This window comes from Mytilus galloprovincialis, chromosome 12 (genome assembly GCF_965363235.1).
Source record: "Mytilus galloprovincialis chromosome 12, xbMytGall1.hap1.1, whole genome shotgun sequence".
In the NCBI taxonomy this organism is placed as follows: Eukaryota; Metazoa; Mollusca; class Bivalvia; order Mytilida; family Mytilidae; genus Mytilus; species Mytilus galloprovincialis.
Genome location: NC_134849.1, coordinates 17,392,635 through 17,464,723, shown reverse-complemented (window position 1 = coordinate 17,464,723; position 72,089 = coordinate 17,392,635). Strand labels below are relative to the sequence as shown.

General features: G+C 32.3%; 2 protein-coding genes, 1 long non-coding RNA gene and 1 pseudogene across 3 annotated transcripts in view; 2 read left to right on the top strand and 2 right to left on the bottom strand.

Annotated features, from left to right (window-relative positions):
* Positions 1-21,152: 21,152 nt before the first annotated feature.
* Positions 21,153-30,342, bottom strand: LOC143055032 (uncharacterized). Its single transcript, XM_076228167.1, has 6 exons — positions 30,115-30,342; positions 29,047-29,400; positions 28,004-28,087; positions 26,011-26,100; positions 22,239-22,291; positions 21,153-21,669 (listed from the first exon to the last, which is right to left on the bottom strand). Exons 1-6 carry the CDS (start codon positions 30,164-30,166, stop codon positions 21,631-21,633), a joined length of 672 nt encoding a protein of 223 aa, XP_076084282.1. The 5' UTR covers positions 30,167-30,342; the 3' UTR covers positions 21,153-21,630.
* Positions 30,343-34,493: 4,151 nt separating this feature from the next.
* LOC143054778 (uncharacterized) lies at positions 34,494-53,464 on the top strand. Its single transcript, XM_076227828.1, has 9 exons — positions 34,494-34,564; positions 35,839-36,168; positions 37,258-37,272; positions 38,049-38,147; positions 39,912-39,974; positions 43,254-43,337; positions 48,014-48,085; positions 49,568-49,622; positions 53,010-53,464. Exons 1-9 carry the CDS (start codon positions 34,528-34,530, stop codon positions 53,023-53,025), a joined length of 771 nt encoding a protein of 256 aa, XP_076083943.1. The 5' UTR covers positions 34,494-34,527; the 3' UTR covers positions 53,026-53,464.
* Positions 53,465-65,242: 11,778 nt separating this feature from the next.
* On the top strand, positions 65,243-67,746 carry LOC143055233 (uncharacterized; annotated as a pseudogene).
* Positions 67,747-68,707: 961 nt separating this feature from the next.
* Positions 68,708-72,089, bottom strand: part of LOC143054678 (uncharacterized) — a 3,656-nt gene continuing 274 nt past the window's right edge. Inside the window, exons 2-4 of the long non-coding RNA XR_012971781.1 lie at positions 71,955-72,035; positions 70,746-70,825; positions 68,708-70,376 (exon numbers count right to left, since the gene is read on the bottom strand). This is a non-coding gene — a long non-coding RNA (uncharacterized LOC143054678). The remainder of the gene's footprint in view (positions 70,377-70,745; positions 70,826-71,954; positions 72,036-72,089) is intronic.

Below are 72,089 nucleotides of genomic sequence, written 5' to 3'. Positions count from 1 at the left end.
TAAAACCAGGTTCAATCCACCATTTTCTACATTAGAAAATGCCTGTACCAAGTCAGGAATATGACAGTTGTTATCAATTCGTTTGATGTGTTTGGACTTTTGATTTTTGATTTTCCTTTTTGAGTTCAGTATTTTTGTGTTTTTACTCTTTTCAGACAATCTGAAATGGAACACGTAAAAAGGCAAAAATGGAACAAGAAGTCGCTCAACGTAAAGTCCAACTAGAACAGGAGGCCGCACAGAGAACAGTTCAGCTAGAACAGGAGGCCGCTTACAGAAAAGTGCAATTAGAACAAGAGGCCATGCGCAGGAAGGCTCAAATGCAACAAGAAGCATCACGAGTAAGCTGGGAAAAGGCCAAGCTTAAAGCCAAATTTAACCTTCTTGAAGCACAGAGAGAAGCTGCAGCCGCAGAAACCGAGGCTCGTATTCTGGAATACGATGACAGCCAAACGTTTAGCGATCTCCCTGTCGAAAAGGAAGACCCGATCCAGCGTGTGCAAGATTTCGTCAATAAACTTCCTGTATCAACAGCTGTAAAGGAAGTAACAGGACCTCAAAAGAAAAAGCAAATTCCTGTTAAGATTCAACTGAGTCATGAAGCACCAGCATTCGTGTCATCCGTGGCACTGAACTTGCCATTACAAACACCTCATGTCTTGCCTACACATTCTAAGTCACCAGAAGTTGATGTATTCCCAGATCTGGGAACACTAACTGGCATAGGAAAACAGGGCGTTTCAGAAAAGATCCCTGTCTTACACCCAAAACAAGGTGTTATAGAAGAGATCCCTGTCTTACACCCAAAACAAGGTGTTATAGAAGAGATCCCTGTCTTACACCAAAAAGAAGGCGTTATAGAAGAGACCTCTGTTGCATACCAGCAACAAATCAATCCCACGTCGGAGATAACTAGATTTCTTCTACGCAAAGACCTATTATTCTCCAGGCTAACAAATTTTAATGACCAGGCAAAATCCTTCCATACATGGAAATCTAGCTTTAAAACGTCATAGACGAATTACAAGTTTCGGACTCGGAACAAGTAGACGTACTGATTAAGTGGCTATGGCCAGAGTCTGGTAAACATGCCATAAGTATTAGGGCATCAAATACCAACAACCCTACTAGAGGCCTACAGAGGTTATGGCAAAGACTAGATGAGCGATATGATGCTCCAGAAATGTTGGAAGCCTCTCTCAGTAGTAAACTTGACAAATTCCCAACCTTGACGAATAAGGACAACGCACGTCTCTATGAACTGTCTGACATTCTATCAGAAATAGAATACCACAAGGACAATCCCAAGCTGGGATGTCTGCTAGCTTATTTCGATTCACCTACCGGAATAAACCCTCTCATTGAAAAACTACCTAATGGACTTCAGGAAAAGTGGATTAGAAGGGCGTCTAGATACAAATCTAACCACGGCGTTGCCTTTCCTCCTTTTACAGAGTTATCTGCATTCATCAGTGAAATCAGTAGAATTAAAAACTATCCTGGATTCATTTTTGCGTCAAGAATCATACCACGTACAAAAGGTGCTGCGCCAAGGTTCACACCTCAGCCTGGAACAAAACTCAACGTTTACAAGACAGCGGTCGAACAACGATCTGGAGAGACTGCACATTAACAAAATCTGTGCATAATACACAATACCGAACATTCGCTAAATGAATGTCGTGGGTTCAGAGCTAAAACTCTAGAGGAACGCAAGGAACTGTTGAGGCAAAATAATCTTTGTTACAAATGCTGTGATTCGACTATGCACAGACGTCGTGATTGTAACGCGAGTATCAGTTGCAATGAATGTGGAAGTAAACAACACACCACCGCATTACACACAAATCCAGTTTACTAACCCAAAGGTGCACCGCCTTCACCGCCTAGATCAGTTGACGGCGGGGGGCAACTTGAGTTAGCTGAAACCAAGCTAACCTCTGTTAGTTCAACTTGCACAGATATCTCCAAAGACAGCAAAAGTAGTAAATCTTGTGCCAAGATACTTCCTGTGAATGTTTTTCACAAAATTAATCAGGACAAAGTAATTCGCATGTATGCAATTATTGACGACCAAAGCAACCGGTCTATCGTGGCTCCTCAATTCTTCGGCCTATTCAACGTACAGGCAGAAACAAAAGACTATTTGTTATCCACATGCTACGGCAGCAAGGTTACTTCCGGTAAACGATGAAACGGCTTTGTCGTGAAGTCTGTACAAGACAATACTAGATTCAATCTGCCTGAACTAATTGAATGCGATAACATTCTCAATAATCGGAACGAAATTGCTACACCTGAGGATTTATTGCAATATCAACACTTGCAACAACTACAAAAACATATTCTCCCGATTGATGGAAAATGCAAAATCATGTTGCTCATTGGAAGAGACCTTATAGAGGCACATCATGTCCTTGATCAACGTCTAGGACCACCAAAGGCTCCATTTGCGCAAAAGTTAAACCTGGGTTGGATTATCGTTGGAAAAATACGCTCCGATAAGCAACATGTTCACCTTGAACTAACTACAAAGGAAACGAATCCAACTTGCAGTGTTGTGAAACCACATACAAAGAAATTACCTGATTGTAATAAAACCAACACCCAGTCAAATGAAATTCAAACTGATTCGTTCAAACATTATCCCCGTTTACATAGGCAACCGAAAACGAAATCAGCGACTTCTATCGTCAGATTTGCAGAAGCCGAAAAGTTTACTTCGGAAGCAACGCCACCAAAAGTGAATGCCGACAAAGAAATGTACATCCGAAAACATTCAATTCCCAAGGAAAGTTTCAATTCGCTTTTGGATACGCAAGGACAAGAGGAAAGCAGAATAGACAATTCCAATTTAAGTCACAGAGAAAAGGAACATGGCACCGGATGGTTTAATGTATGCCGTAAACGTAAAGGAAAGCGTCCGTCTCGCAAGACGTTCTCGTTTGATCGCATATCCGTGTCGAAAGAAGATTCTTCAATCAGAAATACAGCCATGGAGTTGGATCTTAGATCGACGCGATCTCGTCGGAAAAACCGCCTTATCTAGAATAGAAGCTGTGAAATACCCAGCCTCCATCCTCCATCCTCCAGGAAACATCTATCTCTAAATGATAAATTTGACATTTTTAGTATATACAACATTATATCGTTTTTTCTTGTTTCTTTTTCCGTTTAGACAAGAGGGTAAGAATAAATGTGTCACATCGTTAGTCTTCATTGTGAGTATTGTATTATTGTCAATTTGCTTAAATAATCAGTCATAGCATATCATTACGTTTCCTTAGATATCTATAAAATTTTTATCAGAAAGATCCTCAGCTTTTAAATGCCAAGGTTAAACACGATATGTATGAACCGTTATATTGCTTTACAAGTACCGATTATCAGGTTGTCTGCATGTTGATATCGTAAAATATCAGCTGCGAGACATAATATGAAGCTTTTTGTCGAGTAAGCGTAGCGAACGAGATCAAAAAGCCTTCATATTATATCGAGCAGCTGATATTTTACAATATTAATATGCCGATAACCTGATAATCGATTTATCGGGCTGTATTTGCGTCTTTTGGAAGTATTGCTTAGTTTCCCCAGCAACCGGAAGTTGGCTTGATTAGTTCGGGTCAAACTTATCAACGTCGGGTCAAACTTATCAACGTCGGTTCAAACATTATGACGTCGCTGATATGTCCGGGTCAAAGTTATTAAGGCCAGGTCAACGTATTTGACGTCACAAAGCCGTGATATGAAGTTTTATTAAGAGCTGAGCAGATTGATATAGACAGTTGGACGACCGATAATGATTGATACCACTGCTAGTGCACGGTTAATCTATTAAATTATCTTATGTCTAGTATATTTGCGGATACTACGTCTATACATATAATTACACTTAGGCATTTGTGTTGACAGTTGACGAAAAAAAAGGACCATCTTAAAATAATATTTAAAAAAAATAAACAATAGAGATACTATGAACATCTAAATGATTTTTTTTTGTTATACGAATAGACATACTTTTCGACGACATACTTATGCAAAGCATATTGACACATAAGAATTGAATCGCCGTATTTGATATGTCACCACAAAACCCAAAGCTTTTTATCTTTATCTAATTCTCCGATCGCATGTTCAAGATTTACCTTATTGTGAGTAAGTTTTAAATAGAATATTTGATTTTGTAGATTTTGTCAACATATCCAGTATTTCGAATAATCTGTTGTTTTGTAAGAGTTACATGATCTTTTTATCAACGAACCAAAATAGTTTCTTTCCTAATTTTAAGTGATCAAATTAGCTAATATATCGTTAAGAAGATACACTACCAACGGTACAATTAAAACTCAGGTAATATGCGGTAAGCAAAAACACAATATCAATGTCGCTTGTTTTCACGATAAAATTTGTATCCGAAACTGCTCCTTAACGGACACCATAAAAAAAACCTGCTTTGATTTCAAAGATCTCCATGAAAATTGCGCACAAAAAACCAACTCAGAACCTTGTAGTCATGTTAACCTGCGTCGCTGAAGGCGCTCGAAATTTGCTCTATCCGTCTGCTCAAATTTTTTCGAAGTAACTTATATCTAAAAACTTTCCTAAAAGTTGCCCTGTCTTCTTAAAAAACCATGATTTTGGTCTTCAGCTTAATAATGGGTGAATTTAAGCGTGTATGATATTTGCACATCTGCCGAGCAGCCACCTTCTGTTGCCGATAATTTTACAAATCTCGGTGCACAGAGATACTCTTCGTCAAAATTCTGCGCAAGTCTAGAGCATAGATAGTTAAAATCAAACTGTTTGAGTACTTCTATTTCGTATTTAAAAAAAATAAATAGACGAAATCACAAAAATACTGAACTGCGAGGAAAATTAAAAAAAGAAAATTTCTAATCTAATAGTCGACGAATATTCTAAAATATATATTCAATGCAAATACTTTCAATCTTAACGATATTGTTCTGTTTCCCTATAGTGTTGATCTTAAACATGGTCAGAAGCGTTTGTCCAATTCTGTGGAAAAAATGGGGAAAAAAAACCGCAAGTATGATGTCATGACGGATAAATAGTGCTTAACCACCTCTGTATCCCCTCATTTTCTACTGAACAATATATTTTGCTTCTGAAAAAGGACACTGATTTCGTCGATCAAATAAACCTAGACGTTTCTGTTTCAATTTTATTTTCCTCGTTTGCAAACTCATAAATGAAAAGGGCAAATATTTGATGGAACGCTGCATATAGATTTCAGGATTTCCAAAAGTAAACTTTTATTTTCAAGATCCATTTTGATGAACGGAAATGCGTTACAAACCGTCTAAAAGGATACAAAAAAAATGGTATCCGATCAATAATTTAGCTTAATGGTTTTCAAAAATTTTAATTGATTATATTCAAACAAAAGTGCCAAAACCAATATCTGTTAAAAATAAGAATTGACTGTCATTGTTTGATAACTTTCTAAAAGCATGAAATCATTTTTAGTTATCCATTCATGTTGCATGGTGTTTACACAATGTGTAATGTAAACAAACTACAAACAGATAGCATATGACGTATATGACTTTCATATTTATAAAACATGAACTTTTGTCATTTTGTTTGTGAAGTATCTATAATATCACCATCATGCAAAGCAGATGTATAGACTATTTTTTAACCGGATATGTTTAAAACGTGGTTATGTAGATCTTTTGAGTCATTAGTCTGCCTTTAACAATTCAATATGTTTTCACAGTGATTGTTTGTGACGATGAAATTGTTTTTAATAGTCATTATTGATATTGATCGAGATCAACTACTTGAAATGGAATTGTTATACTGTTTAGAAACAAAGGTTTAAATACCCTCAGGCAAAGTTGAACTTCAACGGATTTGGTTGTTTCTTTCTTTTTTTTGCATAAAGCTCTTAAACTGTTTCGGTTTTTATACATAAATGTTTGCTTGTTTATGCAAAACGTTGAATAACGAAGACATAATCCACAATTTGTATCCCTTGAAACACTCAGTATTATCACGTTTAGTGCAATGAAGCTCCGAATTAACAGTGGCAATCAAAATTATAGTTTACTACCTTTTACATGAAGTTTAAATTCTTCCAATATGAGTCTGAGTTTAACAAATCATTAAAAAATATTCCAATAAGTGTTATTGATTTAAAGTCATATAAAACTTCAAATTAAAAAAAAAAATGTGTCTATGTTTTTTTATTAGAAAATGGATAGTTTTCATTCTTCAAGTTATGTACACATACTTTTTTCTGAAGAAAATTCTTCAATTTGTTCACATTTAAAAGAAGTTTACTTTTTTTATAATTGCTTGCTTCCAGGAAGCAATTCGCAGACATATTTTCCGTATGCAAAGTGACCTTAGCGTCACCCTCCCCGTAAATATCCGGTGATTGCAATACGCATAGGTCTGTCACTGCAGTACACTAGTGTCTGTTAAACATGTGTTCAATATCCATGCTACCGCATTTTTGCGCCTGTCCCTAGTCAGATGCCTCTAGCCTTTGTTAGTTTTGTATTATTTTCAATATAAGTTTCTTGTGTAAAATTTGAAGTTTAGTATGGCGTTCATTATCACTGAACTAGTATCTATATTTCTTTAGGGGCCAGCTGAAGGACGCCTCTGGATGCGGGAATTTCTCGCTTCATTGAAGACCTGTTAGTGACCTTCTGCTGTTGTCTGTTCTATGGTCGGGTTGTTGACTCTTTGACACATTCTCAATTTCCATTCTCAATTTACAATCCGTAAACTTCGGCTTTAAACACGACAAGTAATGAGCAGCCATATTTTCACATCATAACAAACAAAGAGAAAAAAATTATTGAAGATTATACGATACATTTCCGGAATTAATGATAAAATCGTGCACAGAAGACTAAGTTAATTAATGATATATAAATGCGTTGGATAAAGAATTATATAAACATTTTTTTCACCGTCACCCGTTTCATATGACTTTAAAAACAAATTGTACATGATTGGTACCCCATTACTTGTATAAACTTGTATAAACATTTTCAATTCTTTACGCATTCGAATAAACTGAAAACAACGAAAAGTGATGCATGTTTGAGTGTACAAGGCATTTTAAATAAAACTGCGCATGAATAAACTCAAAGTATGTGTATTGTCCAAATACAAGCATTTAAAGAAATCGGAACGGACATTATCCTACCTATCTGTAGTATTTCTCAGAAATTCAGCATGAAAAATATTTTTCTTCTTTTTTCGACTCTCCCCTCTAAATTCCCTTATTAAACGATAAATAATGCAGACATCCTACTATATAACATGTCTAATTCTCGAATGAAAAAATCCACTGATCTTATCAATAGCATAGGATCCGATTTCCCTATGTTACAAGTCATCTAATGAGATGCAGATTTTATAGATATTCTTATCTCTGAAAACCCGGATGTTAGTCTATTATCTATATTTATTGAAAAGGTCATTTTATTGTAAGAATCTACATAAATTGAGCTGTAAAACTATCAATTTGAGTATAAAGAATAAAAAACTATTTGAAAAGGACTCTTGTGTGAAATAGATTCAGATTAGATACAGTGCAAGATGCATGTTTTCTTAATGAGTCTTATTAATAAAATTGTATACATATATATGTCATTTTCTATAAGATGCTGTCCTTTTTTTGCTCTAAAAACTATAAATATTCACCTCTATAATTCTTTTATGGTAAGTTAAAATAAACTCTTATAGAAAATTTAAAAAGAGAGTTTGTAGAAGATTTTGTTTCAAAGGGTACTTTTTTACTTCTTTTTATAGGGAATTATGTAAGAGGACTTTGTGTGGGTCTGAGGTGTGGGTTTTCTGTCAAAGAGTAGTTTCCATTACTATAAACTAATATTTCAACCAAAAAAGAATATTCTTCGATACGTTTTTTCCCTATGGACAACAATGAATGGCTTTTAAGTGTATATTTGTTTTATAAACATTCAGAAATGTTATTAGTTATAAAAGAATGTTGCATCAGTCTTTACTAAATCATATATAATTGAGTTATAAAAGACCAAAAGTTACTATTTTATATTTCCCAGTAATTGTTTGTTTAATACACTACTGGTATGGGAAAAGGTTGTCCGCAAGTGAGACTGATTAATCAGTGAGTAGATAAGGTTATCTATAAATAGAACAATCAGATAATCTGAACTCGTGCTATTGACTATAAATACTCGCTTATGTTTCATTTTCGTATAATGTCGCATAAGGTCTTCCATAAATATCAAACATAGAATAATCTTGTCAAGGAAGTTATATACACATTCCTTAAAACTACAAGAAACAGTAAGTTTTATACGTCATTCAAATAATATTTACATACAGTCGTGCTTTTACGATAATAACAACACATGTCTTTCAATATAATTTTATTTCAAAATAGGTGTAAGTTATAACAAAAGCACACGTTGTATCGCTAAAAGAAGAAATATTTTGAAACATGATCTCATACATGTACTTTATAAAGGCATAGGGGAAATGACACAACAGTTACTGTAAACCAATAAAATTGAGAAAGGAAATGGTGAATATGTCAAAGCGACAACCACCCGACCATAGAGCAAACAACAGCCGAAGGCAACCAATGGGTCTTCAATGTAGCGAGAATTCCCGCACCCGTAGGTGTCCTTCAGCTGGCCCCTAAAATATGCATAATAGTACAGTGATAGTGGACGTCATACTAAACTCCGAATTATACACAAGAAACTAAAATTTAAAATCATACAAGACTAACAAAGACCAGAGGCTCCTGACTTGGGACAGGCGCAAAATTGCGGCGGGGTTAAACATGTTTATGAGATCTCAACCCTCCCCCTATACCTCTAGCCAATGTAGAAAAGTAAAAGAATAACAATACGCACAATAGTCTTCTTATTTACCATACGTAACAGTGTTAAAATATATTTGTCATGCATATATTGTTAAAGAGAAATGTATGCCTTTATAATCAAGTACAAAATTTTAACAAATTAACATATCAAATACACTTTTTTCTACTGGAAGACGTGTTATATATACCACGTTTGATATGATATATATATATATATATATATAACAAGATGTGGTATGAGCGCCAATGAGACAACTCTCCATCAAAGTCACAATTTGTAAAAGAAAAATCTTATATGTACATATATAATATCAAAATCGAACTCATTTACATAAAGAAATAGATAAAAAGAGATATATTTAAAATATCACCAACACGGAAGCACGACCATAAATATGGAATGCCGGAACTGGCTTACGACGATGGTTTACATATTTGACGAGTGCACGCAACATAATGAGTAGTATGTTTTCACTGTTTAATACGGAAAATACAAACCATTACTTGCAAAGATGATAGAAAGCTTTATTACGAACTGTAGTACATGTTCATGGGGACCATTCGTCTAGTAAAATACAAGTAGCTGCATTTTCATGAAAATATGTTAAAACATTTCAACAATGATTGTCTTCGTTGTTGCATTTCTTTTTATTAAATATAAATTCATGCACAAACTTTTTTTAACTTATATGTACAGCAGTTATGCATATCAATTTGAAGAATTAATATACACTCATACCACATCTTCCTATACCTATATATGAAAATTAAAAAATATGACCCAATATAAAAAAATTCTTTGCCAAATCAAGCAATGTTCTATGGATCTCCAGGTGAGGAGAATGTTAAATGTTGATAAATCGTTTTCACCAAAAAAGCACACTTATATGTTTTGAAGACCGGAACTTCCTTAAATGATTTTTGTCATTATACATAGAAAATTCTATACCATTTGTTGAGCAATTAGCTAAGCAAAAATACGTTGTACAGTAAGCTTCGTACATGAAAGTGTGTTTTCTTTGATTAATACACACATGTAAAATAGTACGCACGATAAAGTCCCAAACTAGCCACGTACTACAACTATCATAATATGATGTACCGAAGAATTGTTCCAAATGTAGTAAATGCGGATGCGGATTATTTCTGTTTTTTTTTTGTGCATGTAGTGATTAATAACGTTTATTGAATGCAATAGTTTGTAAAGCGTTTTCATTTGACTAGTAATGATGGTAATGTAGTTAAATAAGATATGTTGAATTATTTTTATATTGAATATATATATATTGAATATTGAACATAGTATGTATAATACTTTTCATATTAGAGTAGTTAAGTCTGATTTTTCTGATTTTTCAATTATGATTATATCCAAAGTAAACAAAAAGGTTCCATAAAATCTCAAGGCATAGATATAAAAGAGTAAACATCATTTCGTAGAACGCTTTATAGTTATTGCTTGAAAATACGAAGTTTTAATGTCAATTCAAATGTTGCATCGTAACACATTGATACATTTGAGTATTTACTGACACTATCTTACCATTTCAACAACATAGAAAAGAGTATAAAAGTATAGTACTCTTTACTCTTTTAATTTGCTAGCCGTTTCATATGCTATGTAATAATGAATGTTTCCATTATCCAAAAACATTGTCGACCAAGAAACAGCCAATAGTGATAAAAGTGGCGTTCTTGTACTTATCACTCCATCTATCATTTGTATATATACAGAGTTTACCTAACATAATATCCTATTGTATAATGATACACATGTGATTTAGTATGGCTGTGATTCGTTTTACACGCGCCACTGCAAAATATTACTGTATATACTGAAAACAAAATAAACAAATTGAAAAAAAAACAATACTAGTTTTGAAAAACTGAGCAATACTAGTAACATTGTCTGTTAGTGACCTGATATAATAAAACGGGGTCAGTAAATTCCATATGGGTTCGAGCTTCGCTCTCACCTCATATGGAATTTACTGACTCCGAATTTATCATATTAGGTCACTAGCACACTATTTAACGAATTTATCTTACCGACTATCTTTATTTGTTAAAGTTAGACTAGAGTTGTCTCATTTACTATCATAACATATTTTCTTATTTCTATGTGAAAGTGTTCAAGGGTTCAATTTTAAGAACCTTCTTCAATTGGTCTGCACTAAAAACTAATGTAAACAATAACTTATGTATTATCAACAACCTTGATATAACAATATTAAACAGAACTTTCAATACTTTTAAATAATCAAACAGTGTCAAAGTCGTAACTCCACTATTAACCGTGTATTGAAATAAGCCCCGCCTCCCTACTAACCTAATATTGAATATACACGGTCTCCACGAGGTCGCTTTTAATCAACCATAGAAATGTATAGGAGGTAAGATAATGCTTTATACTATAGTAAATCATTGTCTTGAAGATATGTTAAAAAATAAATCAATACAAGAAATAGGAAAAAACATTATAAGTATAAGACGACAAAAACTAAAGCATGTAAAAGTAAGCATAATTCAAAAGGAACTATATAAAGGAAATACAAATTTAAAAAAAAAAGAGATAGAACACTCAGCATATTCAAAATGATATAGCTGTCCTAAACTGTTGTAGAAACTATAATAATATATCTATTCAAACGTTTCCTACATTGGTATTCTTTTCTTAAATCATTATCTGCATACTTATAAAAAAAACTAAAATACAACATGTTGAAAAATATTACTAATTTGATATATGTGTATTATTCGAAAATAGTAGTACGACCTAGAACATTTTTACATCAACTCTCCAAATATTTATAGAATAACAGATTGATATTTCTTTTCAAATGTTTTAGATATGGCACAAGTGTTGGCAGTCCAGGGAGATGTGAGACATGGATTTGTTTTCAAAAACAATTTCAAACATGACTTCGGAAGAATAACTGGTATAGCAGCGACTACAAAGGGAAATATTTTACTATGTGACTATGACAGAAAGAGTCTGTTTTTAGTTGATCTAAAAGGAGATTTGTTAAATATTCTTAACTTAGACAGTGAACCATTTGATGTAGCTATTACCAATCAAAATATAGGATATATTACACAACCTATAACCGAATCTATATTGCAAATGGATCCAGACCGAATGATTATACTCCACCGAGTGAAAAGCAACGATGTATGCACACCTGGGATTTGTGTGTCAGCAGTTTCGAATTCTGAAATGGACACTCCAAATAACGTTCCATGTTATTTTGGCGTAAAACACAATGGAAATGTGCATGCATATCCAGTCAATGGCTATAACATGTAAGTTTATTTCTAATCTTATTTGAAATAATATTACTCAATTATTCAACCTGAAACCAAGTTATAAAACAATTATTTTGAATGATCAAGGAAGAAGTGTTACAAAATTTATTCAGTAGTAAGGGCATTTAAACATAATTGATCCTTTTTTTTTTCTTTGCATAAATTTACGTAATCTATCTTGTACTATCCTCACAGACAGAGTAAACAGTATATTAATGTGCTTGTAATTAATATACATTCTATGCACATTTCTGAAACTTTTTCATCAATATCCTGTTCAATTCTTTGTAATGACCATTATTTCATAAGAGGGCTAGACATGTGTAGCCTCATAATTGGATGTGTAGCCTCATAATTGGGTCATCCTTGTAGACATTACCTATAACCATCCCACAACAACTTAAAAGAAAAGATTAGTTTATTAATTACTAAATCTTAAACATATCATTACCCGTTGTTACCATATGTAAAGAACACGAATACATGTATCAAAAAGATCGAATTATGAATAATTTTCTAATAAAGATATTTACAAATACACCAATGCTAGGAGTGTACAAATAATGCCTAATGATGAAATAAAAATGTGTTAGTTTTTACGTAATCAAACGACATAATCACAGCTTTAACACATGATATGAACGAATAACAACTGTCATATTGCTGACTTAGTACAGGCGTTTTCTTATGTAGAATATAGTTAAAACCTGGTTGTATAGCTAGATAAACCTTTTACTTGAATGACAGTCGTATATAATTCCATTGTATTGAATATAATACGTGAGCAAAACAAAAAGACATAAGACATTTGTTTCTCTTTGATGTTTAGATTCACTCTTAAAACTCTTCAGTACATAGGTTTTTTTATTCTTTAAAAAACATTTCATGTATGAATGTTAAATTTCAAGTTTTTTAGCTTTTATTTTTTGAAACTGGAAAATATATCCTGCCTTTACCAAATGTAGACACCATCAATGCCCAATATATTGCTTCTTGGGTCGAGAATAAAAATCACTACATTTGAAGATATGTTATTTGTATGCAGGTAGCCATATATTAGGAAGTAGTCCGTATTATAATTATTGTAAAGGATTTAAAAAAAATCTTTATACATGAAATATAAATAGTGTATTCAGTTCATTTACCATTTGGTTTTGTTTTTGATTATCATTTTAGCAATTTCAGAGCCATAAACATCAATGTGATTGGGATAAGCGATTGGGCTATTGATCCTCTTGTTGTGAGGTTCCATGCAGTTCGCCAAGGCGCTCTCTTTTCTTGTATTGGCGGTCAGAGCTATATCAAAAATACCAAACATTATTTCGGGTACGCACAGAAGAAGGAGGAATACATTATCAACATTGAAAGTATGGATACGCCAACTGACATTTGCTCTGATAATAATGGACACGTGTACGTCAGCGGTCAAGGTTCGAACAACATACACCGAATGACACAGGAAGGCAAGGTACTAGATATACCATTGGAACGTCGACATGGTATAATAAAACCAGTTGCATTATGCTTCAACCAAAACCATACAAAATTATATATTGCCAATCAATGGGGGAAATATGTATTGGTTTTTGATGTTATTTGATAATTGACAATAAATGCGATTTATTTTTGCAATTTTATTACATTTAAATCTGTTTTTATTATACCAACGCAATATAGATATGCTAATTTTAACGTATATGAAACACCGCATTACATGTAAAACATGTTATTCCCCATGACGAAGCAGTTCGTGAAATTACTGTATATTCAGAGATGTTTGCGATGCTTTTTAATTGTAGAAAATACGACAGGATATGTTTCGTAAAAGTGTAAACGCGCATTTTAAATTTTGAGTACATTTCCTTGAGTAAAAATAGTTGTCAATTTTTCAACATTAGCATTAACAGATAAACCCATCGTAGATACCAGGATTGAATATTGCATTTGCTATTATTAACTTTACCATATTAAAATAAAGTACCCTCAGGCTGGTATGGTAACAAATGAGACAGCTATCCACAAGTGTTAAATCAAGTAGATTTAAGTAGCCATATGCCACCGAACGATTTTTAACAACGAAAAAGCCAATACATTTCAGTCGTATATCAAATGCCCAAATAATAATATGAAACAATTAAATTGAGAAAAAACCAAACAGTCTTATTCAAACACTCCGATTTACGACAAACAAATTATGCAGACTTGAACCAACTACGACCACTGACTACATGATCCTATCTTGGGGCAGTCCTATATAGAATGTGGTAGGGTTAACAATGTGTGACATCCTTGAAGTAATTTATAGTATACATTATTCATTTATTTAAACTGCGTCAAAATCCGAAAGATTATTTTTGACTAGTAATTTCATAAAATTATGTAAATACATCTATAAAGCTAAACACTTATACCTCTGTCCCAGGTTAGGGGGGTTGGGATCCTGCTAACATGTTTAATCCCGCCACATTATTTATGTATGTGCCTGTCCCAAGTCAGGAGCCTGTATTTCAGTGGTTGTCGTTTGTTTATGTGTTACATATTTGCTTTTTGTTCATTTTTGTTTTATATAAATAAGGCCGTTAGTTTTCTCGTTTGAATTGTTTTACATTGTCTTATCGGTGCCTTTTATAGCTGACTATGCGGTATGGGCTTTGCTCATTATTGAAGGCCGTACGGTGATATATAGTTGTTAATGTCTGTGTCATTTTGGTCTATTGAGGACAGTTGTCTCATTGGCAATCATACCACATCTCTTTTTTTTATGCTATATAATAAATATACATAGAGAGAGAACAGTTATACTAGTTATCAATACAAATCTATAGAATATATTCCTTTTGTCGTCAACATATTTTGTAAATCTTTAAAATTGTAAAATGGAGATATTTCAATTTAAATCAATAAACATATTATAAATATATATATATATATATATATATATATATATATATATAGAATAAAGAAATAAGTGACAATATGAGAAATATTTCACTGATACACATTACAATTAGACATCTCGATGACAGCATACATTGTAAAAAGTAAAATCACAAAAATACTGAACTCCGAGGAAAATTAACAAGAGAAAATCACTAATAAATAGTAAAACCAAAAACTCAAACAATTCAAACGAATGGACAACAACTTTCATATTCCTGAATTGGTACAGGCATTTTCTAATGTAGAAAATGGTGGATTAAACATGGTGTTAACGCTAGCTAAACCTCTTATTAGTATCAACGTCGCATCAAATTTCATTATTGATAGTTATCAAAGATACCAGGATTATAATTTAATACGCCAGACGTGCGTTTCGTTTCGAAAAGTTTTGTAACAAGAAATTTATAAAAATTACAACATAATTGATATTCATGTCAACACCGAAGTGCTGACTACAGAGCTGGTGATACCCTCGAGAAAGAAACGTCCACCAGTACTGGCATCGACCCAGTGGTGTAAATGGTTATCAATAATTACCAGGATTATAATTTAATACGCCAGATGCGCATTTCGTCTACTCATGACTCACCAGTGACGCTCAGACGATGAACAAACAAATCAAACATACATGATAATTAAAAATGTCAAAAACAGGATACAGCAGTCAATGTCTTTTTATAAAGTTTCACATATATTCTGATATTATGGTGTCATAGTTTGTGTTTTGATTGCTATAATAATGGGGTATGATAAGCATAATGTACGCAGGATTAGGCAAAACGTTCAGGATTTTAGTTCCTTGTGATGGGTTTCGTACAATTAAGGAGGACATACTTATTTACTAGTAGGTCATTGTGCAAGGCTTGCTTATGAGTAGTAACCTTCTATCGAGGAAATCATAATACAAAAGCCCTGAAATAGCGTAGGAATTGTCAGATAAAGCTTTCGTATGCAGACACGGCTAGAATGTTGCTACATACAAATGGAAATTTCACAATTTGGAAGCTGGTTTCATTTCGTAGAGTTTTGTTTTAAACCGCCTATCATTGCTAATTTCAATATGTAAGTTTAGAACTTAGAATGACTTAACTGTATTTGTAGTATCTCATGTTCAATTCAACATCAGGTGCAACAATTTGTACAGCAGATCCGGATTTTGACAATGAATGTTTCTTCAGTGATGTAAGTGAACGAAACGTTTTTTGGAAGGCCATATAATTTACCTGAATTAAGAACCAACTCATGAATTTGAACGGATCATACAAACCTGAGGGAAAATATGATACAAGCCCAAACGAAAAAAATATAAACAAGTCTAAATTGAAAACTACGTTCAAACCTATGATTGCCTTGGATAAAAACCGCAATTTCAAAACGTGTGCATGTAAAACAAATTTCTATATTTCTCCCGAGTAAGAAGTTCCTGGATGAACTCAGCCTCATATCAATAATGAAACACGTCGACAAGAAGAGAAACACAGTTGTTTTATCTAGGAATGTCGATTGTTTGTGTATAAACACGTCATTCGAAGGTTTTCAATATGTTTTCATGATATTAAACATCTTGATATTGTCAGTTTCCGAGCTATTCGGTTGAATCAGAGTGTTTTTTTATCTAGTATGATATATCCTTCACCTAGACAAGAACTTGCATTTATTCAGGACTTTTTCCTTATGAAAGTGGGACGAAAGATACCAAAGGGACAGCCAAACTCATAAATCTAAAATAAACTGACAACGCCATGGCTAAAAATGAAAAAGACAAACAGACAAACAATAGTACACATGACACAACATAGAAAACTAAAGAATAAACAACACGAACCCCACCAAAAACTAGGGGTGATCTCAGGTGCTCCGGAAGGGTAAGCAGATCCTGCTCCACATGTGGCACCCGTCGTGTTGCTTATGTGATAACAAATCCGGTAAATAGTCTAATTCGGTAGGTCACATTCATGAAAGGGAAGGGGATTGTAGTTACGACGTAAGGAACATATCCGATATCATTTGTGAAACGGTTTTTCCATAACGGTCAATCAACTCGTGATGGAGTCCGTAAATTTACGAAGGGATGATTTCAACTTCACCATTTGGAACTCTTGGTTTAATAGCTTCCTTGTGAGCAGCATAAGGAGCAGGGCAAGTTTGTTTTTCAAAGTCCAATGTTTTTTTTCATACTTTTGCAAGTTGAATGAGTTTGATTAGATTGTATGTTGACAAAAAGATCTATGATGTTTTTGTATCTACATCTGAATCACACAACCTCTGCAATAGGTAGTCTTATTATCCAGGATTAACTCCTTTATAAGTGCGGTGGGGATATATGTTGAGTTTTAAAGTTAATTGTCAATACCTTATTCATTCATCGAAAAGTTTAGTTAATGTTATATACACACAAACATGATTGTATATGAGGCTTCATCTGCAGGAAAGATTACATTTTTATCATGCTGATAGGACATGTGTATCGCAATATTTAGGTCACTAAAGATTGATGTAGCATAGGTATTAAGAGACACATTTAGTTACAAATTACAGCACTGGTTTACAGTGTCCTTTATAAAGACAGGTACAGGTTGTATGTGGTTTAAAACTTGGATGATTTAACATTACCGGCATAAACTTGGATGGTGGTGGTACGACACAGCTTAAACATACAGTGCAATAGAGGCATCAACTAATGATTCCTGAGCTTACTGAAAAAAAGGATATCTGGTATGATTGCCAATCAGACAACTATCCCTATAAGTTAAGGAACGTAGATATAAGCACTTATTGGAAACTGTACGGCCCTTAAAAAATGGGAAAACCCTAAACCGTATAGTCAGCTACAAAAGACATATTAAACAACTCAATGGAAATATTTTATTTTCAAATCCTAACCAAAAAAGAAGTAACATTACATTTATATAAACTCCAAGGAAAATTCAAAACGGAAGGTCCTTTATCAAATGAAAAAAGCAAAGGCCAAACACATCAAACAAATTGGAAACCGTTGTTTAATTTCTGATTTTGGTACAGATATTCCTTATGTGGCAATTATTGGTTTGAACCTGGGTTTTTTTGTCTAGCTAAAAGTCTGACCTGTATGACAGTCGCATATAAACACGTTCCACAAACTAAAATTCTAATCAAAGGAAAATAATAGATAAATAATTGGGGCTTGAATTTATTGGGACTTTATCACAGGTTAGTCCTTTATGCCAATTATTTTACGACTTTCAAGTTATATTTCTCTTCTTGGATCCTGGATAATAAAAGAGGGTCGGAAGATACCAGAGAAAGAGTTAAACTCATAGATAAAAAAAAATGACAACGCCATGGCTTTGACTAAGCAACACGAACCCCACAAAAGCTGGGGGTGATCTCAGGTGTTCCGGAAGGGTAAGCAGATCCTGCTTCGTATGTGGCACCCGTTGTGTTGCTCATTTTATCAAACCCCAGTAAATAGTTTAATTCGGTAGTTCACATTCATGAAAATGGAAGGGGATTGAAGTTACGACTTAAGGAACATATTCGATATCATCTGTATCAACCCTTCATGGCTACTTTGTCTTAAGTTCAAATAAAGTGGCAGTCACTTCATTTAAAAACTATACCTTCTCTTGACTTGTGATGAAAAATATCAACATACCTTTAATTTTATATTTAAGCGTACTGGTTCTCGGAAGTTTGATAGATTTGTCTATCAAGTATCATGACACTGCATGCAATGGCACAAGTCAAACTTGCATTTACTTGTGAAATATGAATATCGAGATGTTTGAAATAACTTTACAAATTCTGTACTTAACGAAGGCTCATCACAATAATGTTAATAACCCATCTTTTTTGTAGAAAAATGTTCTCAACAAGACAATATCGCCACACACATAACCAACATGCAACAAAAAACATATTTGCAAAAGGTAATGGAGGAAAGTACCAAGGCAAATATGTTGGTTCCCCTCCCTTGCCCCAAGCTCCCCCGAAACAATTTTGTTTACTTTTCTCATCGACTATATAAAAAAGAAGATGTGGTATGATTGCCAATGAAACAAATATCCACAAAAGACCAAAATGACACAGACTTTAACAACTATAGGTCACCGTACGGCCTTCAACAATAAGTTCATACCGCATAGTCAGCTATAAAAGGCCCCGATAAGACAATGTAAACAATGGTAAAACAATGCAAACGAGAAAACTAACGGCCTTATTTATGTAAAAAAATGAACGAAAAACAAATATGTAACACATTAACAAACGACAATATTTACAATTGGTAAGTAATCTCTAGTAGCCTATTTAAGTGATGAAGTCTGTAATACCGTTAAAATTATTTCCGTTGATCTATACAAAAACGAAGACCAACAATAACAACTTGTTCGCTATAAATGTGTTTTGCGAATTCTTTCAATCGTTTTTCATCAATTTCTTCGTCTGTTGAAACCTTTTAACAATTTTCCTCAACATCGTGCTGTTATTATAAAAGGATGTAACAACACTTCTAACCGCGCCTACTAACAAAATATGGAATACACGATATCCAGGCGTCTGCTTATAACCAATCATATTCCTAGAAATTAATAGGAGGCAAGATAAATATTAGGACTCGTTAAGTAACTTTTTACAGGTCCCCTTTGGGAAATAAATTGTGGTGCCTTTTCAGCAATGTATTTTTTTCGTACTGCTAATGTTATCAATAAACTTTCATACATAAGCATTTGTTTAAATTTAAAAAGTTAAAAAATGATTCTTGAAATCACTCGAGCTTTTCTGATTAGCTATAATTTTGTAAGAATATGTTAAAAAGTAAAGTGCAATATATTACACGTATGCCAGTACACAATGCAATGTAGGCTTGAACTTTCTCTATTTCTAGAATCATGTCCATGACTTTGTAATCTTTTCCTATTCTAAACAAAAATATTGCTGACTTTTTTTAACTTTATATTTAATCTAAGTATTATAACTTCCTGTGTAATATTTTCAGGAAAGACAATTTGTAGAGTAACCGTGATTGAAATATAATTTCCTACTTCAAGATTTCATCATTAATGAAAAAGTCTCTTTTTCTTTTTTCTGCAATCTAAAAAAAATGTTTTCATTGCTTTCAATACAAACGTTATTTTTTTTACGTCAAACTGTTCAGGATTAAGTACAGAGGGTACTGAATTAAGTATTTAGGCTAATATTATCAAACAGTGTTGTTTATCCACACTATTTTCAAAAACTAACACTTCGTTGACAAATACAAATTGTTTATAGTTTCGATTAATTAATATAATGGCCATTTGTATATCTACATATTCGTTTCTCGTTTTTTATAGATTCGACCGTTGGTTTTCCCGTTTGAATGGTTTTACACTAGTATTTTTGGGGCACTTGATAGCTTGTTGTTCGGTGTGAGCCAAGTGACGTGTTGATGGCCGTACCTTGACCTATAATTTTTTTTATAAATTGTTATTTGGAAGGAAAGATGTCTAATTAGCACTCACACCACATCTTCCTATATATATTTTTAGTTTAGTTACGGCTTGTTATTCTGTCAAATTTTAAAAGAGATGATTTTAGCTTTCTAATTGTGAACTTTCCTTTTCTAGTTCTAGTTAATTGAACATTTTGATTTATGTATTTATTTGAATATTCATTCAGTCATTTATAGTTCTTAACATTTAGGCTAGAACATGTATATAACATGTATAATATCTCTCTTTTTGACTTGCCTTGGCCAAATATAAAATGAAATGAGAACAAAATTGACATTTAAATAGTACTTACAAGCTAAAGTACATTATCGCCTTTCAACGAGTTAACCGTAACACTTCTAGTGTGCTTGTTGAAATCAATGATTGTTGTTTGTTGCTGTGTAAAATATTATTTTTTTCAGTATTATTTTGCATATAATAATTGATTTACAATTGTCATGTTGTGTGTTGTTTTTTTTTTGTGTATAGCCGGCTATGCAGTAAATAGTCTGCTTATTATTGAAGACCATACAGTGACCTACAGTAGTTACTTTTCATGTCAGTTAGTCATTTGTGGAGAGAACTCTCATAAGCATAAGCATGACCACGTCGTCTTATTTTATATCTAACATATGTTGCTCATTTCTTAACATCTACTTTTAATTTGATAGATTAACTTAAAACAAGTCTGAAGGTACATACTATTTTATAACGTATTTACAGGAAACACTTATTACTATTTGTATTGCACAATTTTTCGCAGACGATTTGTTTGTTCAATCAACCGACATTATATTTTATGACAACAACACATTATGATTTGATAGCAGGAACATATTATTTGTGTGTGTGGTTCGTGTTGCTTAGTCTTTAATTTTATACATTGTGATTTGTGTACTATTTTTTGTTTGTCTTCTTTTTCTTTTTCAATTTATGAGTTTGACTGTCCCTCTGGAATCATTTCATTTATTGCACTATGTTTAACCCAAGTTTTTCATCTTCATACCACCGAATAGTCATACAACAATAAATACTGATTCAATTACAAAAACGAGGAATCATTTGTTTTTGTAAAAGTTATCCTGATGCTTGACTGTCTGTACTAAATGCATATGCCTGTAAAATAAACAAATTTAACAATATCATAAATATATTGAACTTATAGAAGGAAGACATAAAGAATTTGTTAATTTTCAAATAAAGTTCAATAAAAAAAAACTACAGATAATATAAAAAAGAATATTTGGTATGATTATCAAAGAGAAAACTCTTCACTAGAGATCATATGACACACAAAATAGCAGCTTTAGGTCAAAGTATTGCTTTCAGCAATGAGGATAACCCATATCACAAAGTCAGTTATAAAAGGCATAGAAATCACAAATGTTAAAACGAGGTAACTTACGACCAATGAATGTACAAAACAGCGAATAAGAACAAATATATAACACAAAAACAAACGGCAACCACAGAAAAACAGGCTCCTGACTTCGTAAAGGCAAATACATACATAATGTGGCAGGGTTAAACATGTTAGCATGATCCCAACCCTTGTATATATTTTGCGTATGTATGTACTTCTAGACTTACACTGAAAATCGTTTCACTTATTTGTTCAAGAAACAGTGTGATTGTTATAGTTACACATAGAAACATTGTTAAGCATATTATTGTTTTTAACTTACAGTGCTGTCTAACTCCATTTCGTTGTTCATTGGTGAATTTTCTTTAGAATTATCTAAAATACAAAACAAAAAATAATCTTAGAAAAATTATGATCTTTCTGTCTTGTGAAAATAAAGAGACATGTACGAACGAGAAAATATTCCTAAAAAAAACACAATTAAAACACAATTATACGGAAGCGTATTAGCGCCACAAATTTTTTTTTATAACGCAAACCTTTGCTCATCTTCACTAGTCAAGGATTACGATCCACTCCCGCTCTCTTCACCCTTGGCGGATTGAGCCAACATTTGTGATAACAATGTTGCGCCATCTATCGGAAGATAAAAATCACGCCCATTCCGAATACATTGTTCTTGACCAATGGTAGCACTTGAACTCTTCAATTTGCAGGTAAAAACACGGTAGCGTCAAAATTCTACACACTTGGTAAAGCCTTAAATGAAAATATATGTCAACATTCATGCATTTGTCCATGAAACATACACAGGAATTTCTATTGGTTGATTAAAAACATTCAAGTTGTCACTAAATTTAGTCGTATGTTTAGGGATGTAAAAACTTGTTGCACAGTTAACACGTGGTAATTGTTTACAAACACTTTCTACATTTACACGTGATCATGTTATAGGCGCTTTTTGATTGGATGCAGCGAGTTTTGACTGCAACCAATAAAAATCCTTACCTTGTGTCTCCGAAATTTTATCTCAATCCGCCAAGGGTGAAGAGAGCGGGAGTGGATCGTAACCCTTGGCTAACGAAGATGACCTTTGCTATATAACGCAAACCTGTGCGATAAAACGCAAACCTTTGCGATAAAACGCAAACCTTTTGCGTTAAAACGCAAACCGTTGCATTATAACGCAAACCTTTGCCATATAACGCAATCATTTGACGCAACATTTGCGTAATAACGCAAACATTTGTTTTATCTTATTTCTTATTTAAGATTCAAAGGAAACAGTAGTTATTAATGGAGGAGGCTGTATATATTAAAATTTATCACCTTTGTAGTCATTGCAAAGTAAAATGCTTGAATAATTAGATCATATCATTGACTAATATTGCGCAGAATAATATAAGAAGATGTGGTATGAGTTCCAATAAGACAACTCACTATCTAAGTCACTATTCGTAAAAGTAAACCATCATAGGCCAAGGTACGGTCTTTTACATGGAGCATTGGCTCACACTGAACAACAAACTATAAAGGCCCCCAAAAACGATATTCATGTTTCTACTAGTATATATATTACAAAGAAAATTGAGTGAATTGAGGTTATACCGAAGAAAAAAAATCAACCATGCTAATATAGCTTTAACCGAATATAAATACACTTCCAAAGTAAGACCTCGTTTGAGAATTGTGTAAAGTAGGTTAGATTCAAACAAGCAATAAATGTATAGAATGAAGGTGTTGGTCCGTTTCTGTGTGTGTTAGTTACATTGTAGTGTTGTGTCGTTGTTCTCCTCTTATATTTATGCGTTTCCGTCAGTTTTAGTTTGTTACCCCGATTTTGTTTTTTGTCCATGGATTTATGAGTTTGAACATCGGTATACTACTGTTGCCTTTTTTATTAATAAAATCATGTGCTCTCTATTCAAATTGCTACCCAAGCATCTTAACATAACTGCATTATATTGAAATGAAAATTCAATGACTTTCTATCAAAGAATCATAATCATATTCTGAGATTTAAAAAAAAAATGTTTCCTTATTAATAATTCATTTTAAAGCAGAAAGATCATTTTGTCTATTTGACTTGGAGGTTTCGCAATTGTATGACATTATTTTTGATCTTTCAATTTGAATATGATTATATACATGTACTAAACTATATCTATTTTCTTGCTAAATTATATACTTTTCTGATGCACAAATCAGTCTTAATGTATCTATAATTGCACTTCAAGTATTCCATTATTCCTCTGCATATCTTTCATAATGATTTGGCCTTGTATGTATGTTTCTTTTTTTATCAACTAGTAAATCACATTCGAAATGAATGACAGACGGACATATATACAAAAATTAACGAATAATTGAAATCAAGATATATGCGTTATAACGCAAAGGTTTGCGTTAAAACGCCAACACAGGAAGAAAAATTTTAAAAAAAATGTGTGGCGCTAATACGCTTCCGTACAATTACCTTATTGTTTCAACACTGTTGATATCTAAAATTTTTAGTTAACATCGATAAGTGATAAAAAAAAAAACAATTAGAACATTAGTTTAATGATTAAGCCTTAACAGTACCGTTTTTCTATGACTAGAAAGTATTGTTGGATGCCAAGATTTTTTTGGAAAATTCAAAACATTTTCACTAGAGTAAGCAACAACAATATACGAAATTCAATTTTGACACTTAGCAACATAAATACATGTACACACACGTCCTGAATATCATCACAAAGACAACTAATGATTATATAACATTTTACGAATGTGACTGAAAGAAACTATAGAAAGATGAGCGGCGTTTTTAAAAGAAAATATTGTTTTCAACTTCAATTTAGCAACCAATAATTGTATTGGGAATATGCATTTCCATGGCATTTTTCAAATCAAACATTGAATTATATCAGGGTTTATATATTGCTTTAAACATGCATATGCAGTCAAGTCATCGTAGATACCAGATTTAACATTCTGTACGCCAGAAGTGAGTTTTGTCTACAAAAGAATCATTTGTAACATTCTATTCAGTTACCTCTTATACGTTAAGGTATTTCACATAAAACAAAACAATATCAGCATTAAGCCTCAAAAACTTACAAAACATGCGAATGGGATTATTCAGAAGCGGTATAGTTACAATGCATGTTCATGTCACTAAGCACGGCATTTTTCGGAATTAATATCAATTTACTCATAAAGTTAGTGCACAAAAAATAAACACATTTTTTCTAAATCCAGTTGCCGATCTCGAATACTTAATGGTGGTATGATACTGAACCACTAACGGGAGGGTTTGTGTTTGATTTGCATATGATGAAGACACAATCTCTTAATAATTTCAAGTGGGGTCTAGAACTGGCATGTCAGTCATATGCTAGTAGTCTTTTGTTATTTTATGTATTATTGTCATTTTATAAGATTCTTTTGTTACGTTTTCTAATTAGTTATCAAAGGTACCAGGACCACAATCCAGCACGCCAGACGCGCGTTTCGTCTACATAAGACTCATCAGTGACGCTTATATCAAAATATTTATAAAGCCAAACAAGTACAAAGTTGAAGAGCATTGAGGATCCAAAATTCCAAAAAGTTGTGCCAAATACGGCTAAGGTAATCTATGCCTGGGATAAGAAAATCCTTAGTTTTTCGAAAAATTCAAACATTGGGATCAGACCTTTTTTTGACTGAGTTTGAGTGTGTGTTATGTCGTATAAATGTTTATCAAAAATCAGATAGATTTATAGAGTGAGCGTTGATCTCATGTTAATCCCCAACGCATTGCATGCCTGTCCCTCTAACTTTTGTAAAACTTGTATGATGCATTTTACTTCTGTTTATTTCTATGTTTCCATGTCTAGTTTGACATTCATTTTCGCTGAATAAATAAACAAATGTGATGATGGGCCAACTGAAGCCATATCTGGGTGTGTTGAAGACCCACCATTTATGGCCTTTGACTGTTTTCAGTTGTTGTCTTTTTATCTGTTTTCCGTTTCCATTCTCAATTCTATATTGAAATATCAATCAAGTTCATGCAGAGTAAGAATGGTTTCTCATGGGTATGCTTAATGAATATAATAAGTACATACCATAGTCTTTTCGACGAATGATACAAATCAAAATTACGACAGACAAAATAACAATCACCACTGTACCACCGACTATAACATAAACAAAATCTGAAAAATGCCAAGGAAGTTTTACTTTTCGTCTATTATTATAACGGAAAAAATGTTAAGTTATTCAAATTATTGTAAAACTCTATCGTTATTGATAATTCAGAGTAAGCAAAACCAAATACAACACGAAAGATCATGCACAACAATTAATATCGTTATAACTTATAAATGCAACGAAAACCTATTAAAGTGTTCCTGTAACATATTTTTCCTTGACGAACAAACAGTCTATTCAGTTCTATAGTGATTTTCCCTTAACAATTTGTTTGCAGGTATTTCATGATTTGAGAGACAAATTATGATGAAATAAATTTGTCTTAGTTTTGGCACTAAAGCAACCTCAGTTTTTTTTCCCCAGAACATCAACAAGATATTTGCTAGGTTTTTTTTTATTTAAATATTGAAAAGTTAATGATTCTTATTGTCTTGATCTTTAAATGATATAGTTTATATCATTCAATTCAAAATTAAACGTATTAACGAATAAATAAATTTGGTGTATTTACTGTCTTCTTATTGGTTAAAAGTATTACTTTTATTTTCAATGTTTTAATTTTTTATGGCGAAACACCAACATGTGTGTACGTTTTTATTGTTAATATAAATAATATAAAAAGTTTTTTTAGTCTTATTTTTGACAAAAATTAATCTATAATGAATGGCAATACTTTATTTTGAATTTATTGAACCATAAAACTAATTTTTGACTCTTCATATTTTCATGGTGTCTAACCGATTGTCTCCTTTTTTAGAATTACAGGTAAAGAAATAATGAAATTTTGAGGGACAAACGGAAATGTGTTTGTGGGACTATTGAGAGTTATTGTGACAGTGATTAACTTGTAGCAGTTAATTACAGGTTACCTATTTTTTTAAATCTTTTTAAACCAATTTCTAAGCGTTTTACTAAGTCATTACACTGTACCCATGTACACACGTAAAATTTCGGAGTATGTGAACGTTTAATGTCATGCAAGGTTAAAGATATTGACGATTCTTTTGTGTCTATTTGTGGATATTAGCAATGCACTTAATTCCATTTTCCTTGCTAAACGCATTTTTTACGGACGTACACTACATCTAAATCCTGGGAAAATGCGCAATTGGACGCTATCATTTAATGGTGGATTTTTTTTTTGCATGGCTAAAAACAACGTCACTACAAACACTCGTATGTCACCAAAGGGTTGTGTTAGTTAATGAGCATGAACATTAGGCTGTTTGGTCTAAAAGTTCATGTAACAAACGCTAAATTCGAAATCACGTTTATTTCATATTTCTTTTACAGAGTATGTACCAATTCTGAATACAGCTTAGTTTAACATAAGCATGTAAAAATGACCTAGCGGGATTTGAATGCTGTTAGACAACTTATTTCAGTGGATACTTTTCTTCGCGTTTAGTTCTTTTTAATCTATTTTGCATCGATTTGATTTCGCGATTTTCAAATTAACTTGAAGCAATTGGATAAGGAAACATCAAAGTTTGAAAATAGGCGACTATTTATAATCGCGTTATTTTTCTACTTGCGAAAGTTGCGAAAAAAAATCGTTTGGGAAAATTAGGTGGTTCACAATAATAAGTTTCGTAGGTTAACTACCAGTTTATACCTTATGTATTTGTAGTATACTTTTTTTTTATTTAGATTACACTTTCGTTATAAAAAAACATAATCGGTTTTCGATGGTCCTTTGTATTTTGTTTAGAAAATCGCAAGAACAGTTGTATCTTTATAAGTATAATTGCTTATCATCTTATGGTTTTTCAGGACAACATGTAGCTAGTTTTATATCTGGTATCACATGAACCTATCACGTTCCTAATCATAGTACAATGTAGCCTTGAACATTTGATTCTCTTATATATGATTATCGTGTAGTACATATCTTTATGAAATGCTTACCTATCTTATTTTCTTGTTCTTTAATTGTAGGTCCGTTTGTGGAATCTTTGATTTGGTGCGTCGAATTTTCGATGAGGTAAAATTCTACAAGTGTGTACAAACACATAAGTAGTTATAACTTGTGTATAATAGCTATATCTAAATATACATTACATAAGACGGTTCACTTTTACTTTTTCATACTTATTCTATCAATTTTTCACTATCCAATGCTATACAGAAAGTGCAGTTACTGTCAATGTTTTACAAAGTAGGAACTGCGTATGTTTTAACCGTGTTTTCTCTTTCAACCATCTAATATTTGGAATAATGAATACGTGTTCGATCAGAAAATAGCATACAGATAATACCCGTCGAAGGAAACGTATAATAACAGACAGATAAATGCCTATCAAATTATTGATATAAAAGGATCATGAATTTCCAATTTAACAGAAATATTTAAGAAAGTATATCAAACATCCATTTGGAAAAACAGAACGTCATTATATTTTGGCAACATGTATAAGCAATAATGCAAAATATTAAAGAACTACTTTTTTCAGATATCAACAAGAATTGATTTCTCAGATTTGACTTTTCATTGTTTCAATCGTCACTCATATATCGACACTATCAATTTAATGATAATTAAATGACAGATGGTACTGATTTTCGGTTTAACTGGTATAATTGTGATTTTTTTTTTAAATTACAAAAATTGATTGCTATTGTTTTTGAATAATCCTATTCCTTCCGATCTTAAATGCGTAACTGGTAATTAGTTACCATATATAATAAAATTCTTTTTTGAACATATGTAGGAATGAGCATTTGAAAAACATGATTCGTGTTTCTTATACTCTATTCTGATTCCTCAGACTTTTGCCAAACGTTTTTTTTTTTCTTTTTTTTCATGTCAGTGTTTGTTAGGCAGTTAGGTAAATATTTCCTTTTCAAATGTGTGTATTGTCTCCGGTTGAACATATCCGGACGATTCATTGTATGCTCCCTGAGAAGTATCCGATTTAGCTTTATTCGATTTAGTTAGTATAGCTACTTACCGTTTCCATCAAATAGAAGCGTGGCATTAGCTCTATAAAGAATGCCGGATACTGCATTTTCTATTTTACCTCCACAACCAAATGTATGATTAGTCATGTCTGTCTTTGGAATTAGTATCCAGACAAAACTCTTACAATTAGGGGAACATTCACATCTGTTTGCATTACATATTCCATGTTTATGATAGCAACTGTCATTAACCTGTCTGATATTTTCTTTCGTTTTTTTGTCCAAAAGAAATTCAACAGAACACCCCATGAAATTCCCTGTCGTTGAACACTTGAATGAAAATGATGTCGTATTCGTGCTCTCTGTCATAACTTTGCCACTGATATTTATAATTTGTACACAATCTGAAAAAAAAATCGATCTTGAACCAACATTAATTAAAAATGTTTGTTTATTCACATGGTTTAAATACACCGAACCGACAAATACAATGCTGAAATGACCTAAGATAACGGGGTAACATAAAACCCACGTGATGAAACTGAAGAAATGTAATTCAGGATAGGTAAATCAAAATATATGTGTTAAGGCTTGATTATACATGATATGGATCCAATGTTTAATTTTTTGATACAAACATGAATATCTATCAGTTGCATGCAGGGTTTAGAGACACAGGGTCTGATCCAACCATTAAGATAAGGGGGGATCCTAACCCAGGATAAAGGGATGTCCCAACTAGATGGCTCCATTCAAATGCATCGATTGTCCACAAAAGCAGGGTTTAGAGACACAGGGTATGATCCAACCATTTATATAAAGGGCTTCCTAACCCAGGATAAAGGGGTGTTCTAACTAGATGTCTCCATTCAAATGCATTGATTGTACACAAAAGGGGGTTACACCCCCGGAACCCCCTTTTAGATCCGCCACTTGGACATGCTGCTTGACAGAACAAGTATAATGGTAAATATAAAACCGTTAGCCTATTAAGTATGTAGTTTGGCGTGGTAAAGTACAATACCACTTTCCATAAATACTTTTCGATTATCTTTATGGTTAAAGTATTTATTTATATATTAGTTAAATAAGCATAATACATATAATGATTCACTCACCTATTGAATGTTTAGATATGAAGAGCAACAAGAAATGGATAAGCCAATCCATATTTTCTTTGCAACGTTAATTTCTTCTGTATAACTGTTGTAATTTACGACAAAATAGCTATAAAATAAAACGAATATAATTTGACTAGGGTATGGCATATCATTGTTCTATTATTGCTTCATATCCTTATATTTCAATCAGATAAGAGTATTTTCAAGACGTTTTGAGTTCTTGTATGGTTTGAGTTAAATAACTTTTCATTATACAGATTTCTAAATTTTCTAAACTTGGAATTATGGCCAATTATCGATACATAAAAGGTTATGTATTTCTTACACATAGTCTCTCGAGTTATTTATGAATTTTGTCCTCGTGTACCCTTCAATAGAACTAGTCTTATTTAGTCGGGTAAATTGTAGGCAGTAACTACTTTACGGATTTGTCAAAAATAAAAATGAGGACATGCAGTATTATTACCACTAACTGTAAGAGCTTATACAATGTAGGTGACTATATGGCATTTAAATATAGACAAACTCCATGTCGTATTTTCAGGTATTTAAAAAAAGACGAGTAAGGAAACAATGAAAACTTATTAATGATTATAACTGATGGTAAATGTGTGAATGAGAATGATACTGAAGAAGTACTAGATGTATTTTTATCTTTTTAGATTGAACAAAGATTTCACCAAAGCAATTCTTCTTTTATTAATTGTTATTCATGTAGAAAGAAAAGGTCTATATATTTGACTTTATTTATATCTTTCACTTTTATATATCATTTAAACAATAACTTAAAATAGGCTCTTCACTGGCCCATGTCATTCCTTTTTATCAAGTGCATACTATGTATGTTATAATATGTTTATAGTGGGTCTGTGTACCTGAAGACCTCGTATTTCATTGTTATTTCATTGTCACTATTACAATTAAAACAGTAGATAATCAACAAGTATGAAATGAAAGTTTTGTTTTCTGACAGCTATTGTCGCGATATAAACATATTACTTAAGGTAGTATATATGGTATATATGGGTGTTTAAATTAGAAATGATAGAATTTATTCATACTTTGCCAAAACGTAGTACATATTGATATATGTTCAAAAATATAATAAAAATTATAGTTCACCGCGTGTTTTCTCAGGCTACAGGTTGTGACAAAATGACACATTTTTTATGAATTATACAAGAAAGTACATTATATGTGATAAGAAGCTAAACTAAATGATAGAATTGTTAAATAAAATACGAGACGATAGCCATGAGCATATTAGAAGATAATATAGAGTCACTGTGCGTTTTTCCGGCTAAAATATAAAATAGCGAAATTCCATATAGGTTCCATAAGAAATGCACTATTTCAGAGTTACATTCCCTTTAGATATCAATTTAAAAACATTAGAAATCAAGCAAAAACAAACTGTATTTGTAACAGTATTAATATTTATAAGTTAAAAGCTTATACATGTGTTCTTTAAAATACAAATATACATTAGATATCTCCATTCCTACGTTAAGTTTTGCTTACTTGATTGAAAATCTTGATCTGATATTCTCTTTTTTTTTACTATCCAAAATGGCGAAAGACACACATACCACCTTAAGCTAAATTGACACATCTGAATATTGTTGTTTCAAAGAATTCAGCCTCAATCTTGATTTGACCTTCCATCTGGCGAACCAAAATATAAGCCAGTATGTTTCATTGATGACCTTAATTTCGAAACGACTTTTTAGAATACTTTTTTTATTATCTAAAATGATTCACTGGATCATCCATAACATTAAAAACAAATGATAGTACAACTAGCTAGTATTTATCATTTTAATAAATAGAAGATGGAAAACATTTTGCAGTTTTATTTTTAGAAAAAGAATGCCATATGAAATTCATAACTATAAAACAATTTCAAAACACATATGAGTTCCACTAATGTACTTGTTCATTATTATTGTCTTTAAAGTTGACTCATTCCTGAAACTATGCTACGTGGTAAAATCAAATAAGTGTTGGATTAATTAGATACGAAGAAAGCATGCATTATGAAAAAAATGCATATATCAAAACTATATAAGCATGTGCTATACATTAGTTTGGCCAGTTAATTTTAAGTGTTTTACAAAAGTATATGTTTTTAAACTATATCAATTAAATTCAAGGACTGTGGAATTTACAAATAATGTAAGAACTTACATTTCTTGAATGATGAGTGTCACTATACGTTAGAACAAATGGAATCATAATAAAAATATACAAAATATTACAAGATAACATTTGAATATGTAGTATTCGGAATCATCCTTGCTTTAATTTTTATTTAAATACTTACTAAATGCATACGAATTAGAACCCTGTACTAATTCGAAATTCAGCAGCTACAAGTAGTATTCTTTTTACAACAGTTTAACCATAAACACTTAGGACAGATATTAACCATTCTAAAATAAAATGCTTTGATGATTTTATTTTTACTTTGGCTACCTTTTTTTCCTTTTATTTCTGGTCATTGGCATGATTGGTAAAACTTTAATACGCATATAACCACATAACATAAAAAATAAGATGTGGTATGATTGCCAATAAGACAACTGTCCACAAGAAACCAAAATGACACAGACATTAACACCTATAGGTCACCGTACGGCCTTCAACAATGAGCAAAGCTCATATCCCATAGTCAGCTATAAAACACCCCGATATGACAATGTAAAACAATTCAAACGAGAAAATTAACGGCCTTTTTTTATATTAAAACAATGAACGAAAATCAAATATGTAACACATACACAAACGACAACCACTGAATTACAGGTCCTGACTTAGGACATGCACATACATAAATAATGTCGCGGGGTTAAACATTTTAGCAGTATCCCAACCCTTCCCCGAAACTGGGACAGTTGTATAACAGTACAACATTTGTTTATACGTATATTACTGAAGTGCTTCATTATTCAGAGGTTTTAAAAAGTGTATGTAAATGTAATGATGCTGTACGGTAATAAGTTGCCCGTTGGAAATCAATCTAAAGTTTACATGTCTTAAAGATCACCTCCTCCATGAATTGAAGTTACGTTTACTTTCTCAATTTCATGTCACACAACAGATTGTATGAAAAATCTTTTACATGCAATATTCAAGATATGTAAAATTTACGAAATTCAACATTGAAATAATTGAAAATTAAAGATATATATAGCATTAATTTAGTCATTTTTATTGTTTTATAGTTTATATTGAAAGTCTATTTGTTCATCACTTTTAAATCAAATATGAAACTTAAGATAAATAAATATACTTACCCAATATACACTCTCCTATATTTTTTTAAGAAACAACAAGAACTAATAAATGGTATGTTCTTTTTTGTTTAAAATATATTTGTTTACAAATCATTTGTTAAACAGATTAAGTCATGCATTAATCTGTTCAACAAATGATTTGTATTTTGTAAACAAATGTCAGTCATATTTTAAACAGTGTGATCTTGTCGATATTCATTACAAACAAATTAGTAGCTAACAATAGTATATTGATTACGATTCTATACCTATTATCATATTGAAAACACTACTACACATCGGATCTTCTAACAGTGTGTGTTTGAAGTGTTTGCCAACAATTCATAAATTTGTAAGTTATTTCTTTTTGATAATTTTACAGGCATCTTTGTGGGTTTTTTTCCACATAATTCAGAGAAATCATCACACAATCGATACGACATAGGGGAGAAAAGGTTGTTTCGCGTCCCGTCCCAAATTGCGATGCAATATTCATATATGATAGAGCAGATGTGTTCTATAATTTTGTGTTGTTTTTAAGTCGGTATTTACATAAAGAGTTTAAATTGTGTTTCTATCAACATATCGAAACATATAGATACGTAATATGAGAAAGGTTTTATTTTTTTCCCCAAATCATTAATGCATTTTCATTCGTTAGGCGTCCGTTCGTGCTATCCGGTAAGGTGTGACCGAGGCTTTAGGAATCCATTCGAGCTATCCGTTAAGGCGTGACCGAGGCTTTAGTACCAAACTTAAACATATATGTCATGTCAATTGTCAATTAAACATGAGTCATAAAAAAAAAATTAATGCAGTACAGTTCTGTAAATTTCAATCTGATAAAAAATAATCCCTTTTGTAATTTGTGTTAACCCTAAAAAAATAAATAACGTTGGTCAGAAGCAACCTTCATAAGCAATGTTCAACAATATCTACAACATCATTGACTATTAAAGCTTTATCTTTCCAGAAGGTCATCCCACACATAATTATTAATACTAGTACAATTTTTTATATCAGAAGGACGATACATTTTGTGTTCCAGTTTTGTTGTTGTTATTGTTATTTCGTCTTTTTACAGTTCAGAATACAGGCCATGATATCATTGATTAAAAACAGTTATGCTTTTGTCATGGATATTCTGTTAATTATGATATATCAAATGTCAGGTCAGTAATATATACATTCAGCAAATCGTGTTAAATCGGTGAAGGTACTGTTTGAGAAAACAATTGTGGTTACTGTTGATGTGTACAATTTGGCAATTTGTTACCATGCTATATGTTTTTGTAATTTTTTTTTTTACAATATAATGTTTTGCTTACTTTGATGGATTGACAAAGAAATATATAAGTGTATGTGGAAATGTTATTAAAAAGCATGTAGTATCACATTTTGAATTATGGAAAACTCTTATTTCTTCTGTTTGTTTTATGAAAGTTGAATTGTGTGTGCTCAATATTGACAATTTCGTTTAATGAAAGATGCTAGGTAAACCAAATTACACTACAGTTCAAGTGTGCAAATTTAAGCTTTTATGTGAATATTGACCCTTTTGTACATTGCTTGATTCTTTTTTATTTTCTAACCATATATAATCACGGAACTACCACAAAACACGATAAACCTTCTAAAATTATTAAATACTTTATCCTTTTCCTCTCAAGCATTATAAACCTTTACTTATCGTTAAAACACCATCGAATTTCAATTAAATAGTGCATTTGCACTAAAGCTCAAGCAAAAGCCACATTGGACTCATACGAAAAACAATTGTTTGATTATTTCGGAAAACTGGAAGTAAAAGACAATTTGTTCTTTTTGTTTTGTCAAGTACTATCTATTTTTCGTGGAAAATTTGACAAAATATAAAAATGCATAAGGGAAAGTCGCGTAGAGACATGTTGTAGCGCTAAGAGGTTATACAGTTGGTGGACAATCCATCCATTACCCAACTCTTTGAGAGATTGACAAGTTGCCATTACAGTATCAGAAGGTGGATTAGATGCAATATGCTTTGAAATACCAATGCCCGTAACATCGAAATAACCGAATGAAGACTTATAATGATATTTTGAGTTTTACTTTGAGCCATGACTACATCTTTACTTCATAACATACCAATAAAACCAGATTATGCACTATCAAAGTGTCTTAAAGTCTGGAAGAGTTAATAATATTAAAATCATATTCAGTCTTTTTTACTTCTAAGAGTAGCTAACTCGTACTTTAAAACAATGTTGAGAACGTTTCTATATAAATAACTTTGAGAATAATTGTCTTCATTGTATATAACTAAAATATCTTAAGAACGTTAATTTTTATATTTGATATGTTTGTGATTAACTGTCTCCTCTATTCCACAGTGACAGATAAGCTAGATATGCTATTTGCATGCAGTATCTATCGACATCTGTGTTTGTTAGAGTTTTATATTTTTCAGAAATCCATCCTTGCAATATTGAAGTATGTCTAACTTGGTCAGCGGAGCATAATATGATTGCCTTTAGGTGCAAGGTTAATTATTTAACTTGGAAAGTTGAGTTTTTTAACCAGTATCATCGTGAACAAGCTTATTGCCTGAGTCCAATACCTCATTCCGAATGTTATCATTTGTATAAAAACTGTAGTATCACTCAAGATGCATATACTAATATTACAACGTTGACCGTACGAGGACATATTGATGATTCTATTAACGGAAAATGGACATGTTATCATGGAACCAACCTGGGCACAGCTAGTGTAAATGTTACGGTTTTGAAAGGAGAAGGTATTGAATCATTTTATATTTTGAAAAAGAGACAAAATTAAAGTCATAAGAAACCTCAAATTAAAAAAAAATAATACGTATAATTTTTTTATAACTCAATGGATGGTTTTCATTATAAAACATATACATATACTTTTTTCTGAAGAAAATTCTTTAATTTGTTCATATTTAGAAAAAGTTTACTTTATTTTAATTGCTTCCTTCCAGGCCTCCGACATTATTTCCGTATGCAAAGCTACCTCAGTGTGATTCATCTCGTACAAATTCGGTGATCACAATACGCACGGATGTCCTTAAAATAAACTATTATCTGATTGTACATGTTAAACACGTGCTCAATGTCCATGCTTTTTTGTTGATTTTTTGTTGATTCAAGAATTGGAATAACATTTTTTTTCACCGGTCACTCGTTTCTTTATGACTTTAAATACGAATTAATGCATTTGGATTTTACATTACAAGCATACTAATAACATTTGCTAGTTTTATTATGTAAAAGGACAAAGTTACGTTTTAGCCCTATTGATAACTTAAAAATTGACAAACTTTTAGAATTCATTGTTTTATACAAATACTAATCTCATTTAAATCTAAGGAAGAAAAAAAATTTAACGTGAATATCACAGTTCACTAACCCAGTTAGAATATTATCAAAGGGCCGTCATAAAATTAAATTTACAAGTGTAAACAAAAATATATCCTTATTTCTGTAAATCTTTGAGTACATGTATGCATAGACGTTGACAATTGATTAGACAAACAAAAAATGTACTTCCTACTTTAATATCTGTTTGCGTGAATGCTGTGTCACTAATTTGATACATCTGCACTTCAAATAGTCAAATTTTATCCATAAATGTTTTTATTCACATGTGATAACGCTTCAATGTGTTATGGTGACAGGTATTTAGGTTACTCAGCGATCACTTTATTTTTTGTTTACGTAACTTTTTGTAGACATTAGCTTTTAAAAAAAATGCATTGTCTTTGATTTCTTTTAATTTGTATGTGATAGGTATGATAGGTAGGTGTTGTATTTAAGTATTGTTAATATCTTTCGATATTCATTTTTCAATTATTTACATTCAGGTAAAAGCAAGTTAGGTAAGTATATTTCATATATTTTAATGCATGTCAAAAATGTTAGTTTGCCCAAAAGATATTGGAAATAAATAAGTATTAACATAATGAAAATACGGCATACAAGTTTTTATTAGAGACATTGAAAACGTTTCACAGTTAATGATGCTTAATCTGACTTATAAGATATGAACATATAGCATTTTACTAGGGACATGAAACATATTCGTGCTTTTACGGAAACTTATTAGCGTCACACACATTATTTTAAAATTTCTTTCTTTCTTTGTTTACAATATAATGCAAAATAACGTTAAACGAAATATGCGAAAGAACGCAAACCATTGCAGTTGAACGCACAACTTTGCAAAGTAACGCAAACCTTCGCGAAATAACGCACACATTGTTTATGGTTGTTATAACGCAAAGTTAACAAACATGCAAAGGAAGATTTACAAAAAAAAAATATGGGGCGCTTAAGGGCTTATGTTTAAATCCGTGTTTGTGTTTATCTTCTTTTTTCAACACTGGCAGAAAGATAGATGGATGGATATGTGAATAGATTAAGAGATGGACGGAATGAAGAACGGAATGACAGATGAATGGATGAACATCTTGACGGACGAAAAGACAGACGGACAGAGATAAAGAAAGATAGACAGACGGGCAGGCTGACAGACAGACTGATGAGAGAGAGAGAGAGAGAGAGAGAGAGAGAGAGAGAGAGAGAGAGAGAACGTCGGGTAAACTTAGTTGCAAATACACATTTTGTTACATTTATTTACTTTTGCCTTTAATAGGCGAGAATTGTTGGCAAGAATTCACATCATGGACATTTGTTGGAGTTATCTCTTCTGTTGCAATAATGCATATGTTTTATTTTATAAGGAAAAAAATGAGTAAGTCAAGATTTATCTTTAGACACATAACATAAATAACTAGATAAACAAATCATAATAACTAAACTAAATGTTCTAAACAGCAGGTAAAGCTGTGTAATCTAATAGAAAGTCAACACAAGTAGAAAACTAAAATTGGGGAAATCAAAGCGACAATATCATAACTCGACGAGGAATGAACATATCACAGAAACAAACAAAATCCAAAAATTCCAAGAAAGAGGTTCAAAATATTCCAAAGGGACATTCAAATCATAAGTGGAAAGCAATGTAGACTAATGTGGGCATAGATAACTCTGAGTAGGGTTCTAAAGGTTTATTATAGGCAATCTCAAATACACACCTTGTAGTAGCATATAAAACACACAATAAGACACAATACATACGTTCAAAGAACGATGACTCTAAGTATCTTCACATCAATAAAAACAAAAATAAAATTTTACAAGTTTTTAACTTCAGTTCAAAATATACCTTAATTAATAAAGTGTGTTTTACTACAAATCATAAGCATCTGTACCAAAGTATATTTCCGATAACTGTTCAATATTCAATACTACAGACAACAATTACACCTTGTGTCAACGATCATCATTTATAGTAATCAATTATGATACACTATTATATTTGGAGATAATCGTAAACTAAACAATAACACAATAGAAACATAGACAAGACATACATTAATTAAAAAACACCAAAAAAAAACGCCTTAGGAAATAAACATGTAAAAACAGAACACAGCTTACCGTGTATATAATACAAAGGATAGGCAGTGATCCTCTATAAATTTACTGTACTCTTTTACTTCACATACTGGAATCTGAACTACGACTTCATACGTCTTAATGTCTAAAATAGTATACTATCTAGTTAAACTCAATGCAAGACAATATTCAATGGTGGAATCTGATAACAGCCAAATTTGAAAAATAAAATAATAACTGTCATATTCTTTATGTCTTGCAAATACCAATTCAAAGTAAAATATGAACTATTTCATACTTATGGGAATAAAAGTGGACATGCATAAACATTTTCATAACACATTCATATCTGTCATTCCAAGATAAAAATATAGAAAGACATGCAACAAAGACTAATGTAAAGAATATAACTGTACTGAATATAAAGACTTGTTTCCAGACAAAGTTAAATAATTTTACAAAAATTGCAATAATGTCTCAGTATTTTTTTATCTCTGTGTAAAATTTTAAAAAAGTGCCTTAATATCAAGGAATTCACAGAGTAATCAATCGGAATAAAACAAATGAAACTCCAGGACGTAAATATCTAAGTGATTAGAAATTCAAAGTACTGCCATACTGTTTACCATGTCAGAGTCAGTAATCAAGTCAATGCATGAACAAATACATATACAAATACTATTTATTAACATAAGTGATTTGATCAAGCTGTACTATATTAAATAACGACACTGAGAAGGAAAAGACCTAGAGACTAAAAAAAATATAAAAAAAAACACATTAAAAACTAAAGACTAAGCATCATGAACTCCATCAAACACGATGGGTTATTACAGATGCTCATGAAGGGTAAACAGATCTTGCTCCACTAATAGCACCCGTTGTGTTGATCGTGTTAATACTAACCCGGTAAAAACACTTATTTAGTAGATTACACTTGTGAAAAAAATCTAGACTGCCAAAACACATATTGACAACAGAAAGCATACGGAATGGGAAGCATGTTATGGTAATTTATATGTAGTTTTAAGAACTCATCAAATGAGTTTTATTTTAGATCTATTCACAGACACACGACTTGAACAATGTTTAGATAAATATAAGAGACATCGTTCCATAGGTAAGTTTAGTAGCATATCGTAAAAGTTTAATTAGAATGCAATATTATCATGATGATATTTAACTAAATTTTGTTCTGCTTTCAATGCTTTTGCTATGATTGAATTGGTTTTTTTTTAAATACCAGTATCTTGTTATTGTAATATTTTTTGACAGAATTTCGAACTATATTAACAAAACAAAGTTCATTTAGGAAGTGACCGATATGTTTGTACTTTTCCAATATTGCAGATATCTTTATCATGTACTTATTGTATTTGCTCACAATACTGCCGATTTTAATTTTCATCCATGTAAGTTCTCTTAGTAAAGTTTTGATGGTGGGGTTGTAGCTAACAGCTGAGGCTACCTTACGAACCCTCCTCACCTAGTTAAGACGTGTTTACCCGGATCAGTTCAAGTAACGGATATTTTCGTTGAGAAATTTGACCGGGAAAATGGTAACACTCTCATATTAGCACTTTACAGGGTTGTTTCTTTAGTATATGGTCAGCAAAGGCAAAACATGAATGTGATTCGAAGGTAACAATACTTGTATCTTCCACAGAGTACTCCTGTACCAAATATCTTGATCGTGCGATCTTGGTTGTTAAGTTGGTTCCATTGAAGTATTTTTTGCTGTTGCCGTTTATATTTATGTTACAGACATTTCTTTGAGTAAGGCATTTGTTAATTTGATGGCAATTCATAAACATTATTAAGTGACTAATATTGATAGACACTATAAAATCAAGATAAGTAAAACACTTCATAATTTTGTAATATAAGCAATAATTTAAAAGATATCAATTAATCTGCTTCACAGGTTGTTTGTAGGGCTTTTTCACTGAAATACATAACTAAAGTGAAGAAATTATGACTGCCTCTAGAGAAATTAGATTTATAAGAATCGAAATCCGTAATTTTGATGAAACCGAAAACTCCACGGTAGATAACGAAACAAGATTTTAATTAGTGTCAATCTGATGGGACAACTCATCTGCAACTAATCATGGGCAGTTTTTACACATGTTGTGCTTTTATACTACTGTTCTGTATAAGGGAATAGAGTTCATGGTTCAAAAACATGTGTAATAAAATTGAGAATGGAAATGGGGAATGTGTCAAAGAGACAACAACCCGACCAAATAAAAAACAACAGCAGAGGGTCACCAACAGGTCTTCAATGTAGCGAGAAATTCCCGCACCCGGAGGCGTCCTTCAGCTGGCCCCTAAACAAATATATACTAGTCCAGTGATAATGAACGCCATACTAATTTCCAAATTGTACACAAGAAACTAAAATTAAAATAATACAAGACTAACAAAGGCCAGAGGCTCCTGACTTGGGACAGGCGCAAAAATGCGGCGGGGTTAAACATGTTTGTGAGATCTCAACCCTCCCCCTATACCTCTAACCAATGTAGAAAAGTAAACTCATAACAATACGCACATTAAAATTCAGTTCAAGAGAAGTCCGAGTCTGATGTCAGAAGATGTAACCAAAGAAAATAAACAAAATGACAATAATACATGAATAACAACAGACTACTAGCAGTTAACTGACATGCCAGCTCCAGACTTCAATTAAACTGACTGAAAGATTATGATTTCATCATATGAACATCAGGCACAATCCTTCCCGTTAGGGGTTAAGTATCATACCATCATAACATATATGAGAAGAACATAACCCGTGTCATACCAACAACTGTTTTTAGAATAAATGTGTTTAGTTCCGATGCAAAGACCTTATCAGTGACTCAATATTAACGCCAAAATATGCAATCTTTAATGACTTGACAACAGTATCGTAATTATATCCCTTCTTAATAAGTCTATTCAAAGGTTTTGTAAGTTTCTGAGGTGAATACTGACACCTTTGTGCTTTATAAAGAATATTTCCATAAAAAATTGGATGTGAAATACCTGAACGTATTAGAAGTCTGCATGTTGAGCTATATTTACGAATGATGTCTTTATACCGATGATAAAATTTAGTAAATGTTTTGACTAGTTTGTGATATCGAAAACCCTGGTGTAATAATTTTTCAGTAATACATAAATTTCTCTCGTTAAAATCTAAAACATTGTTACATACACGAGCGAATCGTACAAGTTGAGATATATAAACACCGTAAGATGGTGACAAGGGAACGTCACCATCTAAAAACGGATAATTAACGATAGGAAATGAAAAATCATCCCTTTTATCATAAATTTTAGTATTCAGCTTTCCATTAGTGATATAGATATCAAGATCGAGAAAAGGGCAGTGGTCATTGTTAGTATTAGCTTTATTTAAAGTAAGTTCAACAGGATAAATTTCATTGATATACATACTGAAGTCGTCATTATTGAGAGCCAAAATATCATCCAAATATCTAAAAGTATTATTACATTTGTTTATCAGATGTTGTTTCGATGGGTCTTTGCTTATTTTTGTCATAAATTGTAACTCATAACAATACAAAAACAGGTCCGCAATAAGTGGTGCACAGTTAGTCCCCATTGGAATTCCGATAATCTGACGATATACGGAATCCCCAAAGCGACAAAAATGTTATCTAGTAAAAATTCAAGGGCATATATAGTAACACTGTCACATTCTGCATTTCCGCGTCCGGCAAAGAGTATGGATTCATTAGTTTTGATGGTTTCTGTGTGTCCAATTTGTTTGTTATTTCTTGTTTTAGGAACATTCAAGTTTTGTTGTTCACATTTTGTTATGTTGCGGCCTTTCAGCGAAAATGACATGTTTAATACGATTGCTAATGCTAAATAAATCACTTTCCGTAGACAGTTAAATAACAGCTGAAAGGTAAAAAACAATTATCAAATCGGGACACAAAGCACTAGACCAAGAGTGCTTGAAATCAATATACGTCATAACCAGTGTTAATGCCAATTGCAAGAAGTATAAAATAATCAATCAGTAATCTCAAAATAATTCCGAATAAAAAAATCATAAGCGTTTTTGAAAAGACAACTGAACTTCTTGTAATACGAAAATACATATAGTATGTACTAACAATTATAACGAAGAACCATCTTTGTCATGAATGTTTTAATTCACTTATAAAACGACAGTAGAAATGACGTTTCTATTTAATTATCTACTGTTAACAATATTTATTTCTCAGATCGCGGTGTATCTACAGGTCGTTCCAAAAACCTGTTAAGATGACACATAGAAAGACCATAATAACATTATTATAAGTTACTTTGAGAGAAAAGAAAAGGAGTTTGTTATTGGAATAACACGCTTAAATTACTGTTTTCTTATCTTTTTTCGTTTCAGTTTCAACTGTAATTGGACTTTTTTTTATGGTTATTGTTGTGATTTTACCATTGGTAATTGGTGTCCGAACATCTGATTGCAAAGGTAAGGCGAGAAACTCTTGTCAAGAACTGGACTAATGATTATAAGATGATTAATTGTGAGCAGACGAATAGGATACGATCAAATGACTTCGAGCAAATGACTCAAAAAGTTAAACAAACATGAACAACAAAAAATAAAGATTAAAATATATAAACTTTCCAACAATCTTATTGGTAGATGCATTTTAAAGGTTATAATTTTATGTTAAAAAAAACATTAGTGTTCCAAGTACATTTATATCAGGTATATATTTAGTGATTGAAGCCTTTGTTTTCACCCTTTTTATAACTTCAAGGACTGAGTTTCTTATCCCAGGCAGATAACCTTAGCCGTATTTGGCACATTGTTTTGGAATTTTTGGTCAACAATGCCTTAATCTTTTTTTGCTTTGTTATTTTGACACGAGCGTCACTGATGAGTCTAATATAGACAAAACACGCGTCTGGCGTATTAAATTATAAGCCTGGTATTTTTAATAACTAGTAGCTTGTCGTTATGTTATATTGTAATGTTTATTTGTGTGTTTATCTGTCCTGTATGTTCTTCCGTTTATTTGTATCGTAGTCCTGTCATGTAATGTTGTCCTGGAAATGTTATATTTACTATTGCCATAAAAGTGGGAGGTTTGGCTGGCCACACAACCAGGTTCAAACCACAATTTTTTTTTATTAAAATATCAGTTCAACTTACTAGGATTCGAACACCAGACCTCTCCCGCCTGCGAGGTGAACAAAAAAGCTACTACAGGACCACAAAAGCGGTAAATGCCATTATGAGATAGAAACCTGGAGGAACTGTCCTCCTACAATTGCCATTATGAGATAGAAACCTGGAGGAACTGTCCTCCTACAATTTTCATATTCTTATTATAACGTACTGCCGCAGATGAATAGTATTAATAAGAAAGTTGGTAATATAATCCGAACAAACTACATGTATATGTATATGTTTAAAGTGGCTGGGATGTTTTCCTCCATCTTGAATTTTAGATAGCAGATAACAATCGGTCTAGATCTTCAATAGAATGTGCAAATTGTAAGAGTAGTGTATAATTCATGAGTGAGACCTTCTTTTTTAATAGAAAATTATGTGTTTTATCATACTAACGGCTGTATTTTCTAAATAACACAATGATTTTATTTGAATCATTCTTTTCCACTATAATAGAAAGTGGTGTGAATGTATTTATTTTGATATGTATTCTAATAGGACGTGCTTCTTTCGCTTTGTGAATAAACCTATGCCCTAAATCCAATAACATGTGTTTGCATATGCGTATATTGACTACGGCAGACTAATGCATTTAACAAATTAGCCTGCAATAAACATATTTCATTAACTTAAAACACTTCCAAACTCTTAAATGATGCACATATTGTTACTAATTCATAGTGTGTTGCAATAAAAAATTGACATTTATGACCTAGATACGACAACTGTTCATTCTGGCTGTTAAAAATTCCTCCCTCTGAAAAATTACGTTGCCAGTCGCTTACTTGTTTACAAACAAGTTCATGGAAGAGCCTATACATACCCTCTACACTTATACAAATCGGACATAGAAATTTCCTTAAGGATGTACTAAGGTGAGGTTTGGGAATTTGTGTCAAATATTCAGACTCCTTGATGTTTTTCCATACAATACAATGTAAAATATTTTGCCCCATAACACCCATTTATTTTTTCATACAAGACTTAATAGATCATGAAAGGTCATTTACCAAAAGTTTAAAAGATTCTTAATTTTCTTTCTTTTGTTTTGAGACCTAATAATGCCAATGCAAATATATGGTAAAAGTCTGAGTCAGCCTTTTCCCGCCATATTTTGAATCTCAAATATCTCGAAAAGGAGGTCCATGACCTATCAATATTTTTAGCTTATTTTTATCCTTAATTGAACCTCTACCAGCTTATAGTATCAATTTTAACTCCTTAATTTATTAATTTTCACCTAACCTCACCTAAGTACATCCTTAATTGTCTTAATCAGAATCGATATAATTGATGCAAGCTATACTTTATTGTAGTTTTAACATGGGTAGGCATTACATTCGTGCTATTTTAGCCCTCACTATTGCTCGGGAAAAAATAATCCCGAATAAAATGCCTACCCATGTTAAAACTACAATAAAGTATATCTTGCATCAATTATTTCTTAAACAATAAAACAATTTCGTTGCCCCCATTTTTTTTTCTTATATGAAAGCATGTTGTTAGAGCTATCTTCTCACATTTTTACTTAAAAAATCTATGGTGAAGTTTTCTTTTTATTACACAAAATTGGATTTTCAATACGTGATCTTTACCAAATCTGTCAATTTTGCACAACATGTAGCGTGCAAAAACGTCTGGCGAAGCATACTTTTTATTATTTTATGAAATAAAAATGATAAAAATTGCATTCTGACAAACTATTTAAAAACTCCTATAGACTTCAATTTAGACACCCTTAATGTGCTACAATATTAGAGGGGGTGAAATATCGTAAAATTGTGGAAATTGCATGTGAGTAATTTACAAGAAATTGAAGATTCATGTTTGTTGCAAAGAGATGTTGAAATAAGCGAAGAATTACCAACGAAGCAGATACAAACTCTCAAATTGTTAAATGAAAAAAAAAAACAAATGTACAAAATATAAGGAGAAACTGACTTGTTGAAAAACAATACAAAGGGCATAACCGGGACCGAGCAACAACTATTAGTTTGTACATGCATCTAAGAACAGTCAGCATCGAACAGAGTTATATCAGTGTTAAAGTTTTCAAGGTTTTTTGGATAGGTAGAGTTGTTTATCAGAATGACATGTTTTACTAAGTATCTATTAACTGTTAAGGGCATACGATACAGTTTTGATCCCGTATTTACATTTTGATACAAATTTCCAAGACTATTTTTTACCTGATTAAATCAAATATGTAATAAAAAGTATACCTTCATGTGCTACTTTTTGAGTAAAATGATGTCGTTATTTGGAACATTTGCTTAAAAATTCGGATTTGTGACCATATTTTCTCTTTCGAAAGAAAGACATAACTTTTTTGTTTTAAAAGATAAACACAAATTGTTTTTTGTTAAATAATTTGTAATACCTATATTTTATAAGTATCCTAAAAATTTATACATTTTATATTCAGAAACATCTCATATTTATCAAATGTTCATGAATGTAGAAAAAAAACATCATATTTTGCTGTATATTTATCAAATTTAAAAAAATTGCACTATTTACGTTTTCACGAAAATTGGCACACATAATCTTTTCGCGTAATCAAACCAAATGGAATTTTAAAAGGGAGGGTTCTATGAACTTGTTTTCAAGTTAAATAAGTTTCAATGATAAAAATCAGTCGAAAACTGAATCTTTTCTCGAGAAGTCATAGTTTGACGTCGCGAAAATAACAATTTACGTTAGCAACGTCATTACCTCCCCTGTAACTGTATCGTGTGCGCTTAAAGGTCGTATATCATTTCTCTTAGGTCATGAAGATATAACCTTTAAGTTTTACTCGTTTGCTAACACTCATTTATTGAAATTACAGTCTTTAAAACAGAGAAGTAGAATATATTCAAATCTCCAAACACAAAATGTGTTAACCATTTGTAACCCTTAGTATCTTTGTTGACATTTGTTCACTTTTCACTGGCTCTCATATGCCAACAATTTTGACTATCATAGAACTGAGAGGTTAAGCTAGCTTTCAAACCATATATATTCCACCATTTTCTAATGTCTCTACCAAGTAATAAATATGACAGTTGTTTTCAATTCTTTCAATGTGTTTGAGCTTGGTACCATTTCAAAAGGGACATTTCGTTTTGTATATTTTTTTTTGTTATGTCACCTCTCATTGCAATTTTACTATTAGAAATCTCATCAATAAGTATTTAGATGTATCCTATATTTTTTTTCACTGTTGGGAAAAAGGAATCGGTTCCAAAATTATAAGTTGATGTTGAAATATTATACACAAATGACGATAATGAATTTGACATATAGTATAAGCAATCATTTTATCAAAGGCACATGTTTTAAACATGCTTTTTGTGTTTAACTGAGGAAAAAACAAAACGCAAGAACGATTGAGTGATTAAATATACACGTTGTTTGAGACAAGTTCGAAAAGGCTAGAAGTTCTATCATAACATATCATTGATGAGTAAATGTGAACATATTGGTATCATTTTTGTTTTACTTTTAGAGCAATGTGATCATGCTCACTGAAGAATATAAAGTATTACCAATGATAACATCCAGAAGAATTTGTAACATAAACATTTTGTAACGGTAAATAAAGTCCTTCCTAACGAGAAAATATGACTTTCTTTCAATACCAGCTTGCTTCTTTGTATAGCTTTATTGTAATCTGCAACAGTTCATCAAACAAAATAAGTAATTATTGATGCACATAGATAGTATAGCAATGTTTTGTAGCAAACATCTACCGACATACCCAGCGAAGACATTCCCATGAGTACGACAAGCTCTGAAAAATTCAGAATAACAGAAATAGGGTATATGGCACCGGTTATAATGTGTCAAGTGTATTACTTCCATCTTTTTGTCTGTACGTATGACACAATAAGATTATGAGTAATATTTATTTACTGAATATAAAAAGACACAAAACAAAATGCCAATAGAAATTAAGTGTAATTCAATAGTAATCTTTTCAGGACAGCATATATTTATTGTATATGGTATCTTAATGGTAGTTATCTTAGTTTGTTTGAGAACCTGGAATAAAGGTAATATTTTACTACATGTTACACTGACAATGTGGTTTTAAATATTTAAAAAGCCAATAATTATAAAGTCGCATGAACGAGTTCATAATACAAACTAAACATCATTGGATTAATAAGTTAATACCAAATTGTCGATCTAATGTTAGTATTTTTCATTATAACGACGAGTTAACAAGGACATTTGAGCTTTCTGTAAATTCAGATAAGTCGAAAGTTACAATTTCAATTTATTTTTTTAGTAACTATAACTTCTGGAACATGTATGTTTTCGGTTTTTGTTTCGAGCTAGATCTAGAGAAATTCAATAATAAAAATCGATTGGTATGCATAAAATTTTGACATTATGTTACTAATAGTTATAGGAAGATGTGGTGTGAGTGCCAATAAGACAACTCTCCATCAAAGTAACAATTTATAAAAGTATATCATTATAGGTCAAGGTACGGCCAATCTGTAAATGGTCCCATAAATTTTTAATGTAAAACCATTCAAACGGAAAAACCAATGGTCTTATCTATATATAAACGAGAAACGAGAAACACGTATGAACTACATAAGCTGACTACATCTACTGTATATCAGATTCCTGACTAAGAACAGTTGCAAACATTTGCAGCGGGATTAAACGTTTTAATGGTACCAAACCTTCTCCCTTTTCTGAAACAATAGTATAACATCACAACATAGAAAGGCACACTATAAAATATCAATTGGAAGGCTTAACTCCATCAAAAAACGCAAATTAAGACACAATGAAGCCTACTCAACCAGTCCTTATCACAATTCAAATCAGGAATGCGAAATAATTAGGGAAAAAACATAACCAAGTCCAAAATAATGAGACAAAGTATTCCGTAATTGTAAAAAACAATATGATTGTTTTTTTATCAGATTAGGTTTTAGTAAAAACTATTTACCTCAGTTGGCAATTTGTACATTTTTTCTTCGATCGTACAGCCTAAATTTTTTAAGAATAGTCCATCTGTGTCATTTTGTCACTGAAATGCACGCGACTTCATTCATACAACCGAACAACAATCCAAATAAGTCCTAATTTTTTGTACGCGTAAAAGTAGTTTTACTTATTATTTCAGTTTACTTTACATTTATTTATGCCAAATTGCCAAAAACAGAATAATAATTTTGTTTATACATACTGGCTTGATATTCTTGCTGATACACTAAGTATATAAATCAAAAATTATCATTATTCTATATGTACAATTTAACATGCACCGATACACCTTATCTATTTATTTCCATATCAAAAATTCGCGTTGAAAAGAACAGACTTGGTGTTACATTTTAATGTTGTGTCGTTGATCTCCTCTTATACTTAATGCGTTTCCCTACCGTTTAGTTTGTTATCCCGATTTTGTTTTTTGTCCATAGATTTACGAGATTTGAACAACGGTATAGTACTGTTGTCTTTATTCCGATCAATTGCAAATATTATGTTTTTCTTTTCATTATTCGATTTAGGATCTAAACAAATCGATACAAAGAATCACGAACTTGACACTTTTCGCACTAACAGGTACGTTACTAAGGGAACATATATTTATTCTAGTGAGCTTCCTCCGGGCATGCTTGGAGGATGCTCCGAGCATTTTCGAGAAGCTAATATCGTTAATACACCATTACACTCCCATTAATGTCAATCAAATAGAAGAGTTTAGAGTTAAGAGCTTGTTTGAGCTTTTTGTGAGCCTTTTGTACGCCTGTAATAATAAAGTTTTACTATGTTGCCCCAGAAAATTAGTTAATGGATACAAAAATAGATGCATTAAAACTTGAGGTTAAACAGTTTAGGGACATTTCATCAACATGAGATCGAAAAGCTATAATATAACTAAAACATATTTATATAAAGTTGATAAAGATAACACAACCATGGTTTTAAATAAAATCGATTAAATCCAAACAGTAACAAGTCACCTTAATAGTTATAATTACATGAAAATAAATATTGATGTTGTTGTCAAATCTATAAAAAATATTTTTGAAAACTATATAGGAAAAAAAAAATAGATTCATAAGCTTATACTTTTTTGAAGAATGATAACGAGTCAAAACATGGACACATATACCTTCTTCCGAAAATTCATCAAATCAATCTAGAAATAATTAATGAAGCATTTCGAACTGGTTAAATAGGTGGCAACATAAACATTTCTTACTGACCAATCATCCATAAGTGTAACTCTACCACGAGACGCATTGAAAGATTACTGGATCTAATTCTAAAACCATTATTAAAGAGTCATCACTTTTGCAATCAAAATACGAAAGACTTCATTTATGAAATAGAGTCGCACAAGGTCAAGAAAGAATGCATTTTTTTTGCCTATGATGTAACGTCAATGAACACAAATATGAAGATTGATAACGAAGAAGAAACAGTTATCAATGCATTTTCATCAGTTAATAAACAAGATTATGCTTTAAAAATTTCAAACAAACAGAACGGCATTTGTAAAGTTAAGAAACAATGAACTTGAATAAAATTGACAGTTATACAAACAAATTATTGGAGTGCCTTTTGGTGGTATATTTTCTCCGACATGCAGATTTACATCTAACATTCAAATAATGATACGTTTCGTGTTTTTTTATATTTGATTGAACATCAAGTATATTATTATTGAATCTTTCACCTTTGTACACTTCGGTAAATAAATAGGTCATACTAAATCTAGGCACCTCAAATGTGATTTTAAGCAGAGGGTCAATGCTGTTCGCTGTGTAAAAGAAATCTTCAACCTGTTTTAATGTGCCTGTGAAGAACATAAAACTGTCGTCTTTATATATTGACAGTGCAATTTGATGTTTTCTATCCATAGGAACTTAATATCTAGGATATTTTTAATAGACCAGACAGATGTTAATCATATACCACCAATAGGCGCTCGTATTATTTGTTTGTATAAATGTCCATTTAATTCAAGTTCAATGTTTCTTAACTTTACAAATGCCGTTTATTCTGTTTGTTTGAAATTTTTAAAGTATATTCTTGTTTGTCAACTGATGAAAATGCATTGCTAACTGTTACATAATAGACAATGAGAATGCATTCTCAATATACCTTGTGCGACTCTATTTTATAAATGAAGTCTTTGGTATCTTGAATGTAAGAGTGATGACTCTTTAATAACGGTTTTAGAATTAGATCCAGTAATCTTTCAGTGCGTCTCGTGGTAGAGTTACACTTATGGATGATTGGTCAGTAAGAAATGTTTATGTTGCTAACTATTTGACCAGTTTGAAATGCCTCATTAATTATTTCTAGATTGATTTGATGAATTTTCGGAAGAAGGTACATGTGTCTATGTTTTGATTAGTTATCATTCTTCAAAAAATTATAAGTTTGTGAATCTATTTCTTTTTTCCTATATAGTTTTTCAACAATATCTTTTATAGATTTGACAACAACATTAATATTTAATTTATTTTCAAGTTATGATAACTGTTAAGACTTGTTTCTGGTTTGATGTAATCCATTTTTTACAACCACTGTTGTGTTATTTGGCTGGGCTTTATAAAAATATGTTTTACAAAATGTTTTAGTTATATGAGAGCTTTTGGTTCTCCTGTTGATGAAATGTCCCTAAACTGTTTAACCTCAAGTTTTGATTTATCTATTTTTGTGTCAATTAACTAATTTTCTAGGGCAACATAGTAAAACTTTATTATTACAGGCGTACAAAAGGCTCACAAAAAGCTCATACAAGCTCTTAACTATTACTTTTATATTTGATTGACATTAATGGGAATGTAATGGTGTATTAACGATATTAGCTTCTCTAAAATGCTCGGAGCGTCCTCCAAGCATGCCTGGAGGAAGCTCACTAGAATAAATATATGTTCCCTAACATCTTGTAAAACACACGACAATTGTTATCGTGTTTCATTTAAAAACAAACGTTATACAGTTTGTAATAAAAAATATTTAAACTGATTCAACATACCTGTACTATTATTTAATTATATCATTTTCAAGAGTCCAATTAAAGTTGTTTTTCTAGAAACAAATACTATCTCAGCATGAGCAGGTACCTTTGCGACCGAAACTATGAACAGCTCATAAATATGCGTGCTGTACGCAGAAAACCAACCAACTAAAAAAAACAAGAGTTCAACCTCCGCAGGTTGATTTAACATACTTTGGAAGAAAAGTCAGATATGCTTCTCCAGTAGTAGAACCCGTCGTGATTATATGCATCACAATGTATAAGATACATATAATATATATGATATTGTTGCATGACGATTTCACTATCCGAGTTGAAATTAACCTAAAACACATATTAAAGCATATATGAGAAATATGAAAGAAATAATCAGTTCAGAACTTCGACTTCCGCTATAATTATGAATTGGGATTACAGTTTCTCAATTTTGCCAACCTGCCACGACAGTTTAACTTTGTCATTAATTGTATATGTCTTTTATGAATTTGAACAAAAGTCTGCACACGTGATTTACAATACATGCCTTTACTATTATGGATGAACATTGCATTAAGTATTTGCATTTAACAAACTACAACACTCAAACCCACTCCAAAATTGATCTGCATAATACCAAGACCAGGGATGAACAGAGTTCCTCTGAAACGCATATGATGTAAAGGTATCTGGAATAAAGCTTTGCCTTATTTCCTTTCCCAAATATGTTTGTGTTATACCTGGAGATACTTAAACATATGTACAGTTATTGTATAAATATAGTAGAAAACAGCGTATAATCAAAACGCTCACACGTTTTACTTTTAGGATCTTACGATGCCTAAATGTTGAGCATTAACCAGTCATCAATTGGTGACATTTTTGACAGTCGGGTTTGGTATTATGGTGACTTATAACGATGTAACTTATAACAAAACTACTGCTGCTGGTCAAACTTGAATAATTTTTTATTATAGGGATGATGTGATGTAATGTTGGCAATGCTATAGTATTTAGCTATTTTGGACTAGAATGTGGAAGGAAATGACAGGGAAAACATTCTGAAGAAATTTGTTGGAAAAAAATCTGAGAGCAATTATTGCATGACTACATGGACAACTGTTAACATGAATGAAGAACTGGAGAAGGAAATCCACAATAATTATCGTAATATGTTCAGTATCGTTAAAAAGGAGATGTCAGTTGGGTACTGTGTACAGCTACTCTGTTATCAGGGTAGGGAACTAAGAACTATGCCGTATGGCTGTTGTTGTCATGTACTAACTATGTGTTCATTTTCCTATTTATTGCATCTTACGTTATTCGTGATAAACATTATCCGTAGGTTATATCTTTATAAATCATTACTATTTGTTATGAGAAAGATTTTTTGACTGTTTTTTTTATATTGAATTTTCCTCAAACTGTAATATTGTCATTTGGACAATGCAAGGTATATAGCAAAATGTTGAAACAGTATATAGGCTATAACAATTTGTTAAATGAAATTGAATTAAATTGTTCTTTTCGTAGCAATCTTTGATTTGGACTGTTATAATCATACATGCAGTAAACCTTCATTAGACAAGATTATACATATTCGTCATACAACAAGACATTTGTCCGGCAAAACATCAAAATGAAAATGTATTTGACTATCCTTGTGTATGTCCATTGTGGTCATATCGCTCTTGTGCATGTTTGGATCTCAAATAAATGAGTTTTAGTGATTCTGATAAAGGTTAAATCAGAGAACCATTTCGGGTATATCAAAATACTACTTAGTATTTATTTCGTTTGGAGGACGTGTTTTTAACAAGCAATCAGAATTTCCATAGGAAGTAACTCTGTTTCTATTTTTGCTATATTCATATGAGGTTATGTTCGTAGAGCAGCTTTATTATTTTTTTTAATTGAAGCAAACACTATCATTTCGAATTCACTTCACTTTCCGCTGTATACGTGATAAATATGATATCCTTTAACTTAAATTAAAAATGTTCGGTGATTACGTTCAAAGCATTTATCACATCAAACTTGAAATAAAGGATACAACAGATATCGTAAATTCTGCCTCATTTTTTGGCTTTCTTTCGTTTAGAAACCGACAGTGAGAGTCGGTTCGGAATGAAACATGACGACATATGAGAATTTTTTCTGATAAAGGTTTGTTGCACATTTAAAGGGTTGTTGCACGTTAAAAGTTTCCCTTCGTTCGTTTTATGGTCACTATTGCTAGTCGGTTGACCGTTATAAAAAAAAACTATTTCACAGATAGCGACAGTTTTGTTACAAACATCATAAGAACAATCCCGTTCTTCTTGTCCCGAATGTAACCTACCAAATGAGACTAAACACCGAGTTTGTAACTGCAGTACTTAAACCTCGGGTGCCACAAGAAGATCACGATCTGGTTACCCTTACGGAGCACCTGAGATTACCATAGATTTTTCCTGGCATCCGTGTTGCTCTATTTTTGTTTTCTGTTTGACGTTTTGTATACTAAGCACTCATACAACATCTTTTTTTGTATTGTTGTTTTTTAGTCTTCCTTTTTTTTTTCCTTTTGTTCACGGCGTTGTCATAAGGTGTTAAAACAGTTGATTATCACCAAACCCTTTCCAAATCTGGGATATTGGTGTAACAGTACACCATAAACACAAACTATAAAATTCAGTTGAAAATGGATGAACTCATCAGAGCAACAGTAAATAAGCAGTAAGAACAAAAACACAGATTGGAAAATTTAAAGAGCATTGAGGACCAAAATGTTCTAAAAGTTTTGCCAAATACAGTATGGCAATTTATTCCTTAGGTATAAATGCTCACTATTTAAAAATATCAGTGCACAGGCTGAAATGTCGTGCTTTCTTTACTATCCATTGATGTTTTTTGATAGTCCTAAACATAAAGCTTTACTACAACTATCTCATACACTTAACATGATCCAAAAAAATGAGCAATGAACTGTGCAAATGAGGTCAATGCTAAATAAAACCTGCGAGACTGATATGTACATCATTAAATATTTCTATACACCAAATTTAGTAGACCTATTGCAGATTATATATATAACATGTATAGTATTATAGAAAAAAGTCGAAAACTCAAAATGTTAATTTTGGCCAATGAGCAATAAACATGAGGTCAAGGTCAGATGATACCTGCCAGTTTGACATATACACCTTACAATCGTTCTATACACCAAATATAATAGACCTATTGCATTCAGTATAATAAAACCAGACCAATACACAAAAACTTAACTATAACCACTGAACTATGAAAATGAGATCAAGGTCAGATGACACCAGTCAGATGGACATGTACACCTTACAATCCTTCCATACATACCCCAACTATACTTGACCTATTGCTGATAGTATTTGAGGTATGAACTTGACCACTAACACATAACATTGTTCACTGATCCAGGCCAAAAGGTCGAGGTCAAATGAAAAATGTATGAGGGGCATGAGGACCAACAAGGTGCAACAATGCACGCACATACCAAATATAGTTTTCCTATTGTTTTTCTTATTTCTTTATAATAAGAGATAAATTAACATTACCACAAAATCTTAACTTTTTTCCAAGTAGTCACTGAACCATTATAATACGATCACGGACAATAGTTATATGACAGATGGAAACTTCGTAACATAAGGCATCTATAAACAAAGCTTTTAACAAGTAAGCTAACGCCGCCGCCGGCTCACTGTCCCTATGTTGAGCTTTCTGCAACATAAGTCGCAGGCTCGCTAAATTTTAAATTTCAAATTCTAAAATCGAGCGTCTCTGATGACTCTTTTGTAGACGAAACGCGCGTCCGGCGTATATACAAAATGGAACAATTTGTTCCCAAGTTGAGATTTTTGATAATAGAGTTATACCTACTAGTGAAAATTGACATTAATTAAATTAGAATATAATTCGCGTAAACTAGTTCTCATCGCAAACATCTAGGTAGTTTAGAAATAAAATCATCCCTAGGGTGTCCGATAACCCCACCTGTGTTATACACTCCGATACAGGTAAATATACAGGTATTCTCATCAGTTTAGATTTTTGTCATGTTCCTTCAATCTACACATATCTGGAAATTCGTCTAGGGGATAGTGGTGGTCCCTTCAATTGTAGGTATAACTCTATTATTAAAAATCTCAACTTGGGAACAAATTGTTCCATTTTTAATAATATTCATTATACCTGCCAGTGAAAATTGACATTTATAAAATTAGAATACTCACTGATTTCAAAGCAGTGTTGAATTCATTCTACGGTGGTGAATGAATTTCCTCCTCTTCAAGAAAAAATCCACAAACAAATATCTTTCGAACAGGATAAAAAAAACTACCACCATAACAAAATAAACCACAAATTACATCTATATACAGGTACATGTTATACTGCAAATATAAATAAAATAACATCCTATTCTAAAACTTGAGTAGCATCGAAATATCGCAAATCAAACCTTGCGAATGTAGATTCAACTGCCCAGTCGGCAGAATCTAAAATTGATGTCAAAGAAGCTCCCTTGTACAAAGTCTAACTTGGAGCTATAGCACGTGTGGAAAGTGCATTTACTTTCATATTGTCATCATTATAAGCTATTCTAATAGCCTGTAAAATCCAACTTGATACCGGTTTGTGCGCTCCAAACACTTAACAAACGAAGTTGGATGGGTCTCATAAACAAACGAGCATGAACTAATTGCTGTTGGTCCTGATTGACTATCAACCAATCATTTTTTGTAAAAATTCGAGGAGCACATGATGGTCCAAACCATATTGCTTTCCATTGATAACATTGATTTGCTATGCATAACCTCATGTACGGACGATGTTTCTGAATTATTGGTACATGGAAATATACATCGCTCAGATCTATTGAAACTGCCCAATCTTTTGGTTTCACTAGATTTATGACTTTGCTCATTGTGTCCATCTTGAAATGGACTTTCTTAAAATGTGCATTTAATGGTTTTAAATTTGTCACAGGTCTCATTTTCCCGTTTGTCTTTGGCACCAGAAATAGTGTACTGTAAAAACCTGTGAGAGATTCCGGAAAAAATATCTTTTCTATAGCATCCTTTTCTAATAAGAATTTATTTCTGCCAAAAATATATCTGCGTTTTTGTGAGATATTATTGTTTTCTTGATGCCTGTCCATGCAGGTCTTTGAAGAAATTCCAATTTGTAACCTTCCTTTATTATAGAGAGTATCCACTGATCTGTTGTTATCATTTTCCAATTTTGGAATAATATTTTAGACACCCCTTACAGGAATCTCTGTACACATCATTAAACATGAGCCTACCTTTGAGTCAACTGTTGTTCTTTCTTGGGAACCAAAAAGACCCCCAGCTACTCTGGCCAGTCTTGTTGGTCTTGTCCTTATTTGACTCTTTGGCAGGACCCTTATAGCATTAATTGTCTCTTTGTGGCTGTCTCCCACTATTTGATGTCTTAGGCACATTGGACCTATTGTTATTTGAGCCTCGAGTCTAACTGACATTCACAGTATTATGCTTAACATTGAACTTGGGATTCTTATTTTGCCAATCTCTGTCAAAATCTGCCCTTCTTTTCCTACCCTGACCTAGTTCAGGTAATAAATCATTCAACTGATCCTTTTGTTCCTTGCTCTTTTCAAGACATGACTTAAGACCATTCCCAAAAAAACAGGTTCTCCTGATAGAAGCAAATATTGAGTTTTGTCTTTAATATCAGACAAATTCACAAGACCTGAATCATGTGATGCAGCCTTACGTCTCACTAAATGAAAAAAATGCAATGGTCAGTCCTACCAGACTGGTCCAAAGACTTTGTGGACATTGCGAACAAATCTTTTACAATTTGACAACATGATACTTTCTCCTCGTGCTTTAAAGACGGAGAATTCTCAAGCTTCCAAAGCATAGTACCTATTGTCTGTTGCATATACATGCCCGAAATCACATTCATTCGAGACGCCATTTGCCCTTGAAATGAAAGTTTCTCAATCTGTTTTAAAGGCTGTGTATTTAATAGTCTATGGCCAGTATCTCATGACTTTACTGCCTTTGGCCCATGGTTCTTTCTCATCATTGGCTCTAGCAAGTCGTCCAAACTAGGAACTTGCAAGAACTCTACAGCACTATGATGAACGGGAAAACAGCTCCTGTATTCCTCTCTATAAGCAGAAAGTTTCTCTTGGTGCTAACACCGCCAGGAATGTTCCAAAATAGTGACTTGTGCCTGATCCATAATCAACCCAACACTACCTTTATCATTGTTTGAGGCAATATCCTCACTAAACAAATCTGATAAAACATTATATCTAGTAATATTATCTGAGCTTATCTCAATATCTTTGTTTACATCATTTTAAACAGATTTTAATTGTACATGTTTCATAAATCTTTCACCTTTCCTAGCAACACAACCTGTTGACTGTTCAATTTTAATTTCGCTCTCATTATCTGACTCATTGTCAGAGGAAATATCACCAAGTAAATCCCTTTCTATCGGGCTAACATGTATAGCAATTTCCGACCTTGAGTCGAAATCTATATTCCAAGATTTTCTAGGAGAACCTAAATCCTCGTCTAGATTCGAAACTAGTGGAATAATGGGTCTAAGGGTGTCAGATCTGAGCATACCTGTTACTTGCCCCTCTAACATTGGCCAACGATTGCATCATGTTAAATAAAGTGTCGAACTTACTATCAAAATTGTCTTCCAAACCTTTGAGTTTCTTGTCATACTCTTGTTGCAATGCAGATGATTTTGACGGCTTTTTCTTAGTTTTACCAGTGGCTTTGGTTCTGGACATATCTTTCTCATGTGCCGGTATAAAAGATGGCGTATCTTTGTTTACCTAAACCTCCGAATTCTCGTGCACCTTGAGATCGGATTCCATTCACAAATAAATTTTAATTTTCAATTTAACCGATATAATAATAATACTATGTTATTTAAAGAAGTCTCCAATAGAAAAAAAAATTAAATTTCTAATTTTGTTGAAAACTTTGCGGAGTTGCTAGCTCGCAAAATATAAAACTGATGAGAAAAACTGTATATTTACCTGAATTTTGGTGTATAACACAGGTAAGGTGATCAGACATCCTAGGGATGTTTTTTATTTCTAGATTACATAGATGTTTGCGATGAGAACTAGTTAACGCGAATTATATTCTTATAGGACTAATTTAATACATGTCAATTTTCACTGGTAGGTATAATGAATATTATTAAAAATGTAGTCCTGTTATCTATGATGAGTTTATTTATTACAGATCTGAGTTTGCACTGTACCTGCAGTTACCGACAGTTAGTGCAATGCCAAAAAAAAATTAAAAAATCATGTATCTTATACACGAATGTCTATGATCCAATGACCAGTTCATTCTTATCCCTACTGTTCCTTAATTATCAGTCGCTTTTTTTTACAGAAGCATCGGGTTTTATCAGGCGTTTTGTTTGAGTTCTATGTAAGACTCGGTTTAGAGATCTTTTCATTTTTCTTTTAAACCCTTGTTTTTAAATATGACGAATTGATGCAATCATAATTACGACTAGCTGGCGTTTAACCCAACTATTTGACTATCAAGGATTATAATACCGCAAGCAACAACATATGCCAAATTCTCTTGCAATAACTCAATAAAATCTACTGAACGAAGGCTCGTATGAAAGAGAAAAGAATCCATAAACACAACTGACCCAAATCGACAGAAAATAAAACATGCAAACAGATTACATCTTTCCTATACATTTCTATAGTAACCACACAAGGCACAAATTTTGGTACCCTTACCCCCAATATCTTTTTCAAAATTAAAACAAAGTCGTGTCCTTGATTCTAGCCTTTAAAACCTCAAGGATATTCGTTAATTAACTTTTGTAGATATCCCTCCTTGTGAAAAAACTCATGATGCCTATTTGGTATTGTTTACTTTTTCGTTGTGGTAATATAATGAATACTATTTCACACATTTTTTTAAATTGAAAATGTAAAAATAGGAGATCTGAAACATGTGAAACCACAACTTTTCTCGGCATAATCGTCCTTTTTTTATACTGTTATATTTCTTAAAACATGCCCGTGGCGGCGTATATTTTTTCCCAATTTCTAAAAGAATAACTTACGTTTTTTAACTAAATACTTAATTTAATTATTATATATGATGATATTTAACTTTGAAAAATATTTCAGGAACAGAAAAGAAACGAAAATGCATAAATGTAGAGTATTACGGCTCTTTTTACACACACTAAGTTCACGGTGGGTATGGTTGTCCTGCGAGAGAACGTTCTGTGCTGGTGATTTGGTCCTGTCAGGTGCTGGTGGGTCCTGATTCTGTGCTGGTGGGTTTGTTTACATTGTATCAGAACGGCAATAAAACGACAGTTTTGTTGCTTAATTTTTCTCTGATGCGTCATAAGTACCATGCAAAGTATATTACAACAATATTATATTGCAAAAGTCGTGTAAGTTCGTTAAACGGAATTGTCCTGACGCTGTGCTGGTGATAAGAAAAACGGTCCTGGTTCTGTGCTTCTATGTCCTGGTTCTGTGCCTTTATATTTTAGTTAAAAGTGTCATATATTCAAGATCATTGATGCTGTACTGTTATTGACTAATTAACTGTTGTCTGCTTTCTTGAAATTGACATTGTTGAGAATCTGTTTACTGTTATTATGAGAGAAAAAATACCCCTATTTTTTTTTATTTTTTTTTTTTTTTTTTAATTAACTGTAATCTTATTTATTGGCCTGTTAATGGAACTCTTCTTGCCCCCTTTTAAGATAAGAAAATATGTTTACGATTTTCGGGATTACGATCATTTTGCAAGATCACCAAAATACGTTGTAATTTATACAATACTTATATAAAGTAGATGATGTGGTATGTTTGTTGTCAATGGACTTTCCATAAGAAACCAAAGGAAGTATGTGTTAACAATCATACGTCATCGTACGACCTTCAACAATAACCCATAAAATAAAAATGTAAAAGGTTTTGCATAAAAATGGAGAGCAAAAATATAGAACAAAAGACTTTCTGAGCGTTTGAATCATATGTCTTTAGCAGCTTAAAACACATTTGTTTGTGAACAATTTAGTGCTGACTATAAGAATGACAATAGTATTGCGGGTTTGTTTGTTTGGTTTTTTTTTGGGGGGGATGGGGGATAAGTTAGAGCGAGGTTACAGTGAAAGTTTTAAGCTTGGAATAGTTTCCCGTAAGATTTAAAAGTTGTATTCTAAAAGAAAAATGTATCTTATAGCTATTAAGAACCACTTGCTGTATCTGTAAGATTTTTTCATCATAATTTTTTTGTCTGAACGGTTATCAGGTATTTTTTTTCGAAAGTTCGATAGAACACTAAAAAAATCACTATTCAATGAAAGGGCAGACTAGAATATGTCAATTTCAAAAATTAAAATACCTCGTAGCTTCATACTACCAATTGAGTATAAAACAAGTATATAAGATTAAAAAAGAAATTCTTAGATTAAACACCTACATTTAACTTTAAAAGGTCATAACAGTTTAAAACAATACAAATCTACACACACACACAAAACTGGCTTAATTTCAACTGGTTATCAACCCGAATCGCTATAAAATCATATATAAGCTCACCTGTGTCGAGGGGTCGTGTGAGGTTCATGTATTGTCTTGGCGTCCGCAATTACAAAAAGATATAATCTGAAATTACTTGACCAGATGTTACCAAATGATTTTCAAGAGTGAATCTAGGAAATACAATATTCATTAACAAACATGACCACTGTCTGTTAAAATGTATTCGAGTTTTTAGTTACAGCCGATTCCATTGAGTATGTAGGCAGGGGTTATATCTTTGGTTAGCTTGCAGCAATGCTTGTTAGCTAAACCGTGAAGTCGTTGTTAGGTAAGGTATACTACCCTCCTTTCGAAGTAGCCTGGTCCTACAGACAGAAAGATGTGTCATTTGTCGGACTAGTCTACTCTTAAAGTAGGGTAGTTTACATAACCTAACAATGTCTTTTCTGTTCTGCAAGCAAGATAACCAAGGATATTCCCTTTGTCTACACACTCATTGAAATCGGCTTTAATATTGAAAAAGTTCAACCAATTAGAGCAAAACTTACCGAGTAAAAAAAAATCAAAAGGCCAATGTCTATCTACCTTGCACATTTCAGAAAATTCAGATCAGATAACGAAACTGGGTCCAGCAACATTTATAAGCAATTTAAGATTTTGACCCTCACAGTTTCCATTCACCACAAATATTCTCGTTACAACGAATCATTTTAAATACAAAAATACCAGTTGCAGCCTTTTGTTTAACTATTAATATATGTACACGGATAAAGCTATGAAAGGCAGCAGGGTCACCAGAGTGAGGAGTCCATGTCATCTGAATTAAATGCTAGTAAGCATAGATCTAGAAAGCGACAGACTATCATGACATTAAAAAAACTCTCTTCTTTTCGACTTTTTCAAACAAATTGACACATAAAATGAATTATATAGTATTGTGGAATTTTTAGCTTCTGTTAAATTCATTGGTTACACCTTTTACTAGGATAACAATCCTGTCAAGTATGAGCTGGGTAAAATATTTCAGAAAAGAAGATGGAAATGTGAAAGTTTCAGACTATAGTCATAAAGTAGGACATTAAATGAACAAAAGACAAACCCGGGACACAAAAGTACAAACAATAGAGCATCAACTCTGAAAACCAAAAGTAAAATAGAAACATGGATCACAAAAAACATGCAGGGGCGACATCAGCTATTGAAGAGAACTTGCTTCTTGCAAGAGACACTCCGTGAAAACAATTTGATATGAAGACAATCTTTTGTTTCAGTTTTTTTGAAATTTCCATCATGAGGCATTTGCCTCATTAGCCTCAATGTAGTTACGGCCCTGGTCAATCAAAGTTTTTTTTTGCATGCTTTTATAGAAGAGCTGTACTATATAATACAAAGAAACGTTTAAGTCTTTCGCCAAAAAATACTATCAATTTCTTTTTGTCCTATGTAAACTTCCGTACCATTTCCTTCCATTCATGATCATTAAATTGAACTGTAAAATATTTCTTGGTAACTTCTTAATTCCTTTATAAGTCTTATGTAAACATAATAATGACAATAACTGTTGTGAGCACAAGATTCACTGCTTCATCAAACATTAAAATGTGAACTTAAGTTTTGAGACTTTTTTAATCGACACGATTGGGATTTTTGTATATGAGAACACGGTTTATCTACTAGTATTAGTTGAAAATGCGGCTTTGAACTAGCTTTCAGTACCTGCGAGCATTCGTTGTTCAATAATGTGTGTCTTTGTGTTATTATTTTATGTGATAAATTGTTGTGTTGGTACACCACTGTAACAATGAAGGAGGAAATGAGGAGGGTTGATTGGGTGGAAGTGGGGAGGAGTATGCGGAGCGCTAACAAACATGTCTATGCGGCATGGGCTTTGATCATTGTTGAAGCATCAATGTAAGGGGCATTTAATATCTTAATAAAACTATTCTTATTTTAGATACTATATCTTGTTACCTGATATTGGACGAAAGATGTTGCCCTTTTATGTAATTATGTAATACAAGTTACGATCATTTGAAAACACATATTAAACAGCCAAATGGATGCACAAGAGCTAAAATAGGAGTCATAGATCCTATTGACAACAATTATCTGCCCAATTTTATTGATTTTTTAACATTTGTTTCAAATATGACCAACTTCTTATCCAAAATCACCAGCACCGTATCAGGACCCACCAGCACAATGACAGGACCCACCAGCACAGTATCAGGACATGAATAAATTGAGAAAATGCTAAATTTTAATAAATTGCAATGTTTTTTCACAAAATAGTTTTGTCGTGTGGATTGCGGTATAGAAAGCGGACTCTATGAGCATTTTTGTTTTATTTTTTCAGTTCTTGATTTTCTGAAAATGAGCATTTTTGTGTTACGCTTACTGAAACAGTTTAGAGGGTCAACTTTTTAATGGTTTACATATGAACCCATAAGAGACAAAATTGAAAAATCTCAACTGTTTTCTTCAATTTTTTATGAGTGAAAACGTCAAAAATCATCATTTTCGTCTTTGTTTACATTTTTTCATTGATCACCAGCACCCGTCAGGACCGAATCACCAGCACAGAACGTTCTCTCGCAGGACAACAATACCCACCGTGAAGTTGTTAAATTTTTAGAGTAACCTGTATTAAAAATGCAATTACCAAAAAACGTCTCTATCTCTTTTATTAGACATCTAATGTGTTAATTGTTTACCCTACAATCGTTTTTTTTTATTTAATGTTTGGGACTAAGTATAGCAGGTACAAATAAATATTAATATGTAAGCTAATATTATCAAACAGTGTTGTATATCCACACTATTTTTAAAAAGGTACACCTTGTTGACATAATTTTACCTGTACACCTGTACAATTGATCAGGAAATAAAAAGGTAAGTTTTTGCAGATGAAGATTAACAAATACAAGAAAATGTGGATGCATATACATCAAATAAGACAACAACCGAACGACACATAAAACAAAAGGACATTATAGTCATTATACAGTTTGTATACAGTTTTTTATTACATATGTCTGTGTTGAAAAAAGACATTGAACGTATATACAATTAAAGTTCAGTAATCATCACCGTATTCTTCAAATGACAAACAAACGTAAGGATATTTCAATAAAACATGTGTACATGTATGTAGTTTTCAAACGGTAAAAGTTAGTACAGAAAACGTCGAACACAAATACGATAAAGCTTCAGCCTGAAAAAGATAATGTATCTGAGAAGAAGATTAATTGATTAATGTGTTTAACGCTCCTTCAGCACTATTGGCTAGTGTTTGACGTTCAGATTTTGTATTGGAGGAAGCTGCAGGGAACTGACAATCCAATTAACTTAAGTTTGAGGCGAATGCATCGCACGTGTCATTTGTCGGGTTCGATGTCACAAACAAAGTGGTAGAGTACAAATAATGTAGTTGCACTGTTAAGAACACTACACATTCGGGTCCTTTCTTGTCAGCCGAAGGGGATATAATTTATTGAATGTATCACTTGAATGAATTGAAGGAAGTTAGGTTTAAAAGTTAACTACCCTATAACTTACACAATATGACTTCCTTCATAATTCAAAACAGGATACAATATTTAAGTAAATTTCCGACTAGATCTACACGAATGTCACGCGATGTAAATATTCTTATCTATAAAGGTAAATTTTCTTTCTTACATAAACTTATTGTGCCATTATGGAATCTAATTTGCTAAATTTTGTATGTGTAATCTTTCTATTTTCGTTCATACAAAAGTCCACATGTTTTCTGCTGACGGGAATGGACAACGGATATGCCATCTATGTATGGAGAGACGGTTATGACCCATCAGTACCTGGATGTAGCCAAAGTGACTTTCTGAACTGGAATAAACATTCCAAATGTTTTACACATACCTGGGACACCCATAGCAGACGACAATGGCTATGGAACACATGTAAGGTTCAGGGCAGAGAAATTGGAAAAATATTTCTTGCAGACGTTCATCATAAATTGCGTGATGGGTTCAATGCTAAATCGTGCGGACTTCCTGGAATTCAATTGATAAAACAAACATTAAGTGAAGGTCATTCAACAGTACTTGGGCTCCAGATATATGCACTCTTTGCTGTAAGTGATATTGACGTATCAGAAAGAGATTTGATTAAGCACGTGGTCTGGTACAACGATCATTGCTCAGGTATTATACACATGATATATAAAACTATAGGACAAATAGCAATATTTGTTTTTATCAATGTACGTACACGTAACAAGTTAATATTCATTAACTGTAATTTTAAACAAAGTATATGTAATTAACCTAACAAAACCTTAACACGTTAACAATATATATTAAACAATGTTAAAGGATCCCACTTATTTAAATATTTTTTCTAATGCATTTAATTGTTCGTTTTTCTCTGGTGTATATATTTTTTTACAATTTGTCATCCAGGCTCTTATATCACTGACTGCAAACCATAAACTGTGCTCATTGTTCAAGTCCGTACAATGATATATGTTAAAAATAATAGTTGTCTCTTTGCCAATATAACCATGACTTTTGTTATTGTTAACTGAACCTTTATTACTTTACATCTGTAAATATTAAGCTGCAAATGAGAAATTCGATGGAGTTGCAGTCAACAATGAAGCCTATGCATCAATAAAATGTCACAGTGGACAGTCAGAACAGACACGGTACTTACAAAACCTAAACTTGATTAAAACAGAAGCAATGAAACAACTCCATGGTCATTTACTTACTCATTACTCATTCAGCTGGCACTGGGGACGCTGTGGTAGTGCACAGAAACTGATTACGTACAACGGGAAAACACAAGACGCAGTCAGACACATGATTGACATTTTCGATAGTCTTGATGTTCAGGTAAAACTATACTTTGTTGTGTATGTGTTTTGAGCTAACCTAGGTACACAACAATTGCGTATTTTAAACACATTTTCTTAACAGAAAAACAAAACGAACAGAAACAAAACACAAAAATGTGGACAAATATATTGTCAGTCTGCTAGAGACACCAAAGATCTGATTCAGACCCAAATTCTACACTTTGAAAATATGACAAGCAATTTGAATAATTTTATCAGTTATCTGTGCTCAAGACAATTGTTTACTCATTTAAACAATCTTTTTATATATATTAATAGCATATGATTGTACGATTGCAAGCAAATAACGAAAAGAACGTTTGTTTGATAATTATCCTTATATGTTGAGATCATGTGGCCATTTTGTTTATCCGTTCCACATGTCCATTAAATCAATCAATTAATGCTATATTTTCAGGTTGGATACATCACGTTCCCTCAAATATCTGACCGGACTAAACTGGCAGGATACCAGTATGCGTTAGATACCGGCAAGGAAATATTTGTCACACTTTACACCAATAAGGTTAGATATCAACATACAACTATATCGCGTCTTCTAATGTCCCGACTTTTTGTCTCTCCAGCGATAATTTATCAGAAATTAAGCTGAACAAGATTTCAACATCGATGAATTTTGTTGTTCCTTTTTGGGACCCTTAATTAAGTCCAAATATGTGTTTTCTATTTTGTATTTAAATATTCATCAATTAATGAATTTCAAATGTTCAGGCTTGGGCGTTCTGTGCTTTTCCTTTTGAATGTGAATTAGAAATCAGACAAGCGCTTCAGACTTACAACATTTATAATATGCTATTTTCATTCATAATCAATTGATAATTTTCAAATTGTAAAGAACAACATATTGTTTAACATTATTATATTACGACGCTTTAATATTCAAAATTGTCTGTGTATTATTAAAACTCCAATTTAAGCCTCTTGTTGTTCAAAATGTGCTCCTTTCTGGGTTTTTAATCTTTAGATTTTATATCTTGCTTTAATTCAACTGCATTAACATAGAAACTGTTTTTGATTACATTTTCAGGGCGATCCTTGCCAGACAACTTTCTTTCCATCTCCTTGTAACAAAGGTAACCACACCGAGGCTGGAATGTTTGATGTCTTTGATAATTTTAAGAATAATGGAATCGAGCACGCAAGTCCGTGTATTCACTATTTCAGAGGGATATATTCCAGTGGTGGGAATCCTGATTGGCCAAAACATTGACATAACAACGGACATAAAACTTAATTATTCATAAAGAGTTTGATATAAAAGTATGTTTTCAACTCTTAATTTATAAATGCTTGATTTTCGTACGAATTAATAACGTTGTATAGCTTCCGAACGTATGCTATGTAAGCGCCAAGTATTGATTTGTCTTATGCCTTCTTAAGCATTAGCCTGGTACTTATTTAGCATTATTGGTTTGTTATGACTTTAATATCTACTTCTGTTTTATGGGGTGGTAGGATGCACATCTCTTAATTCTAAACATCACAAAATGTGTACAATCCTCTCATACATTCGAATAAACTGTGTGGCAGTTAAGATAAAATGTACAGCTCATAACTTATTAACTTTTCACATTATTTTTCGTATGTGTTCCGTAATTTGAACGGGTGCCACGTTCCAGTGCAATAGAGATCAATCCCGTTTTTATAGAGTTTGTGTTGCTCAGTCTTTATATTGTTTTCCATGTTGTATTTTGTATACATTTTGTACTTTTGAATTCCTTTTCTTCATTATTTTGGTAAGGCGTTGTTAGTTGTCGGCTTATGCGTTTGAGTGTCTATTTGTCGTGTTTTCCCTGTCTTAAGCATAATTATATTTTGCTAATACCAATACTTACGTCTTACAATTGGGAGGGGTATCAAAGGGCACTTATTGGGAGAGGATATAAAAGTGTCATTGTTGGTACATGATACCTAACATAAAAAAAAATGTGGTATGATTACCAGTGAGACAACTCTTCACAAGCGACCAAATGACACAGAATTTAACAACTATAGGTCAACAAACGGCCTTCAACAATGAGCCCATAATGCATAGTCAGCTAAAAATAAGTTTCTTTGAAACACATATATCGTTATCGGATATGGAGAACATTCTACGGAGAACATTCTACTTAGAAAGATTCGTTCAAAAGGACAGCAACTATCTAGTTTCTCGTATAGGGTGGCCAAAATCTAACAACATACGAGAAAAACTGTGAAATTTTTATGAAGACTTTTAATGCATGAAAAAAAATCTAAAAGAATCCTAGCAGTATAATCAAATAAGACACCAGTAAACACATACAATGCGTTAACAGAATTCCATTTATTAGATATTTCCTTTTTTTCTTTCTATTATACTTGTCTAATCTCTTTGTGCAATTTACTAATACCTTAAAGACAACTTGATTATGCAGCTACTAGTATATCATCACAAAAGTTAGTTTTTAATGGTGACTTTTGTCCGTCACTATTGTTGAGTGTATTGCTGTTTTCTACATTGCTATTTGTACCAGTTAATCTTTGGTGTGAACTATGGTTAGACTCGACAAAAATGTCGGAATCATTTGAGCTGCCATCTTTGGAAGAAATAACCTCATTGTTGTCAATCCCGCTGTAAAGGAGCTTCGATATAGATGTATTCTCGTTTCTTTCGGTTATGACTTTATCAGCTGTGTAATCCATAGAACCGACCGCGTTCGTTGTTTCTGTAAGCAAACCATTGTTAATGTTATCGGTAGAGCAGTGACAGTTTATCATCGATGCTTTTTTTGGAAGGAATATATGCGCTATCCTTGTTTAATGTTCTATCTTTAAAATCGACACAGGTAGTGTCATAAATAGGACAACAATCAGATGATTCAGTTGTATTCTGTTTATTTGCTGTACTAGTTGAGTCCCGTTTGCATTCGATGCTTTCTTTTGTCATCTTATTACTTAAACACACATGTGAACACAGTTGAATTGGTTGATAATTTTGGTGAATATCTGTAATATCGCGCTCTATTTCTCTACGATGGACGCTATTGCATGACACTTGATCGTTGTATAGAAGAGCATAGACTGATGTTTTCTCGTCCAAGATGTGGAGTGGACCTCGGAATCCATATTTATCTGGTCTGCATAAACAACCATAATTCGTAAAACATCCTAAAAAGTTATAACCTATCCCGTCAGTATCGGGTATACGAAGACCCGGTTGTTTAAATATTTCAGAAAGACGCCATTTTTGTGTCTTTGTTCCTTTTACATTGTTCGTCTTTTGAATTCGTGTTGGAACTTTTTCAGCACGACTTAAACTTTTCTTCGGTAAAACATCTGTAACTGCTTCCAAAATGTGGCATCTATTTAGCGTTGCATCAGACTGTTTCAAATAGTTCACAGTACAACTAACAGCATGGTCTGCAAGCAGACGTACTTCCGCTTCCGATTTCAACATGGTAATTTGGTATTCATATGCAAACCCTAACTCGGACGCAATGTCTCCCAGTGTTTCAATAAGATCATGATTAGGAATGTCTAGTAGTTTACTTTCTATTCGTGATGCTCTTGCACGACGTACGATCTGATAAATTTGACGGAAAAGTCCTTTTATACTATATGCACCTTTTATCCGACAGGCATTCTTTATTTTATTTCTTTTTTCACTAACAATCATGTCAACCTCGTCTTCAAAAGTTGCACAGAAATTAACTGAACAGGTACTAAACGCTTCTGGAAGTGATGATCCGTTCTCCTGAAGCAGTTTTATATACTTTCGATGTTTCTGAACAAATCTTGCAACAAACCGGGTCACAAATATATTTCTAGAATAGTCGATTTCCGTTAGTGTTGGATATGGAGAAATTGTCCTTTTACTGACTGCCATAGCTTCCGCCATTACTTCTGTTAGAAAGAAAAAAAATAAATATTTAGATAATTCCAATTGCTTAAAATGAGAGGAAATGTAAAGGATGTTTACTTCATCTAACCTTCCGTTAAACATGTAGTCCCAGATATGACTACCGTATAAAACATTGTTGAATAAAAAGTCTGTCCAAGATTAGAGTAGGTTTGAGCGCTGAAATTCCAAAATGGGTAGTACTGTTTGTCTCATTTCTGTATTGTGTGGTAATTTAGTCATTTGTCTCTGTTCATTATCATTCTTGCTCTTTATTCTCTATTCTTCATACTTAAGCACCCTATTTTTTGTTTGTCTCTTATGTAATTCGTTGGAATATTTTTCTCTCTATTCTTATTCATGTTATTCTTTACCTGTTATTTAAGTTTTCTGTAATCTTAACTTATTATTCTCTTTTCTGTAAACCTCATCCAGACCCTCACCATGACCAACACTGACATAAAAAATAACGTTCAATATAAAGATTTAAGTTGAAATATATAACAAATCTTTTTTATAATGATATAACTAAAATGTTGTACTGAGCTGTCTACATGTATACATATCGATATGTGCATACATTGTCTTTAGGACATGTTTCAAATAATATAATACCTCACTGATTGGCTAATTTAGTTTTTAATATCAAACGACACTTTCAACACTACTTGCTGTTTCGTGGCGGTTTTATTTTATTTATGCAGGAATCTTTGAGAAATCATTGACCTTCGGCAGTAAAACAAATTATCTTGGTCAATTCAGGTTGGAATCGAAAGTACATGTCCAAATGCATGTATTAAAAGGGTGTTTTGTGATATTAACATGTGTATGTACCATTCAGTTTGATCAATGTCGTACCAAAAGCATAAGTGAGATGCAAAGAAAAGACTTCAAGTACAGGTGAATTTACGTACGTTTAAAAAGAAGATGTAGACAACGAAGGGGATAATAAAAGATAAACGTATGTCGAAGAAAAACAGACAATGCAATTTGTCGTTTTGGTACATTTCCGGAAAAGTCATTTTCGTTTTTCATGCGGTTAAGATTTGGTAACTTAAAACAAAATATAAGTTATCATTTGTTATTAGAAATTTCAGATTATATTCAGCTAAAATGTGAGGACAATAAAAAACATACCTGCTTCAAAAGATGACTTGATTGATGGATTTATAGATGCTGAACGTCCGGTGGCAAGTATTACATGCATCTTCATGACAATAAACTAAATGCCGATTGAAATTCTCACATGTTGAAATTATATTTCTTAGGAAAACATATATAATGGCAGACCCATATTCATGACTGACATGCCTTCGCTGTTACCTCTTGTAGATTTACTTTTAAAATTGTTATTTGGATGGAGAGTTGTCTCATTGGCACTCACACCACATGTTACCTCTTGTAGGTTTACTTTTATAAATTGTTATTTGGATGGAAAGTTGTCTCATTGGCACTCACACCACATGTTACCTCTTGTAGATTTACTTTTATAAATTGTTATTTGGATGGAAAGTTGTCTCATTGGCACTCACACCACATCTTCCTATATCTACTTCTCGGCGGAGATAATATAAAACGCTTACCTAAAACCTAGACACTATCCTTCCTACAGCGTTAGGGCTTATTTCTACTTTCTCTTTAAAAGTACCGCTTCAATGATGCACCTACAAAACATATGGGTTATATGTGATTCCTTTTGTTGTTTAGTTGCTGTCAAA

Bases quoted from the DNA above. Each gene is read 5' to 3' on its own strand.
- LOC143055032 (XM_076228167.1), bottom strand. From the start codon at position 30,166: ATGGATTGGCTTATCCATTTCTTGTTGCTCTTCATATCTAAACATTCA. The intron at 26,101-28,003 runs GTAAGCATTTCA...GGCATTTTTCAG, and splicing joins AGAACAAGAAAATAAGATAG to ATTTTGTTTATGTTATAGTC. The intron at 22,292-26,010 runs GTATGTACTTAT...TTTGTATTTTAG, and splicing joins CATTCGTCGAAAAGACTATG to ATAATTCTAAAGAAAATTCA.
- LOC143054778 (XM_076227828.1), top strand. From the start codon at position 34,528: ATGGATATTCTGTTAATTATGATATATCAAATGTCAG. The intron at 38,148-39,911 runs GTAAGTCAAGAT...GTTTTATTTTAG, and splicing joins TTTTATAAGGAAAAAAATGA to ATCTATTCACAGACACACGA. The intron at 43,338-48,013 runs GTAAGGCGAGAA...TAATCTTTTCAG, and splicing joins CCGAACATCTGATTGCAAAG to GACAGCATATATTTATTGTA.